Below are 72,089 nucleotides of genomic sequence, written 5' to 3' on the forward strand. Positions count from 1 at the left end.
AGGGCTGGAGTCACTCAGAATTCTTTTTTTTTTTTTTGTAGAGACAGAGTCTCACTTTACTGCCCTCGGTAGCGTGCCATGACGTCACAGGACTCACAGCAACCTCTAGCTCTTGGGCTTTCGCCATTCTCCTGCCTCAGCCTCCCGAGCAGCTGGGACTACAGGCGCCCACCACAATGCCCTGCTATATTTTGGTTGCAGTTCAGTGGGCTGGGTTTGAACCTGCCACTCTCGGTATATGGGGCCGGTGCCCTACTCACTGAGCCACAGGTGCCACCCACTCAGAATTCTTGAAGTGACATCTCTGCACTACCCAAGGACATGGAGGTTCCCAAGGAGGTCTTACTTACTTCTGAGAAGACTGGATAGAAGGAGCAATATCCCTGAAACCAGCCTTCAGGGATCAAAATAGCTATAATTAAATACAAACTGACAACTGGCTTTTACTGTCAGCAGGGCAGAGGGCAGAGATTGGGATATTTTGGCAACAGTTCAGCAAGGAAGCAGAGGAGAGGGATCCAGCTCAGATTTGAGGTTCAGTAGTATGAGCCCCATTACTCTCTGCTGCCTTGAGACTCTTCAGCCTGGTCCATGACATTAATTGAGTTGCTTGTAACAATGAAAATTAAAAAGCAAAAGAAAGATGCACTCCAGCACAAGGCATCACATGAAGCCACTGTCAGAATGGACAGGACTCAGAGGCCTATCTGCAAATCACACGAATCCTAATTTAGCCCATGGAAGGATGTAAAGAAACGAAGAGTCACAGACAATTTTAAACACAAAGAAAATTCCCACTGTCTGGAATGTGAGAGTGCTAAGGAATGTGTCTCCACACCAGGATCAAGCAGCATTCAGCAACATAATCCGACATTTCAACATCAGAATATCCTAAATAAGTAATTCTGGGTCCACATTCTTTGTTTCTTCCTCTTTGCTCTTATCTCCAAACGCAGGTTTTGATGGATTGTCTCCTAAATCCTATTCAACTTTATGTCTCCCTCTTAGCTTTCAGTCACACTACCCTAGACAAAGCTACCATCATTTTTACCCTCCATGCTGCAACAGCTCCTGAATTATCTCCCTCAATTTCTTTTCTGCTTCAATCCAATCCACAGGCCTGAGTGGACATGATCTAGTTATGTGAATCCCCTGCTTCAAGCCCTTCAATTTGCAAGTTTTCAACGCGTACATTGAGGTTCCCCAGGCCTCCATTCAAACTCACAGGAGCACCCTGGACTGTTTGTAATTTTTGAGGAAAACAGTAATGCCCCATGATGGGCCCCACTGATGTAGCCAGCCACTGTACGGTTTCATCTTGAGATTGCCCTACATTTCTTTCAAGGATGTCATATCTTTGTGAAGCTTGGTTTTCAATGATTTCTGTGATATTAAAAAGAAAGCAATGTTGCACACTAATCATTATGGAATAGGAAGTCGCATCTGATTCCAAGGTTTGAGAAATTGCACAATGTCCAACTGGCATTGGTGTCCAATTAGTAATTAATTATAATTTAAGAAAAAACTACAAATATTTTCTTTTCACTTATGGATATCTTTTAAAAAGAACCTCTAAATTATTAGATAATAAATGCTTATTGTGCTACTTGGATCTATCTTCTTAATAATTAGAAATTTAAGAAGTTTTACCTTGGATATTTTCTGATTGCTCTCAGGATAACATCTAAAATCCTCAGTCATGACTTGCAAGGCTCTGGCAGCTTTCTCCACCTTGGTTTTGTGCTCCTGTTCATGTTATGATCTGAGACACTAAAACAGATGCCTCTTTATCAGCAGACAGACTCTGAGGTTAGTTACCTAGGGACCCTGAGCATTTAGGGATCTGCTGGCCTAGCAACTTCCTAAATTCTATGGTTACAAGAAAAACCCAGAGTCTAGCTAAATTCCCTGTCAGACCCTCCCTAACTCTGATTTACAACCCAAATCACTACAAATTTACAACCCAAATCTGATTGAACAGGGGTCAGGCCTTATAAACATTCTTTCCTGATAAGCAACTTTTAGATCTCAAGCCAGCTTCAGCAGTTTATAGCGGCTGCAAATGAACTCTCTGTCCTGCCCAGTTCACCTTTTGAAATAAAGAGCCAAATTCCATCTCATTTGAATCACAAAGCCCCACCCTATAGTGAACATTGGATGTATGTTACATCTATGTTTGCCTATTGCACATGCACTCTGCCCTCCTCATAAATACATATAGCTTTTCTGGAAACCTGCCGAATATGTATGACAGAGGCACAAAAATCCAACCTGCCCTTTTCCCTTTGGAAAAGAGTGCACTTTTGGTCCACTCCATAAACTATACCTTCCCAGTTTGCAATTAATGCCACCAATAAAGTTCTCCTTTCTACTATTTAGCCACCCCTGTGGCCTTCTGCATGGCAATGGGATCTCCAGCCATCTTAGGGCCTCTTTTATTTCCCCAATATGCCTTATTCATTCTTTACTCAGTTAAGGCCTTTGTACACTGTTCTCTTTGTCCACAGGGATCTTCTCTCCCTGTCCTATCCCCCAGATAGGACACTCACTTCCTGAGAACACTCACTTCCTTAGTTAACATCCTTTCAGCCATAGCTCTTTCTGTCTGAAACCTACTTTGCCATATAAAATAGATTAATTATATGTTCTCTTTCCATGCTATACTCTTTCCTCAAAACAAATTTGCACAAGAGTCAAATTGAGTCAAAATGGTAAATAACACAAATCCTTGTGCCACAAGTCCAAGTTCAAATTCCAGTAGTCTCTGATAGTGCCTACCTCACAGAGATGTTATAAGATTAAGTGACTAAATACATACAAAGTATTTAGAATAGTATACATGGTAAAAGTTTTTTCCCACTGCCTACTCTAGTGGACAATGAACTTCATGAAAACAAAAACCAAATCTGTTTTAATAACCCTCATGTCACTAGTATCACACAATATCTAGCACAGGAGACAGGCAGTATGCATTTATGAATAGAGGAAAGAAGCAATAGGCTCTCTGGCTTCCTTAAAATGACAACACCCAGCCGTGGTGCACCTGATGTGAGATAACAGAATCCTAGAGGTTGAGATGAAACAGTGTCCAACCTATTACCTTACTTTTCTTTCCCTTATCCAAGGAGGCTGATTTTGGAACAGTAAAATGGTGCAAGAATGACTACCAAGGTTCCTGTTAACTCTTTCTTCTATGTCTAATATTTTATTAAAATTGAGAATAAAATAGACAGAACACTGGTCCTCAAGACAGGACACCAAGGTTGCAATGCCCACGCCATAGTTCTCCCAGAGTGTCACAGACTATAGCACAGTATGTGGTCTCTTCCCTAGCATGTGAAGGTACAACCAATATGGAGAAGCTATAAAACATAGTACTGGAAGAGGGACCCAGGGGTTAGGACTGACCTCATGTCCTGGACAAAAAGTACTTAGAGACCTGAACACCCAGCCAACCCACGGAAAACCTAATTTGAAAACAGTAAGCCTTATAAATGAATATGATGTTAACTTTCTAGTTTTACTAATTGTTCCATGGTTATGCAAGATTTAACATTTGGGAAAGTGGTATGATATGAGAATAATTTGTGCTGTATTTGAAACTCTCTGTGTTTTTATTTAAATATCAACAATAAAATAAAAATATATTTAAATAAAACATAAATGTTATTTAAATGTATAAATGCCATACTAGAGTTCTAACTACTGTGTTCAGGGATGAGAAATAAATTACTACCTACAGAGAAATCATAAAAGCAAGTACCAATGGGGCTGAATTTGGGAGGACAGAGATCCTTGTGTGTATAGAGGTGAGTGGGGAGGAACGTGTGTGAACAAAGCATCTTCACTAACAGAAGCTTGTCCAAGTTGTTGGGGGTAGGGGATGAGTGAGGCAGGGTAAGGAGAGGAAAATGAAAAGCTAACTACACAAGGTTAAATAACTTTCTCAAGGCTACACAACAAAAATGGGATTTGACTTCCATGCCTGATTGCAAAGCCCTGCCTTTCACTACCCAAAATACAAGCTTGGAAGAAAGAATGGTTAGGGCCCATATCATAAAGAAAATAGTATTGATATTTGAGTCCCCAGCACCTAGCACAAGGTGACATACAGTGAGCAGGTGCTTTAAAATGTACTAGTAAAAGAATAATGAAATGGCATAACATGAAAAGCCAGTTGAAATACATCCTTGGTGATACGCAGAAAAAAATCCCTTAAAAGGAGTACCACCCCTCTATTAGGATGCCTGTCCCAGCAACAACTAAAAATATCTTCTACTGCCACTACCATCTAATTCCAAGTCAAGTAATTCTACCAAATCTTTTCTACTAATCAACAGGCAAAATCAAATCTCAATTTGGAAAACCCTTTACAAAGCATTTCGGTAATCACCATTTCTGTGCTGTCCTGCACTATATCATGAAGAGGCGTACGCTTGGCACTTGGGCCAGGCTTCTGAGCCTAAAGTCTCCTGCTGGGGAGAGTGGAACATGACATGTGACAGGCCTGTGTACAAACTCCCACCTCTAAGGCTCATTTGAACGAGTCTTGCCTTCTAATAAGCCTGTCCAATATGGTGATTTTGTGCAGCCAAACGTAAATTTGTCCCAGGTCAGAGACTTATGTATGTATGCATTTCTGCTTATTTATACAGCTTCCTCCTGGTTCCCAGACCACCATTTCTGATGCTGGCAATATCATTTATTCTCTGTGATTTTTTTCATTGTACCTATTTCACTTTTAATCAATTATCAGGCTGGAGAAATGAGCTTTTGATTTACTCTTGTCATTTCCCTAAGCGTTTGTTTTCTGATTTTCTTGGCCCCCCCAATGGCCACTTTTTACCAAACAATTCATACATATGCTAACATATTTACAGTGCCCCTGCTGTGTTCCAGGATGCTGGCTGCCAGTCAGATTGTCAGCATCCCAGGTAAACAAATGATCAACACAAAGCCCAGAAAATACTGATGTGAAAAACTCACTGGCCTCAGTTGGAGGGGCAGCCTGCTGGGCTGATTCCAGGGGCCGAGGTTCTAAATTTGGCTATGCTATTAAAAATCTGTCTATATTTTTATTTTTCATACAAAAATTAAGGAACAAGAGTGAATAAGTAACATTCCTTGAGCTGTAAAATTATAAATTTAGAGGAGGAGGGATTAAAAATGGTGGCCGAGTAACAGCTTCCCTGCAACTGGGCATGGTGAGTCTGGGGAAATAGGACTCCAGGCATCTCTGCTGGTGGGATCTGCCTATAATCATCCCTTTGAGGATACAGGGAGTCATCAAGGGACTTCTGGACCCCAAGAGGAGGACAAAAACAGTGGAAAACTGGCAAGTGATTGCATGTGTTCAATCGACCTAATCCCACTGGCAACTGTAAGTACAAGCAGCAGTGAGACTGCAAACCATAAAGGCCTAACCTGTGAACTGTTTTGGTGTTTTTGGACTTGGCACTCAGTTGAACTGCCTAGGGGAGAGCATGACCAGAAGTGCAGAGAACTTTGGGCATTCTCTAGGGCCCCAGACTGAGCCACTGAGCAGTAGAGAACTGCCCCTCAGGGTACCAGAGCAAGGATCAGGTGGGACCTAGTAACCTAGTGACTGAGCAGCCCAAAGGTGGGGACTGAGCTGCCTTATGGCCTTAACCATTAGGGGCAGAGTGAGACGGTTTGGGCACACTGGAGACTTGGGCTGTTGCCATGGGTAGAGTGCCATGACGTCACAGCTCATAGCAACCTCAAACTCCTGGGCCTGGCACCGCCTGGACCTCCATAAGAGCTGTGCCATGAACCCCGACCCGTAACCCGCATCCACTGGGCCTCCACATGCCCTGACCAGGAACTGCAGAAGCTGCACAACCCTGCGTCCACCCTCCTGTGTCCTCCAGGCCTCCACACTGGCCTGCTCATCTGGCCAGGGATACTGGTAGCCGCGTGCCCTCTGGAGCCCTCCCTGCCTCTGCACAGAGCCCTTCTCCTGACGAGAGAATGCTGAAGCCTTGGGCTCTCTGTGCCAAAGTCAATGGGTGCCAGGCACTCCCAGAACCATGCGCACCACCTCCTGCCAGCTGCTGGATCTGGGTGTGTCACACGCCGGAGCTGCTTCCGCAACCAGAAGTCCCCAGCTGGGGCAGCCCTGGAGGAACTACACAGGGTCACTCCCTACAAAGATCCAACAACAATAGAGTGATCCCCCTGGGGTCTAATCTTGGAGAGACACCACCCCAACTCTGAGGATGGCCAGAGGCAATGGAGAACAATCATGAGGCAAAATCAACAGAAAAACTCTGGCAATATGAATAATCAGAGTAGATCAACTCCCCCAAGGATAAATGGGGCAGACACAGCACAAGATCCCATGTACAAACAAATAGCTGAGGTGTCAGAAATCAAATTCAGAATATGGATAGCAAATAAGATCGAAATAGAACTCCTAACAGGAAGCCAAAAGATATCTCAAGAATTCAACAAATTCAAAGACCAAATGACCAAAGATTTTGACACATTGAGACAAGAAGTTGCTTCCCTCAAAGATCTGAGGAACACAGTAGAATCGCTCAATAACAGAATGCAGCAAGCAGAAGAAAGGATTTCTGACATTGAAGACAAAGCTTTCGAACACTCCCAAATGCTAAAAGAGGAAGAGAAATGGAGGGCAAAAACAGATCACTCTCTCAGAGAGCTCTGGGACAATTCGAAGAAAAGCAATATTCATCTAATAGGGATCCCCAAAAGCGATGAAGTAGCTTCACAAGACACAGAGTCTCTTCTCCATGAGATTATGAAGAACTTTTCAGACAAGCCAAGAGATTCTGAAATTCACAAGGCAGACAGTTTCAGAACTCCAGCACGACTCAACCTGAATAAGACATCCCCCAGACACATCATCATCAATTTCACTAAAGTTAATATGAAGGAGAAAATTCTGACAGCTGCCAGACGAAAGAAAGCCATTACCTACAAGGGGAAGAATATTAGAATAACTGCAGATCTCTCTGCTGAAACCTTTCAAGCTAGAAGAGGATGGTCATCGATTCTTAATCTCCTAAAACAAAATAACTTTCAACCAAGGATCCTATACCCAGCTAAACTGAGTTTCATTTACGATGGAGAAATTAAATACTTCAATGACATTCACGTGTTGAAGAAATTTGCCATAACTAAACCAGCTCTCCAGGATATTCTCAGATCTATCCTCCATAAAGACCAGCACAATCCTCCAGCACAAAAGTAAACTCACCCAGAAAATTTTGATCAAATTCCAACTTCCACAGTCGCAAAAGGATTACAAATGTCCACCGGACTCTTGAAAAGCTTATCAATATTCTCAATTAATGTGAATGGTTTAAACTGTTCTCTAAAGAGGCACAGGTTGGCTGACTGGATACAAAAACTCAAGCCAGATATCTGCTGCATACAAGAATCTCATCGTACATTAAAAGACAAATATAGACTCAAGGTGAAGGGATGGTCATCTATATTCCAGGGAAATGGAAAGCAGAAAAAAGCAGGCATTGCAATCCTGTTCGCAGATGCAATAGGCTTTAAACCAACCAAAATAAGGAAGGATAAGGATGGACGCTTCATATTTGTTAAAGGTAATACTCAATATGATGAGATCCGATTATTAATATTTATGCACCCAATCAGATCACACCTCAATTTATAAGAGAAACTCTAACAGACGTAAGCAACTCAATTTCCTCCAGTTCCATAGTAGTTGGAGATTTTAACACCCCTATAGCAGTGCTGGATAGATCCTCCAAAAAGAAGCTAACGAAAGAAATTTTAGATTTAAGCTCAACCATGACTTAACAGACACCTACAGAACATTTCATCCCAACAAAACTGAATACACATTCTTCTCATCAGCCCATCAAACATACTCCAAAACCGACCACATCCACTAATCTAACCTCAGCAAATTCTAAAAAATAGAAATTATTCCTTGCATCCTCTCAGACTATCATGGAATAAAAGTTGAACTTTTACAAAAACATGGAAGCTAAACAACCTTATGCTGAAGGATAGATGGGTTATAGATGAGATTAAGAAGGAAATCACCAAATTTTGGAAACAAAACAACAATCAAGACACGAATTACCAGAACCTCTGGGATACTGCAAAGGCAGTCCTAAGAGGGAAATTTAAAGCACTGCAAGCCTTCCTCAACAAAACAAAAAGAGAGGAAGTTAATAACTTAATGAGACATCTCAAGCAATGGGAGAAGGAAGAAAACTCCAACCCCAAACCCAGCAGAAGAAAAGAAATAACCAAAATCAGAGGAGAACTAAATGAAATTGAAAACAAAAGAATTATACAACAGATCAATAAATCCAAAAGTTGGTTTTTTGAAAAGATCAATAAAATAGATAAACTTTTGGTCAGCCTAACCAGGAAAAAAAGAGTAAAATCTCTAATTTCATCAATCAGAAATGGTAATGATGAAATTACAACAGACCCTCAGAAATTCAAAAAATCCTTAACGAATACTACAAGAAACTCTACTCTCAGAAATATGAAAATCTGAAAGAAATCAACCAATACCTGGAAGTATGCTACCTACCAAAACTTAGACAGAATGAAGTGGAAATGTTGAACAGGCCTATATCAAGTTCTGAAATAGCATCAACTATGTAAAAAATCTCCCTAAAAAGAAAAGCCCAGGACCAGATGGCTTTACGTCAGAATTCTACGAAACCAGTACCTATATTTCTAAACCTCTTCCAAAATATGGGAAAAAAAGGAATAGTACCCAATACATTCTATGTAGCAAAGATCACCTTGATCCCCAAACCAGGGAAAGACTCAACAAGTCTTGATCCCCAAACCAGGGAAAGACTCAACAAGCAAGATGGCAGCTGAGTAACAGCTTCCTTGCATCTGGGCACCGTGAGTCTGTGAGATAAGACTCCAGGCATCTATGGCTGGTGGGATCTGCCTATAATAATCCCTTTGAGGCTACAGGGAGTCAGCAAGAGACTTCTGGACCCCAAGAGGAGGACAAAAACAGTGGAAAACTGGCAAGTAATTGCATGTGTTCGATCAGTCTAATCCTGCCGACAGCTGTAAGTGCAGTAGCAGCAAGACTGCAACCTGGAAAGGCCTTACCTATGAACTGTTTTGGTGTTTTTGGACTTGGCACTCAGTTGAACTGCCTTGGGGAGAGCTTGAGCGGGAGTGCAGAGAACTTTGGCTGGTATCTGTGACCCCAGACTGAGCCACTGAGCTGGATAGATGGAGCTAATGGTGTTTGGCTGTGGGCCGCAGGGAGCCATTGTGAAATAACTGCCCCAACAAGGTCCACCCTAGGGGTTGCAGAACAAGGATTGGGCTGGATCTAGTAACCTAGTGACTGAGCAGCCTAAAGGTGGGGTCTGAGCTGCCTTACAGCCCTAACCCTCAGGGGGCAGCGTGAGACCAGTTTTAGCACACTGGGTAAGTGGATAGCCACTTCACCAGTGATTCCAGCGACAAGCACTTTCCTGGGAAAGCTTCTGCTTAGCAAGTTTAGAAGCTTAAAGTGCCTTTTAAGAGGGCTGAAGAGAGACTTAGGGTGTCTACACTGTGGGGTTTGAGAAATCAGCGTAGGGAGGCGGAGCATGATGGCGGACAGGACGGACGTGTAGCCCACCTCTCCCAAGCCACCAGGTAAGAGGAAAGGCGGTCTGGACCTTCCCTGTGTGTGGATTATTGGAGTGGACAGACAGCTGGAGACGCCCAGCGAACTGGCGTTTGCTATATATGAGGGGTAATTTAAAAATCACAGACTCTGTTGTAGAGATTCATCCCTGCTCGGTCGGGCCGGCCAGCAGGCCTCTCCCCCACGGAGGTCAGCAGCTTGTAAATGCTGACAAAATCCAATTGACAAGTAATTAATCCTGAACTGAGGGAGGCATCCAAAAGGAGAGCTACTCAAAACCACAGAGAGCTGGGCAAACTGTGGGACAATTGAAGGGAAGGGATCCTGCCCGGGAAACAGACATTTTGAACTACCCAAAAGGGCGGGCACCTTTCCCCCAGGTATTGGAGGGGGCTGGCGGTTCAGGCTGTGCAGCGAACTGGCGGACGCCCATCCAAAACTCTAAACCCATAAAACTGAGAATAAATCCCACGAGCGCTCCAACCACGGGAACGGCTTGAAGCCTAGGATCTGGCTTTGGCTTCTGGGGCCGCAGAGCAACTGAAGCCGTGGACCGGCTTTGGCTGCTGAAGCCCCGGGAACCAGCTACAGGAGATACTGCACGAACTCAGCACCACTCCCCTTATGGCCGATTGCAGTCGCCAGTTTGCAGGGGAACCTCGGAACAGAGTGGAGGGACTTAGGAAGCGTGGACACCTGCACTGAGTGGGAAGGTCGGTCACAAGTGCTGTCCGGAAAAGAACAGCCGAGGTTGCACAATTCTTAGGCGACAAACTTTTACAGAAACTCCAAAATGGCGATCGGCCATGGAAGGTGGTTACCATGGTAACGGTATAAACTGTAAACCAGGTATAAGTCTCAAAACCACTCACAGCGCCACCTGGTGTCCAGAAAGTAAATTGCAGTATGAATATATTCCTACGAAAGTTGATCCCTACAGCAGACATATAGACATTTATAGGTATATTTCTACCACAAGAATATTTTTGCAGTTGGTGCCTTTTTTTTTTCATTTTGTTTTGTTTGGTTTGGTTTGGTTTGGTTTTCATGGGTTTTTTGTTTTGTTTTTTTTTTGCTGTTGTTTTCTTTTTGTCTGATTTTTCCTCACCATTTTCTTAGAGGAGATTTCGATAATTTTTTATTATTACATTTTATATAGATATATTTTTTATTTCTATGTCTTCTAATTTTAATTTCTTCTTTCTTCTCACTTAACATTCCTTCTAACACCACTTTTTTCTCTTTTTTTCCCTTTCTTTCAATTATTTTACGATTACAACTATTTTTATTGCAGTTGTTCTTATATTGCTGTTGTCGTGGCTATTGCTTGTATGTTTATGTGTTTCTGTCTATCTCTGTATCTATGGGCCCATGTGCCTGGTAACCTTTGTATCTGTTTATTTGTTCATTTGGTCTCAATGAGCTTGGTGCTACGACCTGTAACCCTGAGCTCCTAACACCCCCCTCCACTCTCACTCCGTGATCTGGAGACCTGCCCCCTCAGGAGTCCAGATTCTTGGGTGAACTCTCAAGAGGTATAGACAGGACCTGGACTACAGCTGGCCAGTGCTGACTCTGTAGCAAAGGAGCGAGAAGACAACGGTCGGCTGAGAGGGAATTACACTGGAGCGGTGGTGCCCCGAGGTGCAGAGCAACAGCCATCTTCAGCAATAACAAGGCCCACTCCCAGATATCCCATAGCCTCTCCTCCTGTCTTCCTGGGCAACCAGATGAGGCCGAGCATCTTCTCAGATGGCAACAACCATGGAACAGACCTGGGAATGAAACACAGGCCCCGTGAGTAAAGGGTATTCCTGAGACGGTACCGACTTGGGTGGAACACGGGGACTAGAAAACACACCCACAGAGCCGGGAAACTCCTAGGGTGGGGCTGATCCAGAGAACCGCTCTACTGAGCCTAAGACGCACCTGGCCCTTAGGGGATCACCAGCCTATAGACAAAGGAGGCCAAGAGGCTACAGCCAACAACTGATCGTGCTGCGAATACAAACCCGCAGGACTAAAGACAGGGCCTGAGACACAGGTTCTGGGAACTCAAATCAGCCTCTCCTCTGCAGAGGAATCTGGCAAGGTTAGAAACAAACTCCCACAGGGTTGTTCCCTTCACCCAGTAACATAAACTAAGGGTGGGGCTGGAACTGAGTGAACACCTCCAGCCTCCATCAAATGCCCGAGGTTGACAGGCCACACCACTCCCTACTGGATAAAGACAGAGAATAGCGGCCTAGTTGAGCAGACACAGACTACCCTGTGACTTAGGCAGGTGCAAACCCCTGGAGTATCTGCTTACTGCAGACAACTGACTGGGTCACAGCCCTGTGGGGCTAGCAGCGACTGGGTGTGACAGAGCAGCAAGGTGGGGAAGGAGGCATCATTCTTCCCAGAATGATCTATTTACTGGTGGCTCTTCCTGACTCCACGCAGCACTGGAGCAAGCCATTTTAGAGCAGTCACCAGACCACTGTGACCCAGTTCCCAGGGACCTCTTGAACTCTCCCACCCGAGGCAGCTGCTGACTGAGACAACTGACTTGGACCTTTTGAACTGAGTCACTCACCTGGGGACTATCCAGGTGGTGCCCTGGGTGTGTGGTTGTAGGAAGGTTTGATTTTCCTTTTCCATTTGTTGCCTGTGGTGGGTGGGGTGACTTAATTGCTGGTATTTCTCCACAGCTGAGACTTCAACCCAGAGTAACTGTTTCACTAGGGTCACACAGAAACCAACAGAAAACAAGTCAGAACCACTTAGCCCCTCTACACCAAACAGGGCCCCAGTTTCTCAGGCCACAGCACTGTACGGGTCCTCGACAAAACACCAGAGGAAAATCAAAGGGAGTAAAACAATCATGGGGTGGAATCAGCGAAAAACTCTGGTAACATGAATAAACAGAATAGATCAACCCCCCCAAGGAAAGATACGGCAGATGTAATTGAAGATCCCATTCACAAACAACTGGCTGAGACGTCAGAAATCGAATTCAGAATTTGGATGGCAAACAAGATTAACAAAATGGAATTAGGAATTCATGGAGAAACTCAAAAGCTGTCTCAAGAATTTAACAAATTTGGGCGGCGACTGTGGCTCCGTCGGTGGGGTGCCGGCCCCATGTACTGATGGTGGCGGGTTCAGGCCCGGCCCTGGCTGAACTGCAACCAAGAAATAGCTGGGAATTGTGGCGGGCGCCTGTAGTCCAAGCTACTTGGGAGGCTGAGGCAGGAGAATCGCTTGAGCCCGGGACTTGAAGGTTGCTGTGAGCTATGTGATGCTACAGCACTCTGCAGAGGGCCATAAAGTGAGACTCTGTCTCTACAAAAAAAAAAAAAAAAAATTTAACGAATTTAAAGACAAAACCACGAAAGACTTAGACACACTGAAACAAGAATTTGCAGCCCTCAAAGACATGAAAAATACAGTGGAATCCCGTAGCAACAGAATGGACCAAGCAGAAGAAAGGACCTCCGACATCGAAGATAAAGCCTTTGAACGCTCCCAAACTCTCAAAGAGGAAGAGAAATGGAGAGCAAAAATGGATCACTCACTCAGAGAGTTCTGGGATAACTCAAAGAAGACAAATATCTGTCTCATAGGAATTCCTGAACCAGATGAAGGGCCTCACTGGGCGCAGAGGCCCTTCCACATGAAACTATGAAAGAGAATTTTCCAGACATGCCTAGAGAACCTGAAATTCAGATAGCAGATAGCTTCAGAACCCCAGCACGACTCAACCCCAATAAGACATCCCCCAGGCATATCATAATTAACTTCACTAAAGTTAATATGAAGGAAAAAATTCTCAAAGCGGCCAGGAGAAAGAAATCTATTACCTTCAAAGGGAAGAACATTAGAATGACTGCAGATCTCTCTGCTGAAACTTTTCAAGCCAGAAGAGGGTGGTCATCAAAGTTTAATCTCCTCAAGAAAAATAACTTTCAACCCCGGATCTTGTACCCAGCTAAACTGAGTTTCATTTACGATGGAGAAATTAAATACTTTAATGACATACATATGCTAAAGAAATTTGCCATAACTAAACCAGCTCTTCAGGATATTCTCAGACCTACCCACCATAATAACCAACCCAATCCTCTACTACAAAAGTAAACTAACTCAGAAACTTCTGATAAAACTCTAACTTCCACAATGGCAAAAGGATTAAAAATGCCCACTGGACTTTCAAAAAACTCAATACCCCAAATTTGACCAAACTTATCAATGCTCTCCATTAATGTAAATGGCTTAAACTGTCCTCTAAAAAGACATAGGTTAGCTGACTGGATACAAAAACTCAGGCCAGATATTTGTTGCATACAAGAGTCACATCTTAACTTAAAAGACAAATACAGACTCAGGGTGAAAGGATGGTCATCCATATTTCAGGCAAATGGTATCTAGAAAAAAGCAGGAGTTGCAATTTTATTTGCAGACAATATAGGCTTTAAACCAACAAAGTAAGGAAGGACAAAAATGGTCACTTCATATTTGTTAAGGGTAAGACTCAATATGATGAGATTTCAATTATTAATATCTATGCACCCAACCAGAATGCACCTCAATTTATAAGAGAAACTCTAACAGACATGAGCAACTTGATTTCCTCCAACTCTATAATAGTTGGAGATTTTAACACTCCTTTGGCAGTGATGGATAGATCCTCCAACAAAAAGCTGAGTAAAGAAATTCTAGATTTAAATCTAACCATCCAGCATTTAGATTTAGAAGACATCTACAGAACATTTCATTCCAACAAAACTGAATACACATACTTCTCATAAGCCCACGGAACTTACTCCAGAATCGATCACATCTTAGGTCCCAAGTCTAACCTCAGCAAATTTAAAGGAATAGAAATTATTCCATGCATCTTCTCGGACCATCATGGAATAAAACTTGAGATGAGTAACAACAGGAAATCTGCATACACATACAAAAACATGGAAGTTAAATAACCTTATGATGAATGATAGCTGGGTCAGAGATGAGATCAAGAAGGAAATTGCCAAATTTCTGTAACAAAACGACAATGAAGACATGAAATATCAGAACCTCTGGGACACAGCAAAGGCAGTTCTAAGAGGGAAATTTATAGCACTGCAAGCCTTCTTCAGGAGAACGGAAAAAGAAGAAGTAAGCAACTTAATGGGACACTTCAAGAGACTGGAAATGGAAGGACAATCCAACCCCAAATCCAGTAAAAGAAAAGAAATAACCAAAATCAGAGCAGAAATAAATGAAATTGAAAACAAAAGAATAATACTACAGATCAATAAATCAAAAAGCTGGTTTTTTGAGAAGATCAACAAAATAGATAAACCTTTGGCCAACCTAATCAGGAAAAAAAGAGTAAAATCTCTAATCTCATCAATGAGAAATAACAAAGACGAAATAACAACAGACTCCTCAGAAATCCAAAAACTCCTTCAGGAATATTACAAGAAACTATACTCTCAGAAATACGAAAATCCGAAGGAAATCGACCGTTACTTGGAAACACGTCACCTTCCAAGACTCAATCAAAAACAAGTGGAAATGTTGAACAGGCCCATTTCAAGTTCAGAAATATCATCAACCATACAAAACCTCCCCAAAAAGAAAAGCCCGGGACCAGATGGTTTCACGTCAGAATTCTACTAAACCTTTAAAGAGGATTTAGTACCTTTACTACTCAACCTGTTCCAAAAGGTAGAAAAAGAAGGAAGATTACCCAACACATTCTATGAAGCAAACATCACCCTGATACCCAAACCAGGAAAAGACCCAACAAGAAAAGAAAATTATAGACCAATATCACTAATGAATATAGATGCAAAAATATTCAACAAGATTCTAACAAACAGAATCCAGCAACATATCAAACAAATCATACATCATGACCAAGTGGGTTTTATCCCAGTGTCTCAAGGCTGGTTCAAAATACGTAAATCTATAAATGTAATAGAGCACATAAACAAATTAAAAAACAAAGACCATATGATTCTCTCAATCGATGCAGAAAAAGCTTTAGATAACATCCAACATCCATTCATGATTAGAACACTTAACTAAATTGGTATAGAAGGGACATTTTTTAAACTGATAGAGGACATCTACAGCAAACCCACAGCTCATATCGTATTGAATGGAGTTAAATTGGAATCATTTCCACTTAGATATAGAACCAGACAAGGCTGCCCATTGTCTCCATTGCTCTTTAACATTGTAATGGAAGTTTTAGCCACCGCAATTAGGGAAGAAAAGGCGATCAAGGGTATCCACATAGGGTCAGAAGAGATCAAACTTTCGCTCTTCGCAGATGATATGACTGTATATCTAGAAAATGCTAGGGACTCTACTACAAAACTCTTAGAAGTGATTAAGGAATACAGCAGTGTCTCAGGTTACAAAATCAACATTCATAAATCGGTAGCCTTTATATATACCAACAGTAGTCAAGTTGAAAAAACAATTAAGAACTCTATCCCATTCACAGTAGTGCCAAAGAAGATGAAATACTTGGGAGTTTATCTAACAAAGGACATGAAAGATCTATATAAAGAGAACTATGAAACTCTAAGAAAAGAGATAGCTGAGAATGTTAACAAATGGAAAAATATACCATGCTCCTGGCTGGGAAGAATCAACATTGTTAAAATGTCCATACTACCCAAAGCAATATATAATTTCAATGCAATCCCCATTAAAGCTCCACTGTCATACTTTACAGATCTTGAAAAAATAATACTTCATTTTATATGGAATCAGAAAAAACCTCGAATAGTCAAGACATTACTCAAAAATAAAAACAAAGCAGGAGGAACCATGCTACCAGACCTCAGACTATACTACAAATCGATAGTTATCAAAACAGCATGGTACTGGCACAAAAACAGAGAAGTAGATGTCTGGAACAGAATAGAGAACCAAGAGATGAATCCAGCTACTTACTGTTATTTAATCTTTGACAAGCCAATTAAAAACATTCAGTGGGGAAAAGATTTCCTATTTAACAAATGGTGCTGGGTGAACTGGCTGGCAACCTGTAGAAGACTGAAACTGGACCCACACCTCTCACCATTAACCAAGGTAGACTCTCACTTGATTAAAGATTTAAACCTAAGACATGAAACTATAAAAATACTAGAAGAGAATGTAGGGAAAACCCTTGAAGAAATTGGGTTGCGCAAGGTTTTTATGAGAAGGACACCCCAGGCAATTGAAGCTGCTTCAAAAATACACTATTGGGACTTGATAAAACTAAAAAGCTTCTGCACAGCCAAGAACACAGTAAGTAAAGCAAGCAAACAGCCCTCAGAATGGGAGAAGATATTTGCAGGTTATGTCTCTGACAAAGGTTTAATAACCAGAATCCACAGAGAACTCAAACGCATTAGCAAGAAAACAACAAGGGATCCCATTGCAGGCTGGACAAGGGACGTGAAGAGAAACTTCTCTGAAGAAGACAGGCGCACGGCCTTCAGACATATGAAAAATGCTCATCATCTTTAATCATCAGAGAAATGCAAATCAAAACTACTTTGAAATATCATCTAACTCCAGTGAGACTAGCCTATATCACAAAACCCAAGACCAGAGATGTTGGCGTGGATGTGGAGAAAAGAGAACACTTTTGCACTGCTGGTGGGAATGCAAATTAATACATTCTTTTGGGAAGAGATATGGAGAACACTTAGAGATCTAAAAATAGATCTGCCATTCAATCCTGTAATCCCCCTATTGGGCATATACCCAGAAGACCAAAAATCACACCATAACAAAGATATTTGTATCAGAATATTTATTGCAGCCCTATTCATAATTGCTAAGTCATGGAAAAAGCCCAAGTGCCCATCGATCCACGAATGGATCAATAAATTGTGGTATATGTATGCCATGGAATGTTATGCAGCCTCAAAGAAAGATGGAGACTTTACCCCTTTCATGTTTACATGGATGGAGCTGGAACATATTCTTCTTAATGAAGTGTCTCAAGAATGGAAGAAAAAGTACCCAATGTACTCACCCTTATTATGAAACTAATGTAGGACCTTCACATGAAAGCTATATCCCAGTTATAACCCAAGAATAGGGAGAAAGGGGAAAGGGAGGGGAGGGGGGAGGGAGGGGGAAGGAGGGGGGTTAATGGGATTACACCTGCGGTGCATCTTACAAGGGTATACGTGAATCCTAGTAAATGTGGAATGTAAAGGTCTTAGCAAAATAACTAAGAAAATGCTACAAAAGCTATGTTAACTAATGTGATGAAAATGTGTCAAACGATCTATGAACCAAGTGTATGGTGCCCCACAATCATACTAATGTACACAGCTATGGTTTAATAAAAATAAATAAAAATAGAAAGAAAGAAATCAGCGAAGACCTCCAGTCGTATCGGCATTGTACTTAACATCTCATACCCCAGAAGACCACCTGTTGACCAGACAATATTCAATAACATATACATACTGCTTTGTTTTTGGTTGTGTTTTTCCTTGGGGGGGAGGTTGGTTGTTTTTTTTGTTTATTTTGATGTTGTCAATGTTGTTTTGTTTTTTAAGTTCAACCTTTTCCATACAGATCCTTTTTCTTTCTCAATTTTTCTAGTTTAATTATAATTTCCCATTGCTGCCTTTTTCAATAATTAGAACTTCATTTCTGCTAGTGTTTCTACCACTATTATTTGCTTTTCCACCCAATTTTATCCCGTAAAGTTTCTGTGTGCTTGTTTTGGTTTGATTTATAGCATTTTTGTCTTTCCTCTCTACTTGGTGGAGGTGGGGTACTGTGCCTGATCGGGTTAGCAAAGAGCTGCTGACCTCAAGGGAACCACCCAAATGGACACCCCCAGAAGGTGGGTTTTTTTAAGGTTGTGTCAAAGTACCTACTGTACACCTACATTGCTCTGTCTCCCCGTTTCTCTGCCTCTCTTCTTTTTGTCAATATTCCTTTTACCCACCCCCTCTCCTTTCTCTATTTTTCTTTGTTTTTCTCATCACTCGGTCCTACTTTCTTTCATCCCTTTCTTGCTCTTCAACCTCCTCACCCTTCTGGTCCTCTAACCCTTAGTCCACAGGCACAAGAACTTAAAGAGCAAGAGGAAGTGAAAAGAAAATTAGGGCAATGAAACAGATAAAAGAAATCACCCATGAGGAAGAACCAGCAGAAAACTCCAGGCAACATGAAGAACCAGTCCAGAACAACCCCGCCAAGGGACCATGAGGTACCTACTGCAGACGATTCCACCTATAAAGAAATGTTAGGAATGACAGAAAGGGAATTTAAAATACACATGTTGAAAACAATGAAAGAAATGATGGAAACAATGAAGGAAACTGCTAATAAAGTGGAAAATAACAAAGAGGAAATCCAAAAACAGAAACGAATAAGAGATGAATGATATGAAGAATATAAAAAGGATATAGCAGAGCTGAAGGAACTGAAACAGTCAATTAGGGAACTTAAAGATGCAATGGAAAGTATCATCAACAGGTTAGACCATGCAGAAGAAAGAATTTCATAGGTAGAAGACAAAGTTCTTGAGATAACTCAGATAGCAAAACAGACAGAAAAGAAGAGAGAGGAAGCAGAACGTTCACTGACACAATTATGGGACCTTATGAAGCGTTCCAACATATGCATTATTGGAATCCCAGAAGGGGTAGAAGAATGCCCCAAAGGAATAGAAGCCATACTAGACATATTATAAAAGAAAATTTCCCAAATATAACTAAAGATTCTGACACACTGCTTTCAGAGGGATATCGGACCCCAGGTCGCCTCAACTCTAACTGAGCTTCTCCAAGACATATTGTTATGAAATTGTCCAAAGTCAAGACAAAAAAAAAGATTCTTCAAGTTCCCAGAAGTAAGCAACAGTTGACCTACAGGAGCAAATACATCAGAGTAACTACATACTTTTCTAATGAAACTTTCCAAGCAAGAAGACAATGGTCATCCACCTTTAATCTACTTAAATAGAACAATTTCCATCCCAGAATTTTGCATCCTGCTAAACTAAGCTTTAAAATTGATGAAGAAATCAAATCATTTATGCATATACAAACATTGAGGAAATTCGCCACCACAAGACCAGCTCTACAGGAAATATTTCAACCTGTTCTACACACTGACCATCACAAATGGATCAGCAGCAAAGTAAGAACTCAGAAATTAAAGGATAAAACCAACTTCCACACTGAAGCAAAAGATAAAACTAAGCAATGGACTCTCACAAAATAAGACGAATAGAACACTACCATACTTATCAATTATCTCAATAAATGTTAATGGCTTGAATTCCCCACTGAAGAGACATAGATTGGGTGACTGCATTAAAAAACACAAGCCATCTATTTGCTATCTGCAAGAAACACACCTGGCTTCAAAAGACAAATTAAAGCTCCGAGTCAAGGGTTGGAAGACAATTTTTCAGGCAAATGGAATTCAGAAGAAAAGAGGAATTGCAATCTTATACATGTGGATTTAAAGCAACTAAAGTCAAAAAAGACAAAGATGGTCACTTTATATTGGTCAAGGGAAAAATACAATAAGAAGACATTTCAATTCTAAATATTTATGCACCCAATTTAAATGCTCCCAGATTCTTGAAACAGACCTTACTCAGTCTGGGCAATATGATATCTGATAATACCATAATCACAGGGGATTTTAACACTCCTCTTACAGAGGTGGATAGATCCTCTAAACAGAAATTAAACAAAGATATAAGATATTTAAATGAGACCCTAGAATAACTGTGCTTGATGGAACAGATGGAACACTCCATTCCAAAGATAAAGAATACACATTTTTCTCATCACCCGATGGAACATTCTCCAAAATTGATCATATCCTGGGAAACACAACAAATATCAACATAATCAAAAGAATTGAAATCTTACCTTATATCTTCTCAGACCATAAGGCACTAAGGGTGGAACTCAACTCTTAAAAAAATGTTCGACCCCACAAAAAGACATAGAAACTAAACAATCTTCTGTTGAATAACAGATGGGTGCAGGAAGAAATAAAACAGGAAATTATTAACTTTCTTGAGCATAACAACAATGAAGACACAAACTATCAAAACCTGTGGGATACTGCAAAAGCAGTTTTGAGAGGAAAATTTATCACTTTAGATGTCTACATTCGAAAAACAGAAAGAGAGCGCATCAACAAACTCACAAGCCACCTTATGGAGTTGGAAAAAGAAGAACAATCTAAGCCTAATGTCAGAAGAAGACAAGAAATCTCCAAAATCAAATCAGAGATCGACGAAATTGAAAACAAAAGAATCATTCAGAAAATTAATGAAACAAAGAGTTGGTTTTTTGAAAAAAATTAATAGAATAGATAAACCATTGGCCAGACTAATGAGAAATAGAAAAGTAAAATCTCTAGTAACCTCAATCAGAAATGATAAAGGGGAAATAACAACTGATCCCACAGAGATACAAGAGATCATCTCTGAATACTACCAGAAACTCTATGCCCAGAAATTTGACAATGTGAAGGCAATGGATCAATATTTGGATTCACACCCTCTCCCTAGACTTAGCCAGGAAGAAATAGAGCTCCTGAACAGACCAATTTCAAGCACTGAGATCAAAGAAACAATAAAAAGTCTTCCAACCAAAAAATGCCCTGGTCCAGATGGCTTCACACCAGAATTCTATCAAACCTTCAAAGAAGAGTTTATTCCTGTACTGCAGAAATTATTCCAAAAAATTGAGGAAGAAGGGAATCTTCCCCAACACATTCTATGAAGCAAACATCACCCTGATACCAAAACCAGGAAAAGACCCAACCAAAAAGGAGAATTTCAGACCAAGCACACTCATGAATATAGATGCAAAAATTCTCAAAAAAATCCTAGCCAATAGACTACAGCTCATCATCAAAAAACTCATACATCATGATCAAGTAGGTTTCATCCCAGGGATGCAAGGCTGGTTTAATGTACACAAGTCCATAAACGTTATCCACCATATTAACAGAAGCAACAAGAAAGATCATATGATCCTCTCAATAGATGCAGAAAAAGCATTTCATAACATCCAGCATCCTTTTCTAATTAGAACACTGAAGAGTATAGGCATAGGTGGCACATTTCTAAAACTGATTGAAGCTATCTATGACAAACCCACAGCTAATATTTTACTTAATGGAGTGAAACTGAAAGCTTTTCCTCTTAGAACTGGAACCAGACAAGGTTGTCCTCTGTCACCTTTACTATTTAACATAGTGCTGGAAGTTCTAGCCAATACAATTAGGCAAGACAAGGAAATAAAGGGAATCCAAATGGGAGCAGAGGAGGTCAAGCTCTCCCTCTTTGCTGAGGACATGATCTTATACTTAGAGAACCCCAAAAACTCAACCACAAGACTCCTAGAAGCCATCAAAAAATACAGTAATGTTTCAGGATATAAAATCAATGTCCACAAGCCAGTAGCCTTTGTATACGCCAATAACAGTGAAGATGAGAACCTAATTAAGGACACAAGTCCCTTCACCATAGTTTCAAAGAAAATTAAATACCTAGGAATATACCTAACGAAGGAAGTGAAGGACCTCTATAAAAAAAAAAATTATGGGCAATTTAAAATAATTTAACAAGAGAGAGAGATTAACTATGGCGGCCGTAACATCTTCCCTTGAACTGGGCACAGTGAGTCTGGGGAGATAAGACTCCAGACATCTCTGGCTGGCAGGATCTGCCTATAATCATCCCGTTGAAGATACAGGGGGTGAGAAATGGACTTCTGGACCCCAAGAGGTGGACAAAAACAGTGAGAAACTGGCAAGTGGTTCCATGTGTTCGATTGACCTAATCACGTCGGCAACTCTAAGTACAAGCAGCAGTGAGACTGCAAACCAGAAAGGCCTTACCTGTGAACTGTTTCAGTGTTTTTGAATGTGGCACTCAGTTGAACTGCCTTGGGGAGAGCTTGAGCAGGAGTGCAGAGAACTTTGGGCATTGGCTGGGGTCCTAAAAAGAGCCACTGAGCTGGATTGCAAGCAGCCATTGTGAGAGAACTGCCCCGGCAAGCTCCACCATCAGGGTCCCAGAGCAAGGATCTGGTGGGACCTAGTAACCCAATGATTGAGCAGCCTAAAGGCAGGGACTGAGCTGCCTTATAGCCTTAAAGCCCAGGGGCAGAGTGAGACAGTTTTGGCACACTGTAGGCTGGGGCTGTTGCCCTGGGTAGAGTGCCGTGGTATCACAGCTCATAGCAACATGAAACCCCTGGGCTTGGCGCCATCCAGACCTCCATAAGATCTCACCGTGATCCCACACCAACAGGGCCTCCACATGCCCTGACCAGGAACTGCAGAAGCCACGCAACCCTGCTTTCTCCCTCCTGTGTCCTCCCAGCATCCACACAGGCCCTCTCATCTGGCCAGGGATACTGGTAGCCACGTGCCTTCTGGAGCCCTTACTGACTCGGAGCAGAACCCTTCTCCTGGCCAGAGAATGCTGAAGCCTTGGGCTCTCTGTGCCAAAGTCACTGGGCAACAGGTACTCCCAGAACCATGCGCACCACATCCCGCCCTGTTGCTAGATCCAGGTGTGTCACACACCAGAGCTGGTCCACAAGCAGAACTCCCTAGCTGGAGCAGCTGCAGAAGAACCACACAGGGTCACCCCCTACAAAGATCCAGCAACAATAGAGTGATCCCCCTGGGGTCTAATCTGGGAGAGACACCTCCCCAAGTCTGAGGATGGCCAGAGGCAATGGAGAAAAACAATCATGAGGTGAAATCAACAGAAAAACGCTTGCAATATGAATAATCAGAGTAGATCAACTCCCCCAAGGATCAATGGGGCAGACACAGCATAAGATCCCATAAACAAACAAATAGCTGAGATGACAGAAATCGAATTCAGAATCTGGATAGTAAATAAGATTGAATTAGAACTCCAAACAGGAACCCAAAAGATATCTCAAGAATTCAACAAATTCAAAGACCAAATGACCAAAGATTTTGACACATAGAGAAAAGAAGTTGCATCCCTCAAAGATCTGAGAAACACAGTAGAATTCCTCAGCAACAGAATGGAGCAAGCAGAAGAAAGGATTTCTGACATTGAAGACAAAGCTTTTGAATGCTCCCAAACTCTCAAAGAGGATGAGAAATGGAGGGCAAAAACAGATCACTCTCACAGAGAGCTCTGGGATAATTTGAAGAAAATCAATATTCGTCTAATAGGGATCCCCGAAAGCAACAAAGTGGCTTCACAAGACACAGAGTCTCTTCTCCATGAGATTATGCAGGAGAACTTTCCAGACATGCCAAGAGATCTGAAATTCACATAGCAGACAGTTTCAGAACTCCAGCACGACTCAACCTGAATAAGACATCCCCCAGACATATCATAATCAATTTTACTAAAGTTAATATGAAGGAGAAAATTCTGAAAGCTGCCAGATGAAAGAAAGCCATTACCTACAAGGGGAAGAATATTAGAATAAATGCAGATCTCTCTGCTGAAACCTTTCAAGCTAGAAGAGGATGATCATCAACTTTCAAACTCCTAAAACAAAATAACTTTCAACCAAGGATCCTATACCCAGCTAAACTGAGTTTCATTTACAATGGAGAAATTAAATACTTCAATGACATTCACATGTTGAAGAAATTTGCCATAACTAAACCAGCTCTCCAGGATATTCTCAGGCCTATCCTCCAGAAAGACTAGCATAATCCTCCAGCACAAAAGTAAACTTACCCAGAAATTTTTGATCAAATTCCAACTTCCACAGTCGCAAAAGGATTACAAATGTCCACTGGACTCTCCAAAGGCTTATCAATATTCTCAATTAATGTGAATGGTTTAATCTGTCCTCTAAAGAGGCACAGGTTGGCTGACTGGATACAAAAACTCAAGCCAGATATCTGCTGCATCCAAGAATCGCATCTTACATTAAAAGACAAATATAGACTCAAGGTGAGGGTATGGTCATGTATAATCCAGAGAAATGGAAAGCAGAAAAATGTAGGCATTGCAATCCTGTTCGCAGATGCAATAGGCTTTAAACCAACCAAAATAATTAAATATAGGAATGGATACTTTATATTTGTTAAAGGTAATACTCAATATGATGAGATCTCAACTATTATTCTTTATGCGCCCAACCATAATACACCTCAATTTATAAGAGAAACTCTAACAGACATGAGCAACATGATGTCCCCCACTTCCATAATAGTTCAAGATTTTAACACCCCTTTACCAGTGCTGGATAGATCGTCGCAAAAGAAGCTAAGCAAAGAAATCTTAGATTCAAACTTAATCATTCAACATCTGTACTTCACAGAAATCTACAGAACATCTCATCCCAACAAAACTGAATACACATTCTTCTCATCAGTCCACGGAACATACTCCAAAATCGACCACATCCTAGGCCACAAATCTAAACTCAGCAAATTTTAAAAAATAGAAATTATTCCTTGCATCTTCTCAGACTATCATGGAATGAAAGGTGAACACAATAACAACAGGAACCTGCATACCAGTACAAGAACATGGAAGCTAAACAACCTTATGCTCAAGGATAGATGGGTTATAGACGAGACCAAGAAGGAAATCACCAAATTTTTGGAACAAAACAACAATCAAGAAATGAATTATCAGACCCTCTGAGATACTGCAACGGCAGTCCTAAAAGGGAAATATATAGCACTGCAAGCCTTCCTCAAGAAAACAGAAAGGAAGTTAATAACTTAATGGGACATCTCAATCAACGGGAGAAGGAAGACCACTCCAAACACAAACCCAGCAGAAGAAAAGAAATAACCAAAATCAGAGCAGAACTAAATGAAATTGAAAACAAAAGAACCATACAACAGATCAATAAATCCAAAAGCTGGTTTTTTGAAAAGATCAATAAAATAGATAAACCTTTGGCCAAGCTAACCAGGAAAAAAAGAGTAAAATCTCTAATTTCATCAATCAGAAATGCTAAAGATGAAATAACAACAGACCTCTCAGAAATTCAAAAAATCCTTAACGAATACTACAAAACTCTACTCTCAGAAATATGAAAATCTCAAAGAAATCGACCAATATCTGGAAGTACGCCACCTACCAAGACTTAGCCAGAACGAAGTGGAAATGTTGAACAGGTCTATATCGAGTTCTGAAATAGCATCAACTATACAAAATCTATCTAAAAAGAAAAGCCAAGGACCAGATGACTTTACGTCAGAATTCTACCAAACCTTTAAAGGAGAACTAGTACCTATACTACTAAACCTCTTCCAAAATATAGAAAAAGAAGGAATATTACCCAAAACATTCTATGAAGCAAACATCACCTTGATCCCCAAACCAGGGAAAGACCCAACAAGAAAAGAAAATTATGGACCGATATCACTAATGAATATTGATGCTAAAATACTCAATAACATCCTAAGAAACAGAATCCAACAAAACCTCAAAAAAATTATACAAAATGACCAAGTCGGATTTATCCCAGGGTCTCAAGGCTGGTTCAATATACATAAATCTATAAATGTAATTCAGCACATAAACAAACTAAAAAATAAGGACCATATGATACCTTCAATTGATGCAGAAAAACATTTGATAATATCCAGCATCCCTTCATGATCAGAACACTTAAGAAAATTGGTATAAAAGAGACATTTCTTAAACCGATAGAGGCCATCTTCAACAAACCCACAGCCAATATCGTATTGAATGGAGTTAAATCGAAATCATTTCCACTTAGATCAGGAACGAGGCAAGGTTGTCCATTGTCTCTATTGTTCTTTAACATTGTCATGGAAGTTTTGGCCATTGCAATTAGGGAAGAAAAGGCGATCAAGGGTATCCACATAGGGTCAGAAGAGATCAAATTTTCACTCTTCACAGATGATATGATTGTATATCTGGAAAAAACTAGGGATTCTACTACAAAACTTTTAGAAGTGATCAAGGAATACAGCAATGTCTCAGGCCACAAAATCAACACGCATAAATCTGTAGCTTTTATGTATACCAACAATAATCAAGCTGAACAAACAGTCAAGAACTCCGTTCCTTTCACATTAGTGCCAAAGAAGATGAAATATTTGGGAGTATACCTAACAAAGGACGTGAAAGAGCTCTACAAAGAGAACTGTGAAACATTAAGAAATGAAATGTCTGGGAAGAATCAACATTGTTAAAATTTCCATACTACACAAAGCAATATACAATTTTAATGCAATTCCTATTAAAGCTCCATTGTCATATTTTAAAGATTGTGAAAAAATAACACTTCGTTTTATATGGAATCAGAAAAAACCTCGAATAGCCAAAACAGTACTCAGCAATAAAAACAAAGCAGGAGGAATCATGCTAACAGACCTGATACTGTACTATAAATCGATAGTGATCAAAACAGCATGGTACTGGCACAAAAGCAGAGAAGTAGATGTCTACAACAGAATAGAAAACCAAGAGATGAATCCAGCTACATACCGTTATTTGATCTCTGACAAGCGAATTAAAAACATTCGGTGGGTTAGCCGGGCATTGTGGCGGGTGCCTGTAGTCCCAGCTACTCGGGAGGCTGAGGCAAGAGAATTGCTGAAGCCCAGGAGTTGGAGGTTGCTGTGAGCTGTGTGATGCCACAGCACTCTACCGAGGGCTATAAAGTGAGACTCTGTCTCTACAAAAAAAAAAAAAAAAAAAAACATGCAGTGGGGAAAAGATTCCCTATTTAACAAATGGTGCTGGGTGAACTGCCTGGCCACCTGTAAAAGACTGAAACTGGACCCACACCTTTCACCATTAACTAAGATAGACTCTCACTGGATAAAAGATTTAAACTTAAGACATGAAACTATAAAAATACTTCAAGAAAGTGCAGGGAAAACTCTTGAAGGAATTGGCCTGGGTGAATATTTTATAAGGAGGACTCCTCAGGCAATTGAAGCAGTATCAAAAATACACTACTGGGACCTGATCAAACTAAAAAGCTTCCGCACAGCCAAGAACATAGTAAGTGAAGCAAGCAGACAGCCCTCAGAATTGGAGAAAATATTTGCACATTATACCTCCGATAAAAATTTTATAACCAGAATCCACAGATTGCTCAAAGGTATTAGCAAGGAAAGAGCACATGACCCCATCTCAGGGTGGGCAAGGGTCTTGAAGAGAAACTTCTCTAAAGAAGACAGACGCAAAATCTACAAACACATGAGAAAAAGCTCATCATCCTTAATCATCGGACAAATGCAAATCAAAACTACTTTGAGATATCACCTAACCCCAGTAAGAGTAGACCACATAACAAAATCCCCAAACCAGAGATGTTGGAGTGAATGTGGAGAAATGGGCACACTTCTACACTACTGGTGGGAATGCACACTAATACGTTCCTTCTGGAAGGATGTTTGGAGAATGCTTAGAGACCTCAAAATCGACCTGCCATTTGATCCTTGCAGCCCAATTCATAATTGCTATGTCATGGAAGAAGCCCAAGTACCCATCGACCCATGAATGGACTAGCAAATTGTGGTCCATGTATACCATGGAATACTATGCAGACTTAAGGAAAGATGGCGACTTTCTTTCATGTTTACATGGATGGAGCTGGAACATATTCTTCTTAGCAACGTATCTCAGGAATGGAAGAAAAAGTATCCAATGTACTCAGCTCTACTATGAAGCTAAATTATACCTTTCACATGAAGGCTATAACCCAGCTATAGCACAAGATATGGGGAAAGGTCCAAGGAAGGGGAAGGGAGGGGGGAGGTTTTGATGGAGGGAGGGCAATGGGTGGGGCCGCATCTACGGTGCAGCTTAATGTACACAGCTATGATTTAACCATAAAAATAAATTAATTTAAAAAAATAAAATAGTTTAACACAGTAAATTGCACTTGGACTTTATGTCCACACTATATATTTATTTCCAATTAAATTTCTTGTTTGAAAAAAAAAAGAAAAGAATGAAATCCTCAGAAAGGAAATACCAGAGGATTTTAACAAATTGGAAGAAGACACCATGCTCATGGATGGGCAGAATCAACATTGTCAAATTGTCTATATTTCCCATAGCAATCTACCTATTCAATGCCATTCCTATCAAAATATCAAGATCGTACTTACAAGATTTGGAAAAAATGATTCTACATTTCTATGGAACCAGGAAAAAACCCGTATAGCTCAGGCAGTTCTTAGTAACAAAAATAAAGCTGGCGGCATCAGCATACCAGATTTTAGTCTGTACTACAAAGCCATAATGGTCAAGACTGCATGGTACTGGCACAAAAATAGAGACATAGACACTTGGAATCGAACAGAAAACCAAGAAATGAAACAAACATCTTACAACCACCTAATCTTCGATAAACCAAACAAGAACATACCTTGGGGGAAAGACTCCCTATTCAATAAATGGTGTTGGGAGAACTGGATATCCACATGTAAAAGACTGAAACTGGACCCACACTTTTCCCACTCACAAAAATTGATTCAAGATGGATAAAGGACTTAAATTTAAAGCATGAAACAATAAAAATCCTCCAAGAAAGCATAGGAAAAACACTGGAAGATATTGGACTGGGGAAAGACTTCATGGAGAAGACTGCCATGGCAATTGCAACAACAACAAAAATAAATAAATGGGACTTCATTAAACTGAAAAGCTTCTGTACAGCCAAGGAGACAACAACCAAAGCACAGAGACAGCCTACACAATGGGAAAGGATATGTGCATATTTTGAATAAGACAAAAGCTTAATAACTAGGATCTATAGCCAATTCAATTAATCCACATGAAAAAAGCCAACAATCCCATATATCAATGGGCAAGAGACATGAATAGAACCTTCTCTGAAGAAGACAGACGAATGGCTAACAAACACATGAAAAAACGTTCATCATCCATATCTATTAGAGAAATGCAAATCAAAACCACCCTGAGATACCATCTAACCCCAGCGAGAATGGCCCACATCACAAAACCTCAAAACTTCAGATGCTGGCATGGATGTGGAGAGAAAGGAACACTTTTACACTGCTGGTGAGACTACAAACTAGTACAACCTTTCTGGGGGGAAGTATGGAGAAACCTCAAAGCACTCAAGCTAGACCTCCCATTTGATCCTGCAATCCCATTACTGGGCATCTACCCAGAAGGAAAAAAATCCTTTTATCATAAAGACACTTGTACTAGACTGTTTATTGCAGCTCAATTCACAATCGCCAAAATGTGGAAACAGCCTAAATGCCCACCAACCCAGGAATGGATTAACAAGCTGTGGTATATATATACCATGGAATACTATTCAGCTATTAAAAAAAATGGAGACTTTACATCCTTTGTATTAACCTGGTTGGAAGTGGAAGACATTATTCTTTTTTTTTTTTTTCTTTCTTGTTTTTTGTTGTTGGGGATTCATTGAGGGTACAAGAAGCCAGGTTACACTGATTGCAATTGTTAGGTAAAGTCCCTCTTGCAATCAAGTCTTGCCCCCATAAAGTGTGACACATACCAAGGCCCCAACCCCCTCCCTCTGTCCCTCTTTCTGCTTTTCCTTCCCCAACTAACCTTAATTGTCATTAATTGTCCTCATATCAAAATTGAGTACATAGGATTCATGCTTCTCTATTCTTGTGATGCTTTACTAAGAATAATGTCTTCCACTTACATCCAGGTTAATACGAAGGATGTAAAGTCTCCATTTTTTTTTTAATAGCTGAATAGTATTCCATGGTATACATATACCACAGCTTGTTAATCCATTCCTGGGTTGGTGGGCATTTAGGCTGTTTCCACATTTTGGCGATTGTGAATTGAGCTGCAATAAACAGTCTAGTACAAGTGTCCTTATGACAAAAGGATTTTTTTTCCTTCTGTGTAGATGCTCAGTAATGGGATTGCAGGATCAAATGGGAGGTCTAGCTTGAGTGCTTTGAGGTTTCTCCATACTTCCTTCCAGAGATGGCTTAGATTGTTCTTTTTCCAATTCCATAAGATGGCTTGTGAGATTTTTGTTGCACTCTCTTTCTGTTTTTCGAATGTAGGTATCTAAAGCGATGAATTTCCTCTCAAAACTGCTTTTGCAGTATCCCACAGGTTCTGGTAGCTTGTGTCTTCATTGTTGTTATGCTCAAGGAAGTTAATGATTTCCTGTTTTATTTCTTCCTGAACCCATCTGTTATTCAACAGAAGATTGTTTAATTTCCATGCCTTTGTGTGGGGTTGAGCTGTCAGAGTTGAGTTCCAACTTTAGTGCCTTATGGTCTGAGAAGATACAAGGTAAAATTTCAATTCTTTTGATTCTGTTGATATTTGTTTTGTGTCCCAGGATATGATCAATTTTGGAGAATGTTCCATGGGGTGATGAGAAGAATGTATATTCTTTATCTTTGGGATGGAGTGTTCTATGTGTGTCTATCAAGCACAGTTGTTCTAGGGTCTCATTTAAAACTCTTATATCCTTGTTTAATTTCTGTTTAATGGATCTGTCCAGCTCTGTAAGAGGAGTGTTAAAGTCCCCAGTTATTATGGTATTATCAGATATCATATTGCTCAGACCGAGTAAGGTCTGTTTCAAGAATCTGGGAGCATTTAAATTAGGTGCATAAACATTTAGAATTGAAACATCTTCTTGTTGTCTTTTTTCCTTGACCAATATAAAGTGACCATCTTTGTTTTTTTGACTTTAATTGCTTTAAATCCACATGAATCTGAAAATAAGATTGCAACTCCTCTTTTCTTCTGAATTTAATTTGCCTGAAAAATTGTCTTCCAACCCTTGACTCAGAGCTTCAATTTGTCTTTTGAAGGCAGGTGTGTTTCTTGCAGACAGCAAATGGATGGCTTGTGTTTTTTTCTTTGTTTGTTTGTAGAGACAGAGTCTCACTTTATTGCCCTCAGTAGACTGCCGTGGCCTCACGCAGCTCACAACAACCTCCAACTCCTGGGCTAAAGCGATTCTCTTGCCTCAGCCTCCTGGGTAGCTGGGACTACAGGCGCCCGCCACAACGCCCGGCTATTTTTTGGTTGCAGTTTGGCCGGGGCCGGGTTTGAACCCATCACCCTCGGCATATGGGGCCGGCGCCCTACTGAATGAAGCTCATGTGCCGCCCTGACTTGTGTTTTTTAATCCAGTCACCCAATCTATGTCTCTTCAGTGGGGAATTCAAGCCATTAACATTTATTGACATAATTGATAAGTGTGGTAGTATTCTATTCGTCTTATTTTGTAAGAGTCCATTGCTGAGTTTTATCTTTTGCATCAGTGTGGAGGTTTGGTTCTGTCCTTTAATTTCTGAGTTCTTACTTTGCTGCTGATCCATTGTGGTGGTTAGTGTACAGAATAGGTTGAAGTATTTCCTATAGAGCTGTTCTTGTTGTGGCGAATTTCCTCAATGTTTGTATATCCATAACTGATTTGATTTCTCCATCAATTTTTAAGCTTAACTTAGCAGGGTACAGAATTCTGAGGTGGAAAGTGTTCTGTTTAAGTAGATTAAAGGTAGATGACCATTGTCTTTTTGCTTGGAAAGTTTCATTAGAGAAGTCTGCGGTCACTCTGAAGTATTTGCCCCTGTAGGTCAACTGGCGCTTACTCCTGGCAGCTTGCAGAATCTTTTCTTTTGTCTTGACTTTGGACAGGTTCATCACAATGTGTCTTGGAGAAGCTCAGTTAGAGTTGAGGCGTCCTGGGGTCCGATATCCCTCTGAAAGCAGTGTGTCGGAATCTTTGGTGATATTTGGGAAATTTTCTTTTATAATATTCTCTAGTATGGTTTCCATTCCTCTGGGGCATTCTTCTTCCCCTTCTGGGATTCCTATAACTCATATGTTGGAATGCTTCATAAGGTCCCATAATTCTGACAGTGAACATTCTGCTTTCTCTCTCTTCTTTTCTACCTCTTTTACTATCTGAGTTATCTCAAGAACTTTGCCTTCTACCTCTGAAATTCTTTCTTCTGCATGGTCTAACCTGTTGCCGATACTTTCCATTGTATCTTTAAGTTCCCTAATTGACTGTTTCAGTTCCTTCAGCTCTGCTATATCCTTTTTATATTCTTCATATTGTTCACGTCTTATTTGATTCTGTTTTTGGATTTCCTTTTGGTTATTTTCCACTTTATTAGCAGTTTCCTTCATTGTTTCCATCATTTCTTTCATTGTTTTCATCATGTGTATTCTAAATTCCCTTTCTGTCATTCCTAACAATTCTTTATAGGTGGAATCATCTGCAGTAGCTACCTCATGGTCCCTTGGCAGGGTTGTTCTGGACTGGTTCTTCATGTTGCCTGGAGTTTTCTGCTGATTCTTCCTCGTGAGTGATTTCTTTTATCTGTTTCCTTGCCCTAGTTTTCATTTCACTTCCTCTTGCTCTTTAAGTTCTCTTGGCTGTGGACTAAGCATTCGATGAGTCCTTTTGGTATAGGACCGGAAGGGTGAGAAGGTTGAAGAGCAAGAAAGGGATGAAAGAAAGGAATACCGAGTGAAAAGAAAAAAAAATTGAGAAAGGAGAGGGTGTGGGTAAAAGGAATATTGACAAAAAGAAGAGAGGCACACAAAGAGGGAGACAGAGCAATATAGGTGTACAGTAGGGTACTTTGACACAATCTTAAAAAAAAAAACTCACCTTCTGGGGGTGCCCAGTTTGGTGGTTCCCTTGAGGTCAGCTCTTTGCTAACCTGATCATACACAGTACCCCACCTCCACCAAGTAGAGAAGAAAGACATAAATGCTATAAATCAAAGCAAAACACACAAACAGAAAACATTATGGGATAAAACTGGGTGAAAAACCAAATAATAGCAGTAGAAACACTAGCAAAAATGAAGTTCTAGTTATTGAAAAAGGCAATAATGGGAAATTATAATTAAACTAGAAAACTTGAGAAAGAAAAAAGATCTGTACGGAAAAGGTTGAAATTAAAAGACAAAACATCATCAACAACATCCAAGTAACCAAAAAACCAACCAAACAAACAAACCAAAAAAACACAACCAAAAACAAAGCCGTATGTATATGTTGTTGAATATTGTCTGGGCAACACGTGGTCTTCTGGGGTATGAGATGTTAATCACAGTTCTGATACGACTGGAGGCTAGTGATTTCTCAAGCCCCAGCAGGTAGACACCCTAAATCTCTCTTCAGCCCACTTAAAAGGCACTTCGAACTTGTAAACTTGCTGAGCAGAAGCTTTCTGAGGAACTGCCTGTTGCTGGAATCACTGCTGAAGTGGCTATCCACTTACCCAGTGTGCCACATCTGGACCCACATCTGGACCCACATCTTTCACCATTAACTAACATAGATTCTCACTGGATAAAAGATTTAAACTTAAGGCATGACACTATAAAAATACTTGAATAAAATGCAGGGAAAACTCTTGGAGGAATCAGCCTGAGTGAATATTTCGTGAGGAGGTCTCCCCAGGCAATTGAAGCAGTATCAAAAATACACTACTGGGACCTGATCAAACTAAAAAGCTCCTGCACAGCCAAGAACATAGTAAGTGAAGGAAGCAGACAGCCCTCAGAATGGGAGAAAATATTTGCAGGTTATAACTCTGATAAAGGTCTAATAACCAGAATCCACAAATTACTCAAATGTATTAGCAAGAAAAGAACATGTGACCCCATTTCAGGGTGGGCAAGGGACTTGAAGAGAAACTTCTCTAAAGAGGACAGACGCATGATCTACAAACACATGAAAAAATGCTCATCATCCTTATTCATCAGAGAAATGCAAATCAAAACTACTCTGAGATATCACCTAACCCCAGTAAGAGTAGCACACATAACAAAATCCCAAAATCAGAGATGTTGGAGTGGATGTGGAGATAAGGGCACACTTCTACACTGCAGGTGGGAATGCACACTAATATGTTCCTTCTGGAAGGATGTTTGGAGAATACTTAGAGACCTAAAAAGAGACCTGCCATTTGATCCTTTAATTTCTTTATTAGGTTTATACCCAGAAGACCAAAAATCACAATATAACAAAGACACATGTACCAGAATGTTTATTGCAGCCCAATTCATAATTGCTAAGTCATGGAAGAAGCCCAAGTGCCCAAGGACCCACGAATGGACTAGCAAATTGTGGTACATGTATGCCATGGAATATTATGCAGCCTTAAAGAAAGATGGAGACTTCACCTCTTTCATGTTTTCATGGATGGAGCTGGAACATATTCTTCTTAGCAAAGTATCTCAGGAATGGAAGAAAAAGTATCCAATGTACTCAGCTCTACTATGAAGCTAAATTATAGGTTTCACACGAAGGCTATAACCCAACTATAACACAAGACTATGGGGAAAGGGCCAAGGAAGGGGAAGGGAGGGGGGAGGTTATGGTGGAGGGAGGGTAATGGGAGGGGCCACACCTACAGTGCATCTTAGAATGGGTACATGCAAACTTACTAAATGCAGATTACAAATGCCTACATACAGTGGCTAAGAAAATGCCATGAAGGCTACGTTGAACAGTTTGATGAGAATATTTCAGATTGTATATGAAACCAGCACATTGTACCCCTTGATTGCAGTAATGTACACAGGTATAATTTAACAATAAAAATTAATTAATTAATTAAAAATAAAAGGGTCCCATTTGTGCCAAGAGAGGCAGTGCATGACTGTAGTCCCAGCTACTTGGGAGGTTGAGGCAGGAGGATCACATGAGGCCAGTAGTTTGAGGCTGAAGCAAGCTGTGATCACCACGCTGTACTCCAGCTTGGGTAACAGAGTGAGACCTATCTCAACAAAAACCAAAACAAAGAGTCCTGTTTGTTACCGCCATAAATATCATACATATTTAACAACACCCACACATACATAACAACACATTGATGTTTTCTACCTGCTATCAAATTTTGTTTTCTTTTCTTTCTTTTTTCTTTTTTTTTTTTTTGTAGAGACAGAGTCTCACTGTACCGCCCTCGGGTAGAGTGCCATGAAGTCACACAGCTCACAGCAACCTCTAACTCTTAACTCTTGGGCTTACACGATTCTCTTGCCTCAGCCTCCCAAGCAGCTGAGACTACAGGCGCACACCACAACACCCGACTATTTTTTTGTTGCAGTTTGGTGGGGGCTGGGTTTGAACCTGCCACCCTCGGCATATGGGGCCGGCGTCCTACTCACTGAACCACAGTCTTTCTTGATGAATGACAGCTTAAGAGTGGTGATGTGCTGGTAAATGTTTCACAACTGGTTCTCTAGGGGAGAAAAAATAAATATTAATGAGTTAAAGGAAATAATGAAACTTCACTCATTGGTCAATGATGGGAGAGACTCCTTGGCTCAATTGGGTAATAGTTTCTGAGCACTGGAAAAATATTTTCTCACATCATATTTACAATGTAATGGCTACAAAGACAGCACACTTTCAAATTGAATTTACATATGAACATCTTCACCACTTTTGGAATCTAGACAATCAACATAAGAAACCAAGCCCTGATTGTAGTGTTTGTGGATTTCCATGGGTAAAAGCACCCTAATAATCACTACACATGAGCTCATCTTTCTGGACCCTGCTCAAGCATCAAGGGCCTTTTGATCCTTTGACCCCACCCCAACTTTCTAAGCTACCTCCTCTGTATTCCCATAGCACAGAACTTAGAGGTCTGTAAATTCCATTTGTTCTAGGGTCAGGTTTAAGTCTAATATTTCTTTGTTTAGCTTCTTCTTGGAGGATCTATCCAAAACTGTCAAAGGGGTGTTAAAGTCTCCAACTATTATAGTGCAGGAAGATATCAAGTTGTTCATATCCATTAGGGTCTGCTTTATTAATTGAGGAGCATTCTGGCAGGGTGCATAAATGTTAATTATAGAAATCTCTTCATGTTGAGAGTTTCCCTTGACAAATATGTAGTGACTTTCCTTATCTTTCTTTACCTTTGTTGGTTTAAAGCCAATTGTATCTGCTACTAAAATTGCAACCCCTGCTTTTTTCTCGTTTCCATTTGCCTGTATTATACAAGTCCATCCCTTCACCCTGAGTCTATTTTTATCCTTTAAGGTAAGGTGAGATTCTTGTATACAGCAGATATCCGGTCTGAGTTTATGTATCCAGTCAGCCAGCCTGTGTCTGTTTAGAGGACAATTTAAACCATTCATATTAATTGAGAGAATTGATAAACCTGGTTGTGTTTTGGGTGTCATGATTTTCGGATGTCCAGTGGACATTTTTAATCCTTTCACCACTGTGGAAGTTGGGTTTTGTTCAAAATTTTCTTGGTGAGTTTACTTTGGAGGGAGAACATTGCGCTGGTCTGAGAATATCCTGGAGAACTGGTTTAGTTAGGGCAAATTTCTTCAATATGTCTATGTCATTAAAGTATTTAATTTCTCCATCACAAATGAAACTCATTTTAGCTGGATAGAGGATCCAGGACTTGAAGTTTTTTTGTTTTAGGAGACTGAAGTTTGATGACCATCTTCTTCTGGCTTGAAACATTTTGGCTGAGAGATCTTCACTTATTCTGATATTTCTCCCTTTGCAAATGATGCTTTTCTTACATCTGGCTGCTTGGAGAAATTTCTCCTTCATCTTCCTTTGGCAAAGTTAATCACAATGTGTCTAGGAGATGCTTTATTTGGATTGAGTCATGCTGGGGTTCTGCTATCTGAAGTTCTGTATCTCTTGCAATGCTTGGGAAATTCTCCTCCAAAATCTCTTGGAGTAGAGTAATCCTCTTCTCCTTCAGGAATTCCTATAAGACGAATGTCTGATCTTTTGGAGTGATCCCACAACTTTCTCAGGGAATAATCAGTTTTTGCTCTCCATTTGTCTGCCTCTTTGAGTGTTTGAGAACGTTCAAAAGCTTTGTCTTCGGCTTTAGAGATCATTTTTTCTCCCTCATGAACTCTTTTACTGAAGGATTCTACTGTATTTTGGAGCTCCTCGACTAACATTTTTGTTTCCTTGAGCTCTGCTATGTCTTTTCTCATTATGTTCATATCTTTGGCAACTTAGGCTTTGAATTCATTAACTTCTTGAGACAACTTTAGAACTACTCTTTGGAAATCAATTTCTATCTTTTCTCCCATTCTCTTTATCTTATTTACAATCCATATTCTGAGTTGAATTTCTGACATTGCTGCTATTTGTCTGTGCATGGCATTTTCAGTTGTATCTCCTTTGTCATTTTTTGGGAGAGCACTTGATCTACTCTGGTTATTCATGTTGCCAGAGTTCTTCTGTTTGCATCATGTTTATTTTCCACTGTTTGGTTATTAGAACTGGTAGGGTGAGATTGAATTTGGGTTCCCAGGTAGTAGAGATAGCCCCTTACCAAAGCTCCAGGCTTTGTAATTGTGGTTTATCTCGTACAACCTTACAAAGGCCTCTTTCAGGGTTTTGGCCAGAGACTCTGAGGACCTACTTGGTTAGATAGCACAGGCTAGCTCTGTTTGGATGTCATCCAACCTCTCCCATACCCTAAGAAACCACACTATTAGATTTAAATCTTGACTGTGAAGAGATACAGATAGCTGTGGTGCCCAGCCCCCACCCTTCAATTCTTTTCCACTACAGAACTTTGAAGGTCAACCTCAGAATGTCCCTGAATGAACAGCCCCAGACACAGGTTCTAACCAAATTTTCTCAGGCAGTGCAAACCCTGCCCAACAGAGAGGGATTCAAGGGTCTCCAACAGCACAACTTGAGACAGGGATCCACATTCCCACCTGCCAGACTCAGTCCACACTATTGTCTGCTTCTCTGTTCACAGGCTCAGCTGGAGCCAGGGGCAATGCCCCCACTCACCAGTCTCAGTCCACACACAGCTAGCCTCTGCTTGCCAGACCAGTTGGAGTCAGGGGACCATGCCTCTGCCTGCCAGTCTCAGTCCACCACCTGGCAAGCCTCTGTTCACAGGCTCTGTTAGAGGTAGGGCACTGCACTCCACCCACAGGTCTCAGTCCTCACCTTGTAAGCCTCTGTTCACCAGCCATGCTAGAGGCAGTGGACCATGCCCTAGCCCTCAGGTCTTGGTTCACACCGAGTAAGCCACTGCTTGAGTGTTCTGTTGGACTCAGGGGACCACGTCCTTGCTCTCAAGTCACAGTCCGTGCCTATCAAGCCTCTGCTCGCAGGCCCAGCAGGGTCTAGGGACCAGCCCTGTCTGCCGGACTCGTTCCACATAGGGCAACCACTCTCCTGCTGTTGGGATCAGTCAGAGCTGGGGTTTCTGCACCTCATCCCACCAGACACTACCACTGGCTGGGCATAGTCATGGGCATAGGTGACGACTCCTCCTCCCGCTGAGTGTCTCTTTCTTCCTACACCTTCTTTCTTCCCTATTAGTCACAGATTCTGACCTGATGGTTCTATGCCCAGATCTCTCAGGACAAGACCAAACACTCTATGCTTTGTGGAGGGCAGAACTTCAGACTACCATGCAAGGGGGAAAGGGTGGACTGGGGGTTTGGACTTGTGACGAACAATATCTATTCAATCTTATGCCTGGTGGAGTGGTGTCTAGGTTCATAAGTGGGACCTCCCTGGAGAAAGAGATGTGGAGTTTAGTAGCTCTCTCCAGCGGGGTAAAATGAGAGATTTTTTGTTCCCTGTTTGTTTGCAGATAGCCTGCGGCAGCCTCCTGCTCGGGGGAGGGGTCTCCCATCCTCTAGTCAATAGGCTTTATACCTGTAATTTGTTTGCTTGGATGCTCTTCCTTGTAGTTACAGCTTGCTGCAATTCTTTCTTGGCTCAACTCCCTGTCTTTGGTTTCATAGAGTCTGATTCCATCTAGTTTTTCTTCCTCTGCTCAGGAGTCTCTACCAAGGGTTGTTACCAGTCAGCCATCTTCCTAGAATTCTCAGGAGTTCATTAAAGACAGCCAAAATTCTAAATCTATACACTGGTCTGAACTCTAAACATTGGTCTGAAGTGGGGGATAAGAAGCTGGTATAGATGGATTCAGTGGATTAGTAAATTCTTGGATTAGTGGGAAAGAATGTTAAGATGCATGAACTAAAGTAAAATCTTAAGGCTCCCCCTAAGTGGCTGGCTGACTGGACCTCTTCTTTGCCAAAGGGATCCCTAAAACTGAGTTGCTAGCCAGGAGAAAGAGGTCAGACAAGCTTCAACATGCCCCTTTTCCTTCGTAGAGATCTCCATGTGACACACCAACAGGCCCAAGGCTATGCAAGACCTACCTGCAGGCTCTCACATGCATGACAAGCCACTTGAATCTGTCCAGTACTCAGTCTCTGGTTAACAGACTCTTTATCTTAAGCATTCCTTTTTATCAACTCCTGGTCTTCTAGACAAAGCCTTACATTTTCAGCCAGTTGTCAGCTAAAGAATCTTTAAACCAACCTATCACCTATAAGCCCCCCTCTTTTCATATGTGAAATGTATGTTTTCCACGTATCGATTTACGAGCTTATCTGTAATCCCTGTCTTTCTCAAATGTATAAAACCATCTGTAATCTCACCGCCCTAAGTCCACTTGCTCAAGGTTTCTTGGGTGTGGTTCAGGGTCATGGTCCTCAAATTTGGCTCAGAATAAATCTCTTCCAATTATTTTACAGAGTATGGCTTCTTTCCATTGACACAATGGCAGCCCAATGACCCCATCTTTCATTGCTAAATGACTATAGCCATTCAATATTGTAAAACTTACTCTCCCCTTCTCAGAATCTTATGAAGAAGTGAAAACAAAGACTGCTTCTACCATAGGAAATGAAAAAGAAGAGAGTATCATTTCCTTTGTACATCTACTTCCAAAATTCTTATGTTTTAAAAGATCCAGAAAAGATATCTAAGATCTTTAAGAAAACAGGAATTTCTCTATCTCTAACTATAACCCAAAGTGCAAAAATTGACTGTGGTTGAAATCAGTTGTGCTTTTAATGGATCTAATATTATTTTTATCCATTACAGTTTACCACGTAGCTTCATTTATGTCAACTTATTACTTTTCATCATCCGCACATAATAATTTATCTCTATTTTTCAGAGGTAAAAACAGAATCAGGAAGTTAAGTAAGATTCTCATTTATCCAGACATATGTTGATAAACCCAAAACTAGAGGGCCTTCTGATTCTTAAACTAATGTGTTTCCATCTCACTACAAATCTTTTCTCACAGAGATTTTCAATGGGGAGGGGGAGGATTTCTGACCATGCACTTGCAGAATGTCCTAATTAGGAAAAGGAGTAGAAAGACATTTAAAAATTGTTTTTAAAGCAATTTTAAGATAAATTAAGTTGTTAATAAGACAGATTGGCATACTTGTTATACAGATGCATCCCGAAATTACCTGAATTGAAATCCCAGATCTTTCACTTACTGTAAGCATGCTCTAAGGCACATAAACCTTCCAAAGCCTCAGTAGGATCATCTGCAGAATGGGAGTCATCAGAGTATCCGCCCTCTCAATATTGTCACAAAGAGAACATGAGAGATGGTAGTGAAGCACATGGTGGAGTAAAACATAATAAACACTTAAATATCAAGTTATAATACAGGCTAGAAAATATAAAATAGCTCAAAAGTGGTGGTTACAAATTCATAGACAGCAGATCTAAAGATGTTCTTGAGAAGAATCGGGGTATTTAGAGAATGTTCTTAACTCTAAGAAGAAGAGCCAGGGGTTCTCACAAGCTCTCCCTTTTTGTGCCTTACTAGACAAAATCCTAGGTGGATAGAACACATACGTATTTATAGAAAACTTGTGTCTAGGTTAATACATTCTTAAGACCATTGACTTATGGAGGGCAAGGACCCAGACTTCTTTAGATCCCTTAAAACTCTCCCAAAGACCAATACACTGCTCTGCACTAAATAATTTTAATTCCTTATTTATTGATTGGAAAAAACATGAGGTATTTGGAGAGATTTGCCAACAGCAATTGATCTTGGAAAACAGTAATTAAACTTTATCAAGCAAAGTCAGTGGCAGACAGAAACCAGGAAAATAAACACTGAGAAAATGGGGAACTGAGACAGCAACTGTGTGATACAGAAAACACTCATACGAGAGCATTTATGCTGTAATTTTACATTAATAATTAATTTTATATTAAGTAATGCATTTGATGTTTTTGGAAAATTAGAGAGATATTTTTGCATATGATGACTCTGAGATTCAGAGAGATAAAATGGCTGACCTAGAAGCACCATTACTGAGTTAATATAAAAAGGAAACTCCAAAGTTTTGAATTTTGAAAAAAAAATGGTAAACAGTATTTGGGGAAATGATCCTGTTTCAAATATCTGTGTTTAAAAGTAATTGTACTGACAATTATTTTCTAGCACTTTTCTCTGTAATGGTAATAATGCTTCTAGATTGCAGGTGAGTTTTGATTTCTAATGGAACTAGAGATGCTGAGATGTAACACTTGATAACTTCATGGATTTAGTCCTGCAAACCTGAGCAAATAGCTTGAGATAGTTTTTATATATGTATACATATATTTTATATATTCTCATTTACTACCAATTCATCCCACTATTAACCTGGTAGAAATTAAATCATGTAATAGTATAATGCTGTGAAAAACTGAAGAGTTCCCCGGAAGCATAATCTAGTAACAAGTCCTGACTCCCTTGGGAGCCCTCCTCCCGATCCCCTCAAGCCTCTCCTCTATCTCTAAGCTTGTGTATCTCAGGTGCTGCACCATTCAGCACTCCCCCATGTGTGAGGGCCAGTACTGGTCTGAGCCCATCTGCCCGATTGTCCTGAAAAATCCCTTAAGATCAGGTACTATTGATTGGATTGGGAGACAAGATGGCTGACTGGAGCCAGTTATCCACAGAAGCTCCCATCCAGAAGGAGAGTTAAAGGACAAAAGTTTAGCAAGTAACCTGGTGGATTGGAGCTGACACAAGACAGAAGGTTGAAGAACGCACATCAACCCTGCTAAGGTGAGCTTAGACCTCAAGGATAAAAACAAAAGGTACAAAATCCATTGCCAAGTGGATGGGAGTCCCCTCCCCCATGAGAAGGGCTCATAGTACTCCATACAAACAAATAAGCAGAGTTCAAACATCCTCCCATTTTATCCCATGGGAGAGACTCTCTAAAAAATAGACCTCCTTTCCCTTCTAGGATGCCATGGCACTCTCCTGCCAGGCATAAAACTGTATAGTACTGTATATATTCTCTACCTGCAATTCTGAACTCCCAGAACTCCCCTCCACTCTCACCCAGAGGCCTGGAAGCCTGTCCCCCATGGAGTCCAGATTCTTGGGCATTTTCTCAAGAGGTGTGGACAGGGCAAGACCTGTTCCTTGTCTGTGCTGATTCTGCAACATGGGAGTAGGTAGAAGACAGTCAGCTGAGAGGGAACCATACAGGAGAGGCAGTGCCCTTAGGCACAGAGGAGCAGCCGCAGTGGAAACAATAGTGCCCACACCCCTGGAGATATTCTGGACAGAATTTCCCTGTCTCTCTGGGCAACCAGAGGAAGCCGAGCATCATCTATGGTGGCAGCCACTGGTGGAAAAGATCTAGAATGGAAATGCAGGCCCCATGAGTAAAGGGTATGCCTGAGGCAGTATGGGCCTGGATGGAGGCCCATCTAGGCCCATACTGGATGGAGCACGGAGACTACCATAAGTGTGTGCATAGATAGCAGACTTCCAGTGTGGGGCTGTCCCAAAGGACTGTTTTACCAAGCCTAAGATGCATCCAGCCCTCAGGGGGGAGAAAAAGGCAGACAGGCAGAGGCTGTAACTGACAGCTGAGTGTGAGCTCTAACCACATCCACCCCAACACAAACTGCAGCTGAGACCGAGCAGTGGCACAGACTGGGGCTAAGTCACAGTTTCTATGAACTCAAACACTGTCTGATCCACAGGGGAATATAGCCAGGACAGAAACAAATTTTGCAAAGTTGTTCTGTTCTGTCAGCAACATCAATCAGGCGTAGGGCTGGAACTGAGTGAATCACCCCAGTGTCTATTAAGCACCCGAGGTTTTCAGGCCTCACCTCCACCTGCCGGATAGTAGCAGAATACAGTGGCCTGGCTGAGGAGACATAGATCTTCCTGGGACTCAGGCAGGTGCAAACCCCTCGAGCATCTGCTCATTGGATGGAACTGGGTCACAGCCCTGCAGGGTTACCAGTGACTGGGTGTGACAGACGTGCAAGGTGGGGAAAGAGGCATCAACCTTCCCAGACTAATTTATTTGCGGGGTGTGTCATTCTGACCTCATGGAGCACCAGAGCAAGTCATACTTGAGCTGCCAGTGGACCCCTTCTATCTATGTCCCGGAGACTTTTTGAGCTCTCCCACCTGAGACTGGTGCTGATTGGGAAAATTGATTTGGACCTCTTGAACTGGGCCAATCACCCAAGGACTATCCAAAGTGGTACCCTGGGTGTGTGCTTATGGGAAGGTTTGATTTTCCTTTTCCAATTTTTTCCTTTGGGAAGAAGGGTGACTTAATTGCTGGTATTTCTCCACAGCTGAGACATCAACCCAGAGTAACCGAGTCACTAGGGTAGGACAGAGACCAGCTGAAAACAAGACAGAGTGATTTAGACCCACCACACCAAGGAGGCCCCCAGCTTCTCAGGCTGTAGCATAGTACAGGTCATTGCCAAAGGTCTAGTGGAAAAGATACAGTCACCAATCCCCACTTTTGGGCAAGGGCTGGTTAGTCACTACTCCTGGAGCCCCCAATACAACTTCTTATCTGCTCATCTAGCCAAACGATTGTAAAATAATCAAGGGGACTGAATCAGAGGAAAAATTCTGGTAACATGAATAAACAAAGTAGATCAACCCCCACCACCCAGGAACAATATGGGGCACACAACTGAAGATCCCATTCATAAACAGATGACTGATTTGTCAGAAGAGAATTCAGAAGGTGAATTGCAAATAAGATTAATAGAATAGAGGTAAAGACACAATTAAAAATTCAAGGAGCATTTCAAAAGTTGTCTAAAGAATTCAACAAATTCATTGGATTAAAGATTTAAACTTAAGACATGAAACTATAAAAATACTAGAGGAGAGTACAGGGAAAACCCTTGAAGAAATCGGTCTGGGCGAGTATTTTATGAGGAGGACCCCCTGGGCAATTGAAGCAGCTTCAAAAATACACTACTGGGACTTGATCAAACTAAAAAAGCTTCTGCACAGCCAAGAACACAGTAAGTAAAGCAAGCAAACAGCCCTCAGATGGGAGAAGATATTTGCAGGTTATGTTTCTGACAAATGTTTAATAACCAGAATCCACAGAGAACCCAAACGCATTAGCAAGAAAAAAACAAGGGATCCCATCAAGCCTGGGCAAGGGATTTGAAGAGAAACTTCTCTGAAGAAGACAGGCGCACGGCCTTCAGACATATGAAAAAATGCTCATCATCTTTAATCATCAGAGAAATGCAAATCAAAACTACTTTGAGATATAATCTAACTCCTGTGAGACTAGCCTATATCACAAAATCTCAAGACCAGAGATGTTGGCGTGGATGTGGAGAAAAGGGAACAGGTCTGCACTGCTGGTGGAAATGCAAATTAATACATTCCTTTTGGAAAGAGATATGGAGAACACTTAGAGATCTAAAAATAGATCTGCCATTCAATCCTGTAATTCCTCTGCCGGGCATATACCCAGAAGACCAAAAATCACAACATAACAAATATATTTGTACCAGAATGTTTATTGCAGCCCCATTCATAATTGCTAAGTCATGGAAAAAGCCCAAGTGCCCATGGATCCACGAATGGATTAATAAACTGTGGTATTAGTACACCATGGAATATTATGCAGCCTTAAAGAAAGATGGAGACTTTACCTCTTTCATGTTTACATGGATGGAGCTGGAACATCTTCTTCTTAGTAAACTATCTCAAGAATGGAAGAAAAAGTACACAATGTACTCAGCCCTACTATGAAACTAATTTGGGGCTTTCACATGAAAGCTATAACCCAGTTACAACCAAAGAATAGGGGGAAGTGGGAAACGGAGGGGGGTTGGGTAGAGGGAGGGGGATTGGTGGGATTATACCTGCAGTGCATCTTACAGGGGTATATGTGAAACTTGGTAAATGTAGAATGTAAATGTCTTGGCACAGTAACTGAGATAATGCCAGGAAGGCTATGTTAACCATTGTGATGAAAATGTGTCAAATGGTCTATGAAGCTAGTGTATGATGCCCCATGATCATATCAGTGTACACACCTATGATTTAATAAATAAAAGAAAAAAATAAAAAAGTTAAAAAAAAAGAATTCAACAAATTCAAAGACAAAATCACCAAAGATTTTGACAAATTGAGACAAGAATTTGTAGCCCTTAAAGATTTGAGAAATAGGGCAGTGCCTGTGGCTCAGTCGGTAAGGCACCGGCCCCATATACCCAGGGTGGCGGGTTCAAACCTGGCCCCGGCCAAACTGCAACCAAAAAATAGCCGGGTGTTGTGGCAGGCGCCTGTAGTCCCAGCTACTTGGGAGGCTGAGGCAAGGGAATCACTTAAGCCCAGGAGTTGGAGGTTGCTGTGACCTGTGTGAGGCCACGGCACTCTACCGAGGGCCATAGAGTGAGACTCTGTCTCTACAAAAAGAAAAGATTTGAGAAATAATCTAGAATCCCTTGGTAACAGAATGGACCAAGCAGAAAAAAGGATTCCAGACATTGAAGACAAAGCTTTTGAATGCTCCCAGACTCTAAAAGATGAAGAGAAATAGAGAGCAAAAATGGATCATTCTCTCAAAGAGGTCTGGGATAAGTCAAAGAAAACCAATGCTTGCCTTATAAGTATCCCTGAAAGCGACAAAGTGGCTTCACAATGCATGGAGGCTCTTCTTCATGAGATTATGAAAGAGAACTTTCCAGACATTCTGAAATTCAGATAGCAGACAGTTTCAGAACCCCAGCATGACTCAACCCAAATAAAACACCCCACAGGCACATCATAATTAACTTCATTGAAGTTACTATGAAGGAGAAAATTTTATAAAATCATAACCTACAAAGGGAAGAATATGAAATGAATACAGATCTCTCTGCTGAAACCTTTCAAGATAGAAGACGGGTGCTCATTGAGTTTTAATCTACTAAAACAAAATAACTTTCAACACCCTGGATCCTTTATCCAGCTAAACTGAGTTTCACTTATGATGGAGAAATTAAATACTTTCATGTCATCAACATGTCAAAGAAATTTGCCATAACTAAGCCAGCTCTTCAGGATATTCTCAGACCTATCCTCCATAATGACCAGCACAATCCTCTACCACAAAAGTAAACTCACTCAGAAACTTTTGATCAAATTCCAACTTCCACACTGGTGAAATGACTTTCAAAAAATTCAATACCCAAAATTCTACCAGACTTATCAATATTCTCAATTAATGTGAATGGCTTAAATTGTCCTCTAAAGAGGCAAAGGTTGGCTGACTGGATACAAAAACTCAGGCCATATATCTGCTGCATTCAAGAATCTCATCTTACTTTAAAAGATAAAGACTCAGGGTAAAGGGATGGTCATCTATATTCCAGGCAAATGGAAAACAGAAAAAAGCAGGTGTTTCAATTTTATTCACAGAGACTATAGGCTTTAAAAACCAACAAGAGTAAGGAAGGGTAAAAAGGTCACTTCATATTTGCTACAGGTAATACACAATATGATGAGATTTCAATTATTAATATATATGCACTCAAACAGAATGTGCCTCAATTTATGAGACTCTAACAGACGTGAGCAATTTCATTTCCTCCAACTCCATAATAGTTGAAGATTTTAACACTCCTTTGGCAGTGTTGGATAGATTCTCCAATAAGAAGCTAAGCAAAGAGGGGCGGAGACAAGATGGCTGACTGAAGCCAGCTTTCCACAGAGGCTCCCATTCAGAAGGAGAGTTAAAGGACAGAAATTTAGCAATTAACCTGGTGGATTAGAGCTGCACCAACACAGAAGGTGTTGAGGCATCAACCCTGCTGAGGCAAGCTGTGACCCCAAGGATACAAACAAAAGGTACAAAATCCATAACCAAGCAGATGAGAGTCCCCTCCCTCATGAGAACTGCTTGGAATGCCCCACAAACAAACGAGCAGAGTTCAAAGGTCCTCCCACTAAACTACATGGGAGAGACCTCTAAAACTGGACCTACCTCCCCTACTAGGGTGCCACGGTGTTCTCCTCCCAGGCATAAAACTGTATATATTCTCTATCTGATATTCTGAGCTACCAGCACTCCCCTCCATTCTCACTCTGACGTCTGGAGGCCTGTCCCCCAGGAGTCCAGATTCTTGGGTGATTTCTCGAGGGGTGTGGACAGGGCCTGGATGGCAGGTGTTCAGTGCTGATCCCGCGGCACGGGAGTGAAGAGAGAACAGTCAGCTGAGAGGGAACCACACCGGAACGGCAGTGCCCCGAGGTGCAGAACAGCAGCCGTTTTTGGCAACAATAAGGCTCACCCCCAGATATTAAAGTCACACCCCCTGTCTCTCTGGGCAACCAGAGGAGGCCGGGCATCTTCTGAGGTGGCAAACACTGCGGAAAAGATCTGGGACGGAAACGCAGGCCCTGTGAGTAAAGGGTTTGCCTGAGGTGGTACTCGTCTGGGTGGTACTAGTCCACAGTGACTAGGAAATGCACAGGCAGAGCCTGGAGATTCCCAGGGCAGGGCTGACCTGGAGGACAGCTTTACTGAGCCTAACATGCACCTGGCCGTCAGGGGATCGTCAGCCTATAGACAAAGGAAGGCAGGCTAGAAATGACGGCTAACCATGCTGTGAATACAAACCTGCAGGAGCAAAGACAAGGCCTGAGGCACAGGTTCTGGGAACACAAAACAGCTTCTCTTCAGTGGGGGAATTTAGCAGGGACAGAAACAAATTCCCACGAAGTTGTTCTGTTCTGTCAGTAACATCAATCAGGGGTGGGTCTGAAACTGAGTGAACACCCCCCAGCCTCCATCAAGCACCTGAGGTTGTCAGGCCTCACGTCCCCCTCCTGGATAGAGGCAGAGAACAGCAGAGTGGCTGAGCAGATATATATTTCCTTGTGATTCAGGTGGATGCAACCCCTTGGAGTATCTGCTCATTGGAGGCAACTGGGTCACAGCCCTGTGGGGTTATCAGTGACGGGACATGACAGAGGTGCAAGGTGGGGAAAGAGAAATCAACCTTCCCAGAACAATCTATTCGATGGGTGGGTCCTCCGGACTTCATGGAGAACTGGACCAAATCATATTTGAGTTGTCAGCAGAACCCTGCAATCTAGTTGCCAGAAACCTTTTAAACTCTCCCACCTGAGACAGGTGCTGACTGAGACAATTGATTTGGACCTTTTGAACTGAGCCAATCACCTGAGGACTATCCAAGTGGTGCCCTGGGTGTGTGGTTGTAGGAAGGTTTGATTTTTTCTTTTCCAAATGTTACCTGTTGGGGGAGAGGTGACTTAACTGCTGTTATTTCTCCATAGCTGAGAATTCAACCCAGAGTAACTGTTTCACTAGGGTCAAACTGAGACCAGCTAAAAACAAGACAGAGCCACTTAGCCTCACCACAAAAAACAGGTCCCCAGTTTCTCAGGCTATTCTGGCTATTCTCAGGCTATTCTCCAGGGGAATAGTCAAATGGTATAAAATAATCATAGGGTGGAATCAGTGTAAAAACTCTGGTAACATGCATAACCAGAATAGATCAACCCCCAAGGAAAGATGTAACTGAAGATCCCATTCATAAATGGCTGGCTGAGATGTCACAAATTGAATTCAGAATTTGGATTGCAAACAAGATTAACAGAATGGAGAAAAATTTGGAATTAAAAATTCGAGGAGCATTTCATAAGTTGTCTCAATTATTTAACGAATTTAAAGACAAAACCACCGTAATTTTGATGCACTGAAGCAAGAATTTGCAGCCCTCAAAGATCTGATAAATACAGTAGAATCTTTCAGTAACAGAGTGGAGCAAGCAGAAGAAAGGATTTCTGACATTGAAGACAAAGCTTTTGAATGCTCCCAAACTCTCAAAGAGGAAGAGAAATGGAGAGTAAAAATGGATCATTCTCTCAGAGAGCTCTGGGATAATTAGAAGAAGGCTAATATTCGCCTCATTGGAATCCCTGAAAGTGAAGAAGTGGCCTCACAGGCACAGAGGCCCTTCTCCATGAAATTATGAAAAAAATTTTCCAGACATGTCAAGAGATTCTGAAATTCAGATAGCAGACAGTTTCAGAACCCCAGCATGACTCAACCTGAATAAGACATCCCCCAGGCATATCATAATTAACTTCACTAAAGTTAATATGAATTATAAAATTCTGAAAGCAACCAGAAGTAAGAAATCCATTACCTACAAAGGGAAGAATATTAGAATAACTGCTGATCTCTCTGCTGAAACTTTTCCAGCAGAAGAGGGTGGTCATTGCCTTTTAATCTCCTAAAACAAAATAACTTTCAACCCCAGATCCTGTATCCAGCTAAACTAAGTTTCATTTATGATGGAGAAATTAAATACTTTAATGACATTCACATGTTGAAGAAATTTGCCATAACCAAACCAGCTCTTCAGGATATTCTCAGACCTATCATCCATAATGACCAGCATGATCCTCTACCACAAAAGTAAACTCACTCAGAAACTTTTGATCAAACTCCAACTTCCACAGTGGTGAAAGGATTAGAAATGCCCACTGGAGTTTTGAAAAACTCGATACCCCAAATTTTACCAGACTTATCAATATTCTCCTTTAATGTGAACTGCTTAAATGTCTTCTAAAGGGGCACAGGTTAGCTGACTGGATACAAAAACTCAGTCCAGATATTTGCGGCATGCAAGAATTACATCTTGCCTTAAAAGATAAATATAGACTCAGGGTGAAAGGATGGTCGTCCATATTACAGTAAATGGTAATCAAAAAAAAGGAGGTGTTGCAATTTTATTTGCAGACACAATAGGCTTCAAATCAAAAAAAGTAAATAAGGATAAGGATGGTCACTTCATATTTGTTAAGGGTAGTACTCAATATGATGAGATTTCAATTATTAAAATTTATGCACCCAAAAGGAAGGCACCTCAATTTATAAGAGAAACTCTAATAGACATGAGCAATTTGATTTCCTCCAGCTCCATAATAGTTGGAGATTTCAACACTCCTTTGGCAGTGTTGGCTACATCCTCCAATAAGAAGCTGAGCAAAGAAATTTTAGATTTAAACCTAACCATCCAAAATTTGGATTTAGCAGACATCTACAGAACATTTCATCCCAACAAAACTGAATACACATACTTCTCATCAGCCCACAGAACATACTCCAAAATGAATCACATCTTAGGTCACAAATCTAACCTCCGTAAATTTACAGGAATAGAAAGTATTCCTTCAATCTTGTCGAGCCACCATGGACTAAAAGGTGAACTCAGTAACAACAGGAATCTGAAAACTCATACAAAAACATGGAAGTTAAATAGATAGCTAGGTCATAGATGAGATTAAGAAGGAAATTGCCAAATATTTGGAATAAAAAACCATGAAGACATGAATTATCAGAACATCTGGGATACCACAAAGGCAGTCCTAAGAGAAAAATTTATAGCGTTACAAGCCTTCCTCAAGCCTTCCTCAAGTTAACAACGGGAAATCTCAAGCAAATGGAAAAGGAAGAACACTCCAAACCCAAACCCAGTCGAAGAAGAGAAATAACCCAAATTAGAGCTAAATTAAATGAAATTGAAAACAAAAGGATTATACAACAGATCAATAAATCAAAAAGTTTGTTTTTTAAAAACGTCAATAAAACAGATGAACCTTTGGCTAAGCTAATGAGGAAAATAAAAGTAAAATCTCTAATTTCATCACTCAGAAAGGACAAAGACAAAATAACAACAGACTTCTCAGAAATTCAAAAAATCCTTAATGAATATTATAAGAAATTTTATTCTCAGTGTTATGAAAATCTGAAGAAAATTGACCAATACTTGGAAGCACATCACCTTCCAAGATTAGGCAGAATCAAGTGGAAATGTTGAACAGGCCAATATCAAGTTCTGAAATAGCATCAACCATACAAAATCTCCCTACAAAGAAAAGCCCGGGACCAGATGGCTTCACATGAGAATTCTACCAAACCTTTAAAGAGGAATTAGTACCTCTATTACTCTACCTGTTCCAAAATATGGAAAAATAAGGAAGAATACCCAACACATTCTATGAAGGAAACATAACCCTGATCCCCAAACCAGGAAAAGACCCAACATAGAAAAGAACCAATATCACTAATGAATATAGATGCAAAAATATTGAAAAAGATCTTAACAAACAGAATCCAGCAAGACATCAAACAAATTATACATCATGACCAAGTGGGTTTTATCCCAGGGTCTCAAGGCTGGTTCAATATATGTAAATCTATAAGTATAATTCAGCACATAAATTAAAAAACAAAGACCATATGATTCTCTCAATTGATGCAGAAAAAGCTTTTGATAATATCCAGCATCCCTTCATGATCAGAACACTTAAGAAAATGGGTATAGAAGGGACATTTCTTAAAGTGATAGAGGCAATCTACAGCAAACCCACAGCCAATATCATATTGAACGGAGTTAAGTTGAAATCATTTGCACTCAGATCAGGAACCAGACAAGGCTGCCCATTGTCTTCACTGCTCTTTAACATTGTAATGGAAGTTTTAGCACTCACAATTAGGGAAGAAAAGGCAATCGAGGGTATACATATAGGGCCAGAAAGATCAAACTTTCACTCTTCGCAGATGATATGATTGTATATCTGGAAAACCTAGGGACTCTGCTACAAAACTCTTTGAAGTGATCAAGGAATACAGCAGCGTCTCAGGTTACAAAATCAACATTCATAATTCGGTAGCCTTTATATATACCAACAATAGTCAAGTTGAAGAAACAATTAAAAACTCTAATCCATTCACAGAAGTGCCAAAGAAGATGAAGTATTTGGAAGTTTATCTAACAAAGGATGTGAACGATGTCTATAAAGAGAACTATAAAACTCTAAGAAAAGATATAGCTGAAAATGTTAACAAATGGGAAAACATACCATGATCATGGCTGTGAAGAATGAACATTGTTAAAATGTCCATACAACCCAAAGCAATATACAATTTTAATGCAATCTCTATTAAAGCTCCACTGTCATTCTTTAAAGATCTTGAAAAAATAATACTTCATTTTATGTGGAATCAGAAAAAACCTTGAAGGGCAAAGACATTATTCAGAAATAAAAACAAAGAGGGAGGAATCATGCTACCAGACCTCTGAGTATACTATAAATTGATAGTGATCAAATAGCATGGTACTGGCACAAAAACAGAGAGGTACATGTATGGAACAGAATAGAGAACCAAGAGATGAACCCAGCTACTTACAACTATTTGAACTTTGATAAGACAATTAAAAACATTCAGTGGGGGGCAGCCCTTGTGGCTCAGTTGATAAGGCAACGGCCCCATATACTGAGGGTGGCGGGTTCAAACCCAGCCCCGGCTGAACTGCAACCAAAAAATAGCTGGGTGTTGTGGCGGGCGCCTGTGGTCCCAGCTGCTCAGGAGGCTGAGGCAAGAGAATCGCTTAAGCCCAGGAGTTGGAGGTTGCTGTGAGCTGTGTGATGCCATGGCACTCTACCGAGGGACATAAAGTGAGACTCTGTCTCCACCAAAAAAAAAAAAAACATTCAGTGGGGAAAAGATTCCCTATTTAACAAATGGTGCTGGGTGAACTGGCTGATAACCTGTAGAAGACTGAAACTGGACCCACACCTTTCACCATTAACTAAGATAGACTCTCACTGGATTAAAGATTTAAACTTAACACATGAAACTGAAAATACTAGAAGAGAGTGCAGGGAAAACCCTTGAAGAAATTGGTCTGGGCGAGTATTTTATGAGGAGGACACCCTTGGGAATTGAAGCAGCATCCAAAATACACTACTGGGACTTGATCAAAGTAAAAAGCTTCTCCACAGCCAAGAGCACAGTAAGTAAATCAAGCAAACAGCCCTCAGAATGGGAGAAGGTATTTGCAGGTTATGTCTCCAACAAAGGTTTAATAACCAGAATACACAGAAAACTGAAACATATAAGCAAGAAAAGAACAAGTGATCCCATCACAGGCAGGGCAAGGGACTTAAAGAGAAACTTCTCTGAAGAAGACAGGCGCACAGCCTACAGACATATGAAAAAATGCTCATCACCTTTAATCATCAGAGAAATGCAAATCAAAACTGCTTTGAGATATCATCTAACTCCAGTAAGATTAGCCCATATCAGAAAATCCCAAGACCAGAGATGTTGGCGTGGATGTGGAGAAAAGGAAACACTTATACACTGATGGTGGGAATGCAAATTAATACATTCCTTTTGGAAAGATCTTTGGAGATCTCTTAGAGAGCTAAAAAAAGATCTGTCATTCAATCCTATAATTCCTCTACTAGGTATATACTCAGAAGACCAAAAATCACATTATAACAAAGATATTTGTACCAGAATGTTTATTGCAGCCCAATTCATAATTGCTAAGTCATGGAAAAAGCCCAAGTGCCCAACGATCGACGAATGGATTAATAAATTGTGGTATATGTACACCATGGAATATTATCCAGCCTTAAAGAAAGATGGAGACTTTACCTGTTTCATGTTTACATGGATGGAGCTGGAACACATTTTTCTTAGTAAAGTATCTCCAGAATGGAAGAAAAAGTATCCAATGAACTACTATGAAACTAATTTATGGCTTTCACATGAAAGCTATAACCCAGTTATAACCTAAGAATAGGGGGAAGAGGAAAAGGGAAGGGAGGGAGGGGGGAAGTGGGCAGAGGGAGGGTGATTGATTGCATTACACCTGCGGTGCATCTTACAAGGGTGTATGTGAAACTTAGTAAATGTGGAATGCAAATGTCTTAACACAATAACTGAGAAAATGCCAGGAAGAATAGCTGGGCGTTGTGGCGGGCGCCTGTAGTCCCAGCTGCTCGGGAGGCTAAGGCAGGAGAATCGCGTAAGCCCAAGAGCTGGAGGTTGCTGTGAGCCGTGTGACGCCACGGCACTCTACCGAGGGCAGTAAAGTGAGACTCTGTCTCTACAAAAAAAAAAAAGAAAAGAAAATGCCAGGAAGGCTATGTTAACCAGTGTGATGAAATGTGTCAAACAGTCTATAAAACCAGTGTATGGTGCCCCATAATCGCATTAATGTACACAGGTATGATTTAATAATAATAAAAAAAGAAGCTAAGCAAAGAAATTTTAAATTTAAATGTAAACATTCAACATTTGGATTTAACAGACATCTACAGAACATTTCATCCTAACAAAACTGAATACACATTCTTCTCATCAGCCCACGGAACATACTCCAAAATCGATCACATCTTAGGTCACAAGTCCAACCTCAGCACATTAAAAAGAATAGAATTTATTCCTTGCATCTTCTCAGACCATCATGGAATAAAAGTTGAACTCAGTAATAACAGGAATCTGCATACTCATACAAAAACATGGAAGCTAAATAACTTTATGCTGAATGATAGCTGTGTCATGGATGAGATTAAGAAGGAAAGTACCAAACTTTTAGAACAAAGATAATGAAGACATGAATTATCAGAAACTCTGGGATACCGCAAAGGCAGTCTTTTTTTTTTTTTTTTTTTTTTTTTTTTGGCCGGGGCTGGGTTTGAACCCGCCACCTCCGGCATATGGGACCGGCGCCCTACTCCTTGAGCCACAGGAGCCGCCCCGCAAAGGCAGTCTTAAGAGGAAAATTTATAGCACTGCAAACTGTCCTCAAAGAGAGGAAATTAACAACTTAATAGGACATCTCAAGCAATTGAAAAAGGATGAACACTCCAAACCCAAACCCAGCAGAAGAAAAGAAATAACCAAAATTAGAGCTGAATTAAATGAAATTGAAAACAAAAGGATTATATAACAGATCAATAAATCAAAAAATTCATTTTTTGAAAAGGTCAATAAAATAGTAAACCTGTGGCTAACCTAACCAGGAAAAAAAGAGTAAAATCTCTCATTTCATCAATCACAAATGGTAAAAATGAAATAACAACAGACACCTCAGAAATTCAAAATATCCTTAATGAATATTATAAGAAACTTTATTCTCAGTATTATGAAAGCTAAAGGAAATTGACCAATACTTGGAAGCACACCACCTTCCAAGACTTAGCTACAATGAAGCAGAAATGTTGAACAGGTTTATATGAAGTTTTGAAATAGCATCAACTATACAAAATCTCCCTACAAAGAAAAGGCTGGGACCAGATAGATTCACATCAGAATTCTATCAAACCTTTAAAGAGCAACTAGTACCTATGTTACTTAACCTTTTCCAAAATATAGAAAAATAAGGAATACCCAACACATTCTATGAAGCAAACACCACCCCGATCCCCAAACCAGAAAAAGACCCAACAAGAAAACAAAATTATAGAGCAATGTTACTAATGAATATAGATGCAAAAATATTCAGTAAGATCCTAACAAACAGAATACAGCAACACATCAAACAAATTATACACCATGACGAAGCAGGTTTTATCCCAGGGTCTCAAGTTTGGTTTAATATATGTAAATCTATAAATATAATTCAACACATAAACAAATTAAAAAACAAAGATTGTATGATTCCCTCAATTGATGCAGAAAATATCCAGCATCCCTTCATAATTAGAACACTTAAGAAAATGGGTATAGAAGGGACATTTCTTAAACTGATACAGACTATCTACAGCAAACCCACAGCCAATATCGTATGGAATGGAGTTAAATTGAAATCATTTTCACTCAGATCAGGAACCAGGCAAAGCTGCCCATTGTCTCCACTGTTCTTTAACATTGTAATGGAAATGTTAGCCATGGCAATTAGGGAAGAAAAGGTGATCAAGGGTATCCTTGATCAAAAGAGATCAAACTTTCACTCTTTGCAAATGATATGATTGTATATCTGGAAAACCCAGGGATTCTATTACAAAACTCTTAGAAGTGATCAGGAATACAGCAGCGTTTCAGGTTTCAAAATCAACATTCATAAATCGGTAGCCTTTATATATACCAACAATAGTCAAGCTGAAAAAACGGTCAAGGACTCTATTTCATTCACAGTAGTGCCAAAGAAGATGAAATATCTGGGAGTTCACCAACAAAGGACATGAAAGATCTCTATAAAGAAGAAAAGAAATAGCTGAAAATGTTAACAAATGGAAAAACATACCATGCTCGTGGCTGGGAAGAATCAACATTTATAAAATGTCCATACTACCCAAAGCAATATACAATTTTAATGCAATCCCTATTAAAGCTCCACTGTCATTCTTTAAAGATCTTGAAAAAATAATACTTCAGGTCCGCACCACGTGCAGCAGCGGCAGCCGCGAGCTCGGACCCAGGCGGCCCTGCTCGAGCCCCTCGGAGGGGCTGCTGGACCCCGTGTATCCAGGCACGCACACGGCCCTGCTGAAGGTGGCGCAGATGGTCACACTGCTGATTGCCTTCATCTGTGTGGGGAGCTCTCTGTGGACCGACTACAGTGCGTACAGCTACTTTGAAGTGGTCACCATTTACGACTTGATAATGATCCTTGCCTTTTACCTGGTCCACCTCTTCTGCTTCTACTGTGTGCTCACCTGTATCAGCTGGCCCCTGTCGGAACTTCTCCACTATTTGATCGGTACCCTGCTCCTGCTCATCACCTCCATCGTGGCAGCCTCCAAGAGTTACAGCCAGAGCGGATTGGTAGCCGGATCGATCTTCGGTTTCTTGGCCACCTTCCTCTGCCTGGACATATGGCTTGTCCTACAAGATCTCGTGTGTAACCCAGTCCACAGATGCAACCGTCTGACCAGGCCACAGCCTTCCAGCCCCTCAGGAGCTCTGCAGACAGGAGGACCTCAGGCCAGTCTCCTGGACCTGTGACCCGGTGCCAAAGACCTGCCCTGGCTGGTGGACGCCAGGAAGGGCCTTCAGTTTCCTCTGGCCTTTGCAGGAGGTGGTTCCCTGAGCTCCCGAGCTGCCCAGATTTCTCCAGTCCTCCTCTTCTGCCAGAAAGGAAAGCAGCCTCAGGGGCTCCCTTCTTTTTTAGAACCTCCTCAGGTACTGATGGTCCCACTTAACACAGGTGGGAGTTTGTGATTACTCCTTCAAGAATCTGTTTCAACTTCACATTCCTCAGGGCAGTGCCCAATGCCTTAAATTCCTCTTACAAAAACAAAGCCTCCTCCTAATTTATCTAGCTTATCAATCTGATCTCTAAAATATTCTCTTTCTGAAAGTGGTCGGCCTGTTCCCACATAGGACATCTAGTGTCTCCTTTCCTTCTCTCTGCCTTTGTTACTATGGGGTGTGTGTGTGTGTGTGTGTGGGTGTGTTGAGTTTTTTTAAATAAAATATTGAGTTGGCCAATCACAAAATAATAATAATATTTCATTTTCTATGGAATAAGAAAAAACCTCCACTAGCCAAGACATTATTCAGAAATAAAAACAAAGCAGGAGGAATCATGCTACTAGACCTCAGACTACACTGTAAATCAATAGTGATCAAAACAGCATGGTACTGGCACAAAAATAGAGAGGTAGATATATGGAACAGAATAGAGAACCAAGAGATGAGCCCAGCTACTTACCATTCCCTATTTAACAAATGGTGATAGGTGAACTGGCTGGCGACCTACAGAAGACTGAAACTGGACCCACACCTTTTACCAATAACTAAGACGGATTCTCACTAGATTAAAGATTTAAACTTAAGACATGAAACTATAAAAATACTAGAAGAAAGTGCAGGGAAAACTCTTAAAGAAATCGGCCTTGTGAATATTTTATGAGGAGAACCCACCTTGGGCAATTGAAGCAGCATCAAAAATACACTACTGGGACCTGATTAAACTAAAAAGCTTCTGCACAGCCAAGAACACAGTAAGTAAACCAAGCAGACAGCCCTGAGAATGGGAGAAGATATTTGCAGGTTATATCTCCAACAAAGGTTTAATAACCAGAATCCACAGAGAACTCAAATGTATTAGCAAGAAAAGAACAAGTGATCCCATTGCAGGCTGGGCAAGGGACTTGAAGAGAAACTTCTCTGAAGAAGACAGTACATGGCCTACAGACACATGAAAAAATGCTCATCATCCTTAATCATCAGAGAAATGCAAATCAAAGCTACTTTGAGATATCATCTAACTCCAGTAAGATTAGCCCATATGACAAAATCTCAAAACCAGAGATGTTGGCGTGGATGTAGAGAAAAGGGAACACTTCTACACTGCTGGTGGGAATGTAAACTAATAAGTTCCTTATGGAAAGATGTTTGGAGAACACTTTGAAAACTAAAAATAGACCTGCCATTCTATCCTACAATTCCTCTACTAGGTATACATCCAGAAGACAAAAGAATCACACTTTAACAAAGATATTTGTAGCAGAATGTTTTTGCAGCTCACTTCATAATTGCTAAGTCATGGAAGAAAACCAAGTGCCCATCGACCCACGAATGGATAAATAAATTGTGGTATATGTACACCATGGAATATTATGCAGTCTTAAAGAAAGATGGAGACTTTACCTTTTTCATGTTTACATGGATGGAGCTAGAACTTATTACTCTTAACAAAGTATCTCAAGAATGGAAGAGAAAGTATTCAATGTACTCAGCCTACTATGAAACTAATTTATAGCTTTCATATGAAATCTATAACCCAATTATAGCCCAAGAATATGGGGAAAGGAGAAAGGGAGGGGAGGGTAGGGGAGGGGAAGGATGGGTGGAGGGAGGATAATTTGTGAGACCACACCTACAGTGCATCTTACAAGGGTACATGTGAAACTTACTAAATGCAGAAATTAAATGTCTTAATACAATAACTAAGAAAATGCCAGGAAGGCTATGTTAACCAGTTTGATGAAAATATTTCAAATTGTATATAACACCAGCATATTGTACCCCATGACTGCATTAATGCATACAGCTATGATTTAATTAAAAAAAAAGATCAGGTACAATTACTTCTCCTTGTGCTTATGCAAAAGCAGGTGCTTGGCAAATATTTACTGGTGGATATAGTTGAGTTGGGGGATTGTCATGCAATTTAGTAACTGTTTGAAGATAAATATAAAAAATTCCATAGAAATACAGAGAAATAAAAGTTATTTCTGACTGGAAATGTCAGACTAGACTTTACAACATAACATTTGTAGTTATGGATCCACTCATGATGGATGAGTGGATCTGTACAGAATTAGGATAGTTACAGTGACAGAAGCACAGAGCTGGATGAAAGTTAAGTGATGATGTGGCTCAGCAATCCTTTTGGTACAGTAAAATCCCTCCATAATTTGAAAAGTGGTTTCAAAATTTTCAATCACACAAAATGCCTAGATGCATTATTGTGAAATTAATGAAATGACAAGTGCAGCATTTCATTTGGTGGTTCAATCTGTGTCTATCCAGATCCCAGTTATGGTTTTGTGCCACCTGATGGTAGTTATCTATTCCCAATTAATATTAATGGGGACCACTGAGGACGTTGGGGCTGGCAGAGACATCTCAGACTGCTGTAGCAATTCCAAGAATTATTTAATCAAATGGCACCTGTTTCATAAGCCTGGTTGGGAGCAATTGGGCCAGGAGAGTACAGGCCTGCTTCCTCGTATGAGTTGCTTGCTATTTCCCTACTTAACTTTACTCCTTAACATGTTGTAGGAAGTTGCTATATCCCCCCCCACCCAAGGAATATGACAAATTTAGCCAGCAACTTTTGAAGAAGAGAACGGATAAAGGAGCCAATTGTTAGATATGTCATATGAGAATCCCTATTGTCAAGATGCTTATTATCACAAGATTTTACTATCTTTGACCCTCTCTTGTGGCCTGTAAGAGATCAATCATTTTATGCTCATGTACCCTAGTTGCAAAGTCAACTCATTCCATTTTGGGGTGCTTTTAATTGGTGGAAAGTCATGGCCCAGACACTATTCTATTTTTACATGCACTGGCTCTGTGATCATCCAGGAGAATCCTATCCCCTTAAAATGCTGGAAAATAGAAGATGCATATTTATGAAGTTTTCTTTTTTACAGGCTAAATTTCCTGAATTCCTTCAGACATTATTCATCTGCCTTGATTAATACTTGTATCCTGAATGCCAAGGGAGATGTCTGTAACATGGTGGGCACTCAGTAAAGATGTCCTTGAATGAGTAAGTGGTTAGATGAATGAATAGTTCCAAGAGCTTTTGTCCCCTACATGAACATGTCTTGATACAGCTCTGTCCCTCTTTAAGGGAAACCCCCAGACAGGTGTACAACTCCTGCTATTGTCCAGAAAGCACGAAGAACCAGATTGATCACAACACTCATCCAGGATGCCAAACATCCATGAAGGCAATCCGTGACTGACTTCTCTTTCTGAACAATTCTATTATTAAGGATTTATATGAAGTTTAGAGTCAGCTAAGGCACCCCCTGAGATTTTTCTAGCAGATCTACTTGCTGGTAAGCTACATCACTCCGAACTGAGTTTTCAGACTGAAGTACAAGACCTCACATTCTTTCCTGTAAATTTTGTCTTATTGGATTTAGGCCATTACTCCAGCATCTAAAGACCTCTTTGAGCCTTGATTCTGACCTCTGACATATTGGATATTTAACCTAGCTTTGTTCCACATAACTTTTTTTTTTTTTTAAGAGACAGAGTCTCACTTTGTCACCCTCGGTAGAGAGCTGTGGCATCACAGCTCGTAGCAACCTCCAACTCCTGGGCTTAGGCAATTCTCTTGCCTCAGCCTCCTGAGTAGCTGGTACTACAGCACCCGCCACAATGCCTGGCTATTTTTTTGTTGCAGTTTGGCCAGGGCTGGGTTTGAACCCGCCACCCTTGGTATATGGGGCCAGTGCCCTACCTACTGAGCCACAAGCGCTGCCCTCCACTTACAAATTTATGATCATTCTCTCATTATCCTCATAAAAGTTTTTAAAAAGTAGCTGTACCCAGTCTTGGATACAGCCCTGAGATTTGCTTCCAGAGACTTTCCTCCAGTTTAATAGTCTTTTATCTTGCAGTTGCATTATTGCCTGAGGCCACATGGAAAGCAACAAGAAAACGAAACAATATACTATTAGAGCTTAGGCAGACCTATGTTGTAACCCCAGCTTATCGTTTACTAATTGTGTTCCTTCTAGCAAGAGACGTATGCTAAACTAGACTGAGGGGTGAGAAGACTATTCCAACAGATACACACAACAAAAAGCAATGGCACAGGGCTGAGTAACTAAGGCATGCCCAGGGGACTGAAGAAAAATAAAGATATGATATAATGGTGCTTTGAAAGGATGATAAACTACAAATGTATAATTTTTTGCTTTTATGTGTGTATAGAGGTTGCCTAACTCCCTTCTTCATCTTCTATCTGGGACTTATTAATCGGAGAAAATAACCATTTTAAGTGATAGCATTAAAGTAATTTCTCTCCGAACAAGTATTGACATGTAATTTAGCATAGCAAAAGAGGACTGGGAATCCTGGTTCTTCACAAACTTGCTTTGTGACATTGGTTAGGTCATTTAATTAGCCTCTTGGGTCTCCTTATCTCCAAAATAAAGGATTTGGACTCAGATCTCTGCCATTTGTACTGGGGTGGGATAGGGGTGGGCAGTAAAGGGAATAGTCCATGGGACCCAAAACCAATAAGTTATATTTTACTTCATGCTAATTCTTGTTTTTCCTTCCTCTAATTTCATCACAGCTAGGCTAAAGCTACCTTAAAACTCCAGGAAAAATTTTTCCTAGTCCACTTTTGGTTCTTGTTAAGAGAAAACATAAGATAATGTCCAGGCCAGCACTCTACCAGTCATTTCAGTATTTAAGAAAAAAGCCCAGGGGCTGATGAAAAACCCATTCACCATGAGTTCCCCTGTAAACATGTGGCAAATTATTACAAATATTATTTGATTCTGCCCTAAATAATACCTCTTGCAGAGAGAAGTAATACTTGTGCTTCAGGTCATAAAATAATCATGAGTTAGGATGATCAAAATTTGAATCATGATTATATTTTCTTACAAAGATACCATCGTCCCTATTTAGACTCAGATGACAAGCTGAGCTAGAGATGGAAAATGACTGAATTAATGGAATTCCTAGTAACAACACATGTGCCATATTAGGAAACTCAAATGGATTGGTCAGGGAATATACAGTATAAAACAGTTGGCTATTTTTTTTCCTTTTTTTTCTTTTTATTGTTAAATCATAGCTGCGTACATTAGTGCAATCGCCTGTACCCATTCTAAGATGCACCATAGATGTCGCCCCACCCATTACCCTCCCTCCACCAAAATCTCCCCCCTCCCTTCCCCTTCCTTGGCCCTTTCCCAATAGTCTTGTGCTATAGTTGGGTTATAGTCTTCATGTGAAAGCTATAATTTAGCTTCATAGTAGGGCTGAGTACATTGGATACTTTTTCTTCCATTCCTGAGATACTTTGCTAAGAAGAATATGTTCCAGCTCCATCCATGTAAACATGAAAGAGGTAAAGTCTCCATCTTTCTTTAAGGCTGCATAGTATTCCATAGTATACATGTACCACAGTTTGCTAGTCCATTCGTGGGTCGATGGGCACTTGGGCTTCTTCCATGACTTAGCAATTATGAATTGGGCTGCAATAAACATTCTGGTACAGATGTCTTTGTTATATTGTGACTTTTGGTCTTCTGGGTATAGACCTAGTAAAGGAATTATAGGATCGAATGGCAGGTCTATTTTTAGGTCTCTAAGTATTCTCCAAACATCCTTCCAGAAGGAACGTATTAGTGGGCATTCCCACCAGCAGTATAGAAGTGTGCCCTTTCCTCCACATCCACGCCAACATTTCTGGTTTTGGGATTTTGTTATGTGGGCTACTCTTACTGGGGTTAGGTGATATCGCAGAGTAGTTTTGATTGCATTTCTCTGATGATTAAGGATGATGAGCTTTTTTTCATGTGCTTGTAGATTGTGCGTCGGTCTTCTTTGGAGAAGTTTCTCTTCAAGTCCCTTGCCCACCCTGAGATGGGGTCATGTGTTCTTTTCTTGTTAATACGTTTGAGTTCTCTGTGGATTCTGGTTATTAGACCTTTATCGGAGGTATAGCCTGCAAATATTTTCTCCCATTCTGAGGGCTGTCTGTTTGCTTTACTCACTATGTTCTTGGCTGTGCAGAAGCTTTTTAGTTTGATCAGGTCCCAGTAGTGAATTTTTGACACTGCTTCAATTGCCTGGGAGTCGTCCTCATAAAATATTCACCCAGGTCGATTCCTTCAAGAGTTTTCCCTGCACTTTCTTCAAGTATTTTTATAGTTTCATGTCTTAAGTTTAAATCTTTTATCCAGTGAGAGTCTATCTTAGTTAATGGTGAAAGGTGTGGGTCCAGTTTCAATCTTCTACAGGTTGCCAGCCAGTTTACCCAGCACCATTTGTTAAATAGGGAATCTTTTCCCCACTGAATGTTCTTAATTGGCTTGTCAAAGATTAAATAACGGTAAGTAGCTGGATCCATCTCTTGGTTCTCTATTCTGTTCCAGACATCTACTCTGCTTATGTGCCAGTACCATGCTGTTTTGATCACTATGGATTTATAGTACAGTCTCAGGTCTGGTAGCGTGGTTCCTCCTGCTTTGTTTTTATTGCTCAGTAATGTTTTGGCTATTCAAGGTTTTCTCTGATTCCATACAAAACGAAGTATTATTTTTTCAAGATCTTTAAAGTATGACAATGGAGCTTTAATAGGAATTGCATTAAAATTATATGTTGCTTTAGGCAGTATGTACATTTTAACAATGTTGATTCTTCCCAGCCATGAGCATGGTATGTTTTTCCATCTGTTAACATCTTCGGCTATTTGTTTTCTTAGAGTTTCATAGTTCTCTTTGTAGAGACCTTTCACGTCCTTTGTTAGGTATACTCCCAAATATTTCATCTGCTTTGGCACTACTGTGAAAGGAATAGAGTCCTTGACTGTTTTTTTGGCTTGCTTATTGTTGGTATATATAAAGGCTACAGATTTATGGGTGTTGATTTTGTAGCCTGAGACATTGCTATATTCCTTGATCACTTCTAAAAGTTTTGTAGTAGAATCCCTAGTGTTTTCCAGATATACGATCATATCATCTGCGAAGAGTGAAAGTTTGATTTCTTTTGACCCTATGTGGATACCCTTGATCGCCTTTTTTTCCCTAATTGCAATGGCTAAAACTTCCATTACAATATTAAAGAGCAATGGAGATAATGGGCAACCTTGCCTGGTTCCTGATCTAAGTGGAAATGATTTCAATTATCTCCATTCAATACGATATTGGCTGTGGGTTTGCTGTAGATGGCCTCTATTAGTTTAAGAAATGTCCCTTCTATACCAATTTTCTTTCTTTTTTTTTTTGTAGAGACAGAGTCTCACTTTATGGCCCTCGGTAGAGTGCCATGGCATCACACAGCTCACAGCAACCTCCAACTCCTGGGCCCAAGCGATTCTCTTGCCTTAGCCTCCCAAGTAGCTGGGACCACAGGCGCCCGCCACAACACCCAGCCATTTCTTGGTTGCAGTTCAGCCGGGGCCAGGTTTGAACCGCCACCCTCAGTATATGGGGCCGGCGCCTTACCAACTGAGCCACAGGTGCCATCCACCAATTTTCTTAAGTGCTGTGATCATGAAGGGATGCTGGATATTATCAAAAGCTTTTTCTGCATCAATTGAAAGAATCGTATGGTCTTTATTTTTAAGTTTGTTTATGTGTTGAATTACATTTATAGATTTACATATATTGAACCAGTCTTGAGACCCTGGGATAAATCCGACTTGGTCATGGTGTATAATTTTTTTGATGTGTTGTTGGATTCTGATTGTTAGGATCTTATTGAGTATTTTAGCATCTATATTCATTAGTGATATTTGTCTATAATTTTCTTTTCTTGTTGGGTCTTTCCCTGGTTTGGGGATCAAGGTGATGTTTGCTTCGTAGAATGTGCTGCGTAATATTCCTTCTTTTTCTATATTTTGGAAGAGGTTTAGTAGTATAGGTACTAGTTCTTCTTTAAATGTTTGGTAGAATTCTGATGTAAAGCCATTTGGTCCTGGGCTTTTCTTTTTAGGGAGATTTTGTATAGTTGATGCTTTCAGAACTTGATATAGGCCTGTTCAACATTTCCACTTAGTTCTGGCTAAGTCTTGGTAGGTGGTGTGCTTCCAGGTATTGGTCGATTTCTTTCAGATTTTCATATTTGTGAGAGTAGAGTTTCTTGTAGTATTCGTTAAGGATTTTTTGAATTTCTGAGGGGTCTGTTGTTATTTCATCATTAGCATTTCTGATTGATGAAATTAGAGATTTTACTCTTTTTTTCCTGGTTAGGTTGGCCAAAGGTTTATCTATTTTATTATCTTTTCAAAAAACCAGCTTTTGGATTTATTGATCTGTTGTATAGTTCTTTTGTTTTCAATTTCATTTAATTCTGCTCTGATTTTGGTTATTTCTTTTCTTCTGCTGAGTTTGGGGTTGAAGTGTTCTTCTTTCTCCAGTTGCTTGAGATGATCCATTAAGTTATTGACTTCCTCTCTTTCCGTTTTCTTGAGGAAGGCTTGCAGTGCTATAAATTTCCCTCTTAGGACTGCCTTTGCAGTATCCCAGAGGTTCTGGTAATTCGTGTCTTGATTGTTGTTTTGTTCAAAAAATATGGTGATTTCCTTCTTAATCTCGTCTATAACCCATGTATCCTTCAGCATAAGGTTGTTTAGCTTCCATGTTTTTGTATGGGTATGCAGGTTCCTGTTGTTATTTAGTTCAACTTTTACTACATGATGGTCTGAGAAGATGCAAGGAATAATTTCTATTTTTTAAAATTTGCTGAGGTTAGATTTGTGGCCTAGGATGTGGTCGATTTCGGAGTAGGTTGCATGGGGCTGATGAGAAGAATGTGTATTCAGTTTTGTTGGGATGAAATGTTCTGTAGATGTCTGTTAGGTCCAGATGTTGAATGGTTGGGTTTAAATCTAAAATTTCTTTGCTTAGCTTCCTTTTGGAGGATCTATCCAGGACTGCTAAAGGGGTGTTAAAATCTCCAACTACTATGGAAGTGGAGGAAATCGAGTTACTCATGTCTGTTAGAGTTTCTCTTATAAATTGATGTGCGTTGTGTTTGGGTGCATAAATATTAATAATTGAGATCTCATCATATTGAGTATTACCTTTAACAAATATGAAGTGTCCATCCTTATCCTTAATTATTTTGGTTGGTTTAAAGCCTATTGCATCTGCAAACAGGATTGCAATGCTTGCTTTTTTCTGCTTTCCATTTGCCTGTAATATAGATGACCACCCCTTCACCTTGAGTCTATATCTGTCTTTTAATGTAAGATGCGATTCTTGGATGCAGCAGATATCTGGCTTGAGTTTTTGTATCCAGTCCACAAACCTATACCTCTTTAGAGGACAATTTAAACCATTCACATTAAGTGAGAGTATTGATAAGCCTTTTGAGAGACCGGTGGGCATTTTTAATCCTTTTGCAACTGTGGAAGTTAGAATTTGATCAAGAATTTTTGGGGTGGGTTTACTTTTGTGGTGGAGAATTACGCTGGTCTTTATGGAGGATAGGTCTAAGAATGTCCTGGAGAGCTGGTTTAGTTGTGGCAAATTTCTCCAACATGTGAATGTCGTTGAAGTATTTAATCTCTCTGTCATAAATGAAGCTCAGTTTAGCTGGGTACCAGGATCCTGTGTTCAAAGTTATTTTGTTTTAGGAGATTAAAAGTCGATGACCATCCTCTTCTAGCTTGAAAGGTTTCAGCAGAGAGATCTGCAGTTATTCTGATATTCTTCCCCTTGTAGGTAATGGTTTTCTTTCGTCTGGCAGCTGTCAGAATTTTCTCCTTCATATTAACTTCAGTGAAATTGATTATGATGTGTCTGGGGGATGTCTTCTTTGGGTTGAGTCATGCTGGAGTTCTGAAACTGTCTGCTATCTGAATTTCAGAATCTCTTGGCATGTCTGGAAAGTTCTCCTTCATAATCTCATGGAGAAGAGACTCTGTGCCTTGTGAAGCCACTTCGTCACTTTCGGGGATCCCTATAAGACGAATATTGGTTTTCTTCAAATTATCCGAGAGCTCTCTGAGAGAGTAGTCTGTTTTTGCTCTCCATTTCTCTTCTTTGAGGGTTTGGGAGCGTTCAAAAGCTTTATCTTCAATGTCAGAAATCCTTTCTTCTGCTTGCTCCATTCTGTTACTGAGGGATTCTACTGTGTTTCTCAGATCTTTGAGGGATGCAACTTCTTGTCTCAATGTGTCAAAATCTTTGGTCATTTGGTCTTTGAATCCGTTGAATTCTTTTTTCTTTCTTTTTTTTTTTTTTTGTGGTTTTTTTTTGGCCGGGGCTAGGTTTGAACCTGCCACCTCCAGCATATGGGACTGGCACCCTACTCCTTGAGCCACAGGCGCCGCCCGAATCCATTGAATTCTTGAGATAACTTTTGGAATTCTTCTTTTTTTTTCTTTTTTTTTTGTAGAGACAGAGTCTCACTCTATGGCCCTCGGTAGAGTGCCGTGGCCTCACACAGCTCACAGCAACCTCCAACTCCTGGGCTCAAGCGATTCTCCTGCCTCAGCCTCATGAGTAGCTTGGACTACAGGAACCCGCCACAATGCCCGGCCATTTTTTGGTTGCAGTTTTGGCCGGGGCCGGGTTTAAACCTGCCACCCTCAGTATATGGGGCCGACGCCTTACCGACTGAGCCACAGGTGCCACCCCAACTTTTCGAATTCTAACTTGATCTTATTTGCTATCCAGATCCTGAATTCAATTTCTGACATCTCAGCTATTTGTTTGTGCATGGGGTCTTGTGCTGTTTCTGCCCCATTGATCCTTGGGGGAGTTGATCTACTCTGATTATTCATATTACCAGAGTTTTTCTGTTGATTTTGCCTCATGATTGTTTTTCACCATTGCCTCTGGCTGTCCTCAGGATTGGGGAGGTGTTTCTCCAAGATTAGACCCTAGCGGGATCACTCTATTGTTGCTGGATCTTTGTAGTGAGTGACCCTGTGTAGTTCCTCTGGGCTGCTCTAGCTAGGGAGTTCTGGTTGTGGAAGCAGCTCCGGTTTGTGACACACCCGGATCCAGCAACAGGGCTGGGGGTGGTGCGCACGGTTCTGGGAGTTCCAGGCACCCAGTGACTTTGGCACAGAAAGCCCAAGGCTCCAGCAATCTCTGGCCTGGAGAAGAGCTCTGCACAGAGGCAGGGAGGGTTCCAAAGGGCACAAAGCTACCAGAGTCCCTGTCCAGATGAACAGGCTATTGTGGAAGCTGGGAGGACACAGGAGGGAGGACGCAGGGTTGTGTGGTTCCCACAGTTCCTGGTCAGGGAATGTGGAGGCCCGGTGGGTGCGCGTCACTGGTCAGTGGTTGCTGCACAGCATTTATGGAGGTCTGGGTGGTGCCAAGCCCAGGAGTTTGAGGTTGCTATGAGCTGTGACGTCACGGCACTCTACCCAGGGCAACAGCCCAAGGCTTCAGTGTGTCAAAACCGTCTCACTCTGCCCCTTAGGATTAAGGCTGTAAGGCAGCTCGGTCCCCACCTTTAGGCTGTTCAGTCATTAGGTTACTTTGACCCACCCAATCTTTTCTCTGAGACCCTGAGGGCAGAGCTTGCTGGGGCAGTTCTTTCACAATGGCTTCCTGCGCCCAGCTCAGTGGCTCAGTCTGGGGCCCCAGACAATGCCCAAAGTTCTCCACACTCCTGCTCAAGCTCTCCCCAAGGCAGTTCAACTGAGTGCCAAGTCCAAAAACACCGAAACAGTTCACAGGTAAGGCCTTTCTGGTTTGCAGTCTCACTGCTGCTTGTACTTACGGTTGCCAGTGTGATTAGGTCGATCGAACACACGCAACCACTTGCCAGTTTTCCACTGTTTTTGTCCTCCTCTTGGGGTCCAGAAGTCCCTTGCTGGCTCCCTATATCCTCAAAGGGATGATTATAGGCAGATCCCACCGGCCAGAGATGCCTGGAGTCTTGTCTCCCCAGACTCGCTGTTCCCAGTTGCAGGGAAGCTGTTACTCGGCCGCCATCTTTAATCTCTCCTCGAGTGAGACAACAGTTGGCTATTTTTAAATGCACATGAAATTTATGAACACCCTGTACTAGTTGAGAGTCTCATGGTTTGCCAATAACAGGGACCCAGCTCAAAATGGTATAAGTTAAAAAGGAAATGTAATAGGTCATTTAGCTGGGAGCCATTTCATCCTCTCTGCCTCTTCTCAACTCACATTTCTTTGCCTGTTGGTCTCATTCCCTACATCATTAGATCGTCTATCTCCACATAGTGAAAAGAGGAGGCAACAAGCCTACAAGAGTTGTAGGCTAGAATCATTCCAGCTTTTCTACTCCAGAGAAAAAGATAGCCCTTTTCCATATATAAAATCCTAGGGAAGAGCTTGGCAGGGTGGGGAGGGTTGGATTATATCTGTAACCATAAGACTGAGAGACTAAGTTTGGCAGAACCAAAAGAGACACTTAAAGTAGAATAAGGTAAACAGACATATTCATAGCAGAAGAAAGGGGGAAAAAATAGACAGAAAACAAAACAAAAAACAGAAAGCTACTGAGCCTGCAGATGACCATTTCTCAAAGACAATCAAAATCTACTTCATTCTACTAAGGAATCTTCCAGTCATCTCTTTGGCCCCCTAATACAGAACCAAGAATCACCCAATGCTATGATCTGAATATCTTTGTCTTCCAAAACTCATATGTTAAACCTAATCCCCAATGTAAGTAAGTAAGTGTATTCAGAAGCAGGGCCTTTGTGATGTGATTAGGTCACAAGGCAAAGCCCTCATAGATGGGATTAGTATCATTATAAAGGAAGCCCCTCACTTCTGGCATATGAGAGCCTAATGAGAAAGACTGACTGTGCAGAAGGGGCTGGGCCCTCACCAGACGTCAAATATGCCAGCACCTTGATCTTGGACTTTCCAGACTCCAGAATGCTGAAAAGTATATTTCTGTTCTGCACAGTCTGTGGTATTCTGTTATAGCAGACCCAACAAGCTAAGACAGAAAATAGGTACCAAGAAGTGGGACTGCCACTGTAACAAATAACTTAAAGATGTGGAAGTAGCTTTAAGACTGAGCAATGGGTAGAGACTGGAAGAGTTTTGAGGTGCATTCTAGAGAAAGTCAACATTGCCAGGAGGGACTTCCAAAAGCAATTCTGGGCTCTGAAGAAAAGAGTGGAGAGTTGTAGAGAAGCCTTGCTTTATTTTTTAGACAATACTTAAGTAATCTTGAACAGAATGTTTGTAGCAATATGGATGGTAAAATGCTGTTCCAGTGAGGTCTCAGACAAAATAAGTAGCATGTTGTTAGACAATAGGGGAACGGCCATCCTTGTGGGTTGTTTGGCAGAAAGTAAAACTTGCAAACAATGGAAGTGGATATTTGGCTGAGGAAATATCTAAGCTCAGTGTTAAAGGAGCAGCCTGGTTCCTTTTGACGGTTTATATCAGTGGTTCGCAACCTTCCTAAAGCCTCCTAATGCCGCAACCCTTTAATACAGTTCGTCATGTTGAGGTGACCCCCAACCATAAAATTATTTTCGTTGCTACTTCATAACTGTAATTTTGCTACTGTTATGAATCGTAATGTAAATATCTGATACGCAGGATGTATTTTCATTGTTACAAAGGGGTTGCAACCTACGGGTTGAGAACCACTGGTTTATAATAAAGTGAGAAATGAGAAAAATGATTTAAACATGGAATTGCTAATCAGAAAGAAAGCAGAACTGTAAAGATTTGGAAAATTCTCAGTCTATCCATATTGAAATGAATGAGAAAGGCTGTTGCAGAAAAAACATGAAGGGTGAGGCCAAAGACCATTTGATAGGGATAGGCAACTACCTAAATAGAAGCCTGTTGGACCTATTATCTAAGGCAATGAAAAAATGACCCTATAGATGATTGAGAAATAACTAGGCCTGCTCCTCACACCCCCAGAGCGTAAAAGCCCCAGTGAGCACAGGGCCACCACAGAAAGCCCTCCTCAAGGCATCACCCAGAGGAACTATAGACTCTCCCATCCACCATTCCCAGCACAGCGGAGCCGTGGGCATGTGACACAGACATAGAGCCACCCTGGAGGTGAGGCCCACTGCAGGGGCAGGGTTCAGGCACAGATCCCTTGTGGGGAATTAGGGTCCCCCCAAGCCAGAGTGGTGGGACCCCAGCCCCAGTGGGCCTCAAGGGCAGAGCATCAAGCCAGAGGATAATTCCTGACCCTTAAGGTTCAATGTTGTTTGCCACAACAGTATCTGTTACTGTTTCTTTTCTGTTTTTTCCTTTGGCAATGACCAGGTCTAATCTATGTTTGTCCCCTCATTGTATTTTGGAAGCACTGGAAGCACAAACATGTCTGATTTCACAAGTTTACAGCTAGAGAGCAATTTGCCTAAGAACAGAGTATCCCTAAAGTCTCATACATA

The 72,089-nt window shown here is 40.8% G+C and overlaps 1 pseudogene; it reads left to right on the forward strand.

Annotated features, from left to right (window-relative positions):
* The first annotated feature begins 4,831 nt into the window (after positions 1–4,831).
* LOC128571699 (CKLF-like MARVEL transmembrane domain-containing protein 7) lies at positions 4,832–57,555 on the forward strand (annotated as a pseudogene).
* Positions 57,556–72,089: the final 14,534 nt, after the last annotated feature.

Source organism: Nycticebus coucang, chromosome 19, assembly GCF_027406575.1.
Source record: "Nycticebus coucang isolate mNycCou1 chromosome 19, mNycCou1.pri, whole genome shotgun sequence".
Classification (NCBI taxonomy): Eukaryota; Metazoa; Chordata; class Mammalia; order Primates; family Lorisidae; genus Nycticebus; species Nycticebus coucang.